General features: G+C 44.7%; 2 protein-coding genes across 9 annotated transcripts; one reads left to right on the forward strand and one right to left on the reverse strand.

The window, feature by feature from the left end:
- The first annotated feature begins 11007 nt into the window (after window positions 1-11007).
- Window positions 11008-29215, forward strand: MEX3C (mex-3 RNA binding family member C). The gene is made up of 2 exons (XM_072859112.1): window positions 11008-11856; window positions 26089-29215. The coding sequence occupies exons 1-2, from the start codon at window positions 11187-11189 to the stop codon at window positions 27312-27314; spliced, it is 1896 nt and encodes a 631-aa protein (XP_072715213.1). The 5' UTR covers window positions 11008-11186; the 3' UTR covers window positions 27315-29215.
- Window positions 29216-36563: 7348 nt separating this feature from the next.
- On the reverse strand, window positions 36564-57326 carry SMAD4 (SMAD family member 4). 8 transcript variants are annotated; one of them, XR_012041993.1, is made up of 12 exons: window positions 55250-55675; window positions 54178-54352; window positions 53724-53753; window positions 51910-52125; window positions 49993-50112; window positions 49751-49861; window positions 47869-47919; window positions 45557-45740; window positions 44413-44581; window positions 42993-43131; window positions 38909-41787; window positions 36564-38804 (listed from the first exon to the last, which is right to left on the reverse strand). XR_012041993.1 is itself a non-coding variant. In XM_072858649.1 (12 exons), the coding sequence occupies exons 2-12, from the start codon at window positions 55496-55498 to the stop codon at window positions 41576-41578; spliced, it is 1656 nt and encodes a 551-aa protein (XP_072714750.1). In that variant the 5' UTR covers window positions 55499-55615; window positions 57303-57326; the 3' UTR covers window positions 36564-41575. The 8 variants fall into 8 exon arrangements, 6 of the variants coding, with proteins under 6 accessions (XP_072714750.1, XP_072714751.1, XP_072714753.1 ...); XM_072858649.1 differs by adding an exon at window positions 57303-57326 and having other exon boundaries at window positions 36564-41787; window positions 55250-55615; XM_072858650.1 differs by having other exon boundaries at window positions 36564-39634; window positions 41541-41787; window positions 55250-55677.
- Window positions 57327-60948: the final 3622 nt, after the last annotated feature.

Genomic DNA, 60948 nt, shown 5'->3' on the forward strand with positions numbered 1-60948 from the left:
GACAATCCGTCGTCCCTTTGTCCATCTCCTCCTGCCACCACCGCAGCTTCCATGGGCACAGCCTGGGTTTTTCTAACCAACACTAGAGGTGGTCCTAGACTGATGGGAAATATCCCAAAATAAATCAATAAAACGTGTTCACCAAAAGAAAGGCTTCGGCAACGCCACATCATGGTGTCCCTCTAAATTAAACCTGCCATGGAAATCCCCATCCTGCAGCAGAGGCTCCACTCCCAGCAGACGTGGACCAGGCTGGCAGGGATGGGTGGCTGCGTTACCTCCTCCTGCTTACTCCAACTGCTTATAAAAATGTCCTTCTTCATTGCAGAAGAAGCTGGATGCCTACCTAGCTGGCAGAGAAAGATTAGATTATTCAGGGTCGCTGCTAAATAACAAGAGATGAAATAGGAAAATCCACCCCAAACTGGAGTGCAGATCCGACCAGTCAGCAGAAAGTTGAAAGGAATGAGGCAAACGGAGAATATCCCTGAAACGGAGAGGAAAAGGGCAGCCAGAGAGCTTAGCGGGTTTCAAAGATCAAGGAGAAATCCCACCTGATCAGCTTAAAAACTCCCAAGGCACTGAATATCATAAATGCAAGCCCTGGGTCTGGAAACTTTGTTTTTGAAGATAAAAGAAAACAGCTGCAATCCAGCCATCATCGCAGGAGCTGGGACATCACTAAAAACATCAAGTTTCACGAGTTTTGCAAGAAAAATCCTGGGGCTTGGCGAGGTTGAGGGTGCTCAGAGGGGAGGAGGACCAGACAGCCCTGCCAAGGCTGCGCAGGAGAGAGGGACCATATGGCACAGAGGGATGTTGGGGGAAGCAGGGGAGGAGAGGAGACGAGCAGATGGGAGGGGGAGCTGAAACACAAACCGATGGAGACGGCGTGTTTGGGTTTATTCTGCAGGAAGGGAGACGGCGGCACAGGGGAGGTGGTTTGAGAGCCAGTGCTCCCATCCCTGCTCAGGCCGGCGGGCAGCGGGGTGGTCCCCCCCCAGGGTGGACTAAAACCACACCGGATGGAATCGGGCAGGGAAAATACCAGACGTGCCTGGATTGTATCCATACAAGTTACCATTAAAACCACTCCCAAATTTCCTTTTGTTATATAGATACTCAACCTCTCCTCTGCCCTAGCTTTATCCATGCCAGGTCCACGAAGCTTCGTGGCAGCTTCTGAACTACATATGGGAAGAAAAACGAACATGAAGTGTACGTTCAACCACGGGGCACTTCTCTCCTGCCGCACACCCTTATCACCGGCACAGCTCACCCTGCTTTTATTTGCTCGGAAAGCATTGCTTTCAAAGCTATCAGAGCTGCTTTGGCTTCTGCTCCATGCGCTCTTCCCAGCAGGAGCATCGCGGCGGGGCGGCATCCGGCAGAACTGGTCCCTTGACAGCACGGTGCGATGGCATCCGCTGCCCGCGGAGGATGCTCTGGCAGCATAAGGACCGAGCAGATTCTAACCCGGCGCGGGGCATCTCCAATGCGCAGCGTTTTGCATCCTGGCTGGCCAGAGGCCGTGCCTGCAATCCACAGCAAAAACCGAATTACATAAACTTAAATTCCTGGCATGACTAGGCTGCTTTGCAAACCCCGCTGCCCTGAAAGCTGAAACAATTAGTATACTGTTTATTCATAAGATTAAACCCAGTGAGGTGTAAAAGAGCAGCTGTAGTGTCAAGCACAAGGCATTATTTTTCTGCCACAAAACAGACACGAGCCCGGGCTCTTGGCCGCGTCTCCAGCAATGCTTTTTCACTCACCTGGAATGAAGGAGCCCACTGTCTTTTTTTTTTTTCAGACACACAGGGATAAATCCTTGGCTTTCGGAAGGGAGCAGGGCAGCCCATCCTCCACAAAACCTTCCACTGGCAATGGATTTGAAGAAATATTTCCCTTTTATAACGCCATTAAAACTCCCTCCTTATGCAACAAGATCATTATGGGACCGGTGTAAGAGAAAGGATTATAATAAGAATTACATATGTAGAGTCTGTAGCTGGCAAAGCCTAGGTACACAGCTGACAAAACTGTTGATTCTGGGTTGATCTGGTTATTTATATTCGCAGTACACACGGCAAACTCCCAGTTCCCGGCAAGCCAGGTGGTACAGAGCTTTCCTTGCCTTCCCACATTGCTGCTGGCAGGCCACCCCGCTGCTCTGTTTTACTCTAATGATGAGAATTATGTTTCCATAATGCCCAAGAATAAATCAAAAGGTTAAATAATACAGCCAGTATCAGTCATTTCTCAGCCTTCAGGTTAATGAAGCCAATTAGATCAACCAACCTCCTCTGCCACTCCCGGTAATCCACCCAGTTCCTCCTTGATTACGTTGCAGTGACTGATTCTTGCCAGGCTGAGTTGGTTTTATTCTCCAGAAACTGAACTTTTGGGTGCTATGGGGAAAGCAGATGGGCTGAAGCACCAGCAGTGCCCGAGTGCTGCAGCAGCAAGGACGTTGCTGCACGAGCTATGCCTGGGGGACCGGATCCAGTCCCCTGCGCCACATCTTGCAGAAGGCAGCAAAAAGTCCCTTCCGATCTGATTTGGGAAAAAACTTCGTTCTGATTCTACACCTGATACGGGATTGACCCAGATCATGGGTCAATATAGCAGCTGGGGGGGCAGAAACGATACCCCAAAGCTTCTCTGCTTTGCCAGCACATTAGCATCTCCAGGAGAAGATATCACCACCCCGGGGGGAACCGGCTTCTGTACATGTCCACGGGGCCCTGCCGGGCCCCATCTCAAGCCACAGCCAGCCTCAGATGCCTCCAGAAAAAACAAAACAGGAAAACAAACTCATAAACCAAACCCAGCAAATACCCTCTGATTGTGCACTGGGGAGAAAAAGTCCTCGCTGACCCTCGCAGGCTGCTGGCTGGAGCCCAAAATATCACAATTGATCGTAGTAACTGTCAAGCCAGATGATCGTAACGGTCTCTTCTGACCTCAGAAATCTATTCGATATATTAGATAACAGCTGTTTCCATGCCAGGTGATGTCAAGACAACATCACTGCCCCAGGTCATTTGGATGGTGAAGAAAATCCACCTAAGGTCACCGTCTCTACAGGAAGCCGCGCTCGGATGCTCGGCTGCCTGAAGGCAGAAAAAAACATTTTCTCTTCCTCAGTTGGCACCGATGTTGTCTCAGAGCCCCAAGAAGTCTCAAAAAATAGGTGTTTTTGTCAGTGGTGTGTGCTTAAATATATAGTCATCCGTACATTTCATATCAGGGTATCTTCTACATCATTTACATGGTAGACTAAAACGAAGCTCGGGATAAATTAGACTACCTGAAAAATATTCTGACTGGTGGGATATATTAGTCTGTTCAGGCTACACAGAAGGTGGGGGCAGCGTTGTTAATCAAGCGCTTAAAATAGGCTCAGCACTGTACAAACATGCAGGGCTGAGCTAAAACTCCATCTGAGCCTTTCTTACCAAAACAGGGGTTGGCTCAGCACAGCCTGCAAGGAAGAGTCTCAGAAAAGTGGCTTCAACAAAACCTGGTGGATTTTGGCTGAAAAATCAAAAGCTGGTCTTTTTAAACACCCACACCCCCGCCTCTTTTTAAGCCAGAATTGTTCTGGAGATTGGCTGAAACGTCATGGAAAAAGATATCTGTCTGTCCTCGTGACCCCCCTGAGCCCAGGCAGGCTACGTTAAGTGACGTGACTGTGGTCCTTTCACTTAAAAACCAAGCAAATGCCCAGCCTGTGCATCTCCAGGACACCAGTGGCCCAGTGACAAAAAACCTGCTTCTCTTCCTATCACGCCGAGGGTGAGAAAAGGAGAGAGAGGCATCGGAGCCCGCTGTCCCTGCAGAGAGCTGCTGCTGCCCGCACAGGCTGCCAGCCAGCGTGGCAGGGCTGCAGGCAGTCATCACCCTGCGCTGGAGCCGACTCCCATGGTCACCATAGTGCTGCTGCTTTCCTTTCTGGGCAACAGTTCACTTCAAATCATCTCTTTTATTCACCTTTTTATGAGCGCTTTCAGGGATGCATGTGTGTTTGCACACCTATCTGGAAAAGAGCATTTTTTTTTCCATGGAAATACCTGCATTTGCAAGCATTCAAACATGCTTATCGCTTGCTACACCTTAATAAACCCTATAAAACCTTTAGCTGTCCAATACAGGAAAGGAAGCAATCCCAGGTGACAGAAATCATACCTACGATGAATAATCAACCTTAATAATCCACACACTTCATCAACGGATATTATCCGTATATAAATAGATCTTCAGGCAAAAAAATTAAGGATCTGCTGTTTATAAAAAATTCAACCTGCCGCAGAGACACACACACTCACAAAAACCAGGCACAATTTTTCAACAGGTCCAAATGAGATGATGAGATGAAATGGTGCCAGCTGACTTCCACATTATAAACGTTTTACCTGTGTTTTCCCACTGAAATCAATTGCAGGCTCCCATGTTACACAATTTCTTTGCTTTTTATTTCTTTTCTTGCTTGGCTCTTTTAATACAGTTTTGGTGCTACAGCCTTGCAGAAGAAAATCTGCAAGCTGAAGAATATGAAGCTATTTCAGCTCTTTCTTTGCTACAAGAAACCATCTGCCTCCCCAGGCATAATCCCAGTCTACACTTGGTAGGAAACCAGTTTGGTTGCTGGCCTTGTAACTGGATCCACACGGAGAGGTGTTTGGCCAAATGGTTTTCATGTTTACACCAACAGCCAGCCAGAATTACACTTCCCTTTCCAGCGGAGCAGGTCTGGCTTTCAATCAGGGTATTTTTAATCAGGTCACTCATTAGCAGTTCCTCAGGTACCTGCTACCTGCAGCTTTGGTCTCAAAAATGCAGAAGCCACACTGAGTTCAAAGTCTTTTGCAAATGCTCCAAGAGCTCACCCCTCCTCATATCCACACAAGATCTCTGAGAAGGCAAAACCTCCCTGAAATTCTGCCTCTTTTCTGAAAGAAGTGAGTAGGAACAGTTTTCTCACCCTACGGGCTTCACAGCTCCTTTAAATTCACGCAGTCCCTGAACCTTCGCTGCCGAACAGATGTTGGAAAAGTCTGTAACCCGCATCCCTCCTCTGCTTTGCCTGTAGGTACCAGGTAGCATCATTCAACCCCCAAATTTTCAGACGTGCTCCTCTGTGTTTTCTCCAACACTGACTCCAAACGACTCCCTGGCTCCTCTGTACCCCTCTTCTGGGACGCCCTGAAGGGAGGTGATGCTCAGAGCACGGCGTGCTGGGGCCATCGCCTCTTGTCCCAGCGGGCTCCCATTGCCCCCCAGAGCTCCACCGCCGTCCTGCGTATCCACGTGGACGGAAACACTCACACAAACACAAAACAGCACCAAGGGCCTCATCCTGTTCCCCTCTCTGGCTGAGCAGGATAAAGGCTCATTAGTGGGAAATATAGACATATATTTACAATACAGGTATATCTTCACCAGCTAGGCTGCCTTGGTGTTTGCTAGCGATCCCACACCGGCTGGCATACGCACGTTCATGCCCCCGACCCGTGGTCCCACTGCAGTCCTTGCACTCAGACCCCCGTACACACAGAAGACAGTCCCTCACCCAGGAAATAATTAGAAATGGATTTTAATGAGCGCACAGGACAGACCGTACTGCTCACACGCAGGGTACAGCCAAGGGTGCCGACCAGCAACCTGCTTACACACAACCAGCCCTTTTCATCCTATTTTCCCACCCTCATTCCCCCCTAAAACACCTTGATCCCTGCCTTTGTTTCCTCCTCTAAACGTCCCATAATAAGTCTTGTGCAATCCTAAAATGCTCTTCCCCCGTGTGTCCCGTACCCCTAGGCAGTGACACCCCCCCCCAGTCCAAAAGACGCTCTGGAGAGCAGCTCCATGGAGGCATCATTCGGGCTTCCCTGCCTGCCACCGCTCCTCTGCGCTTGCAGGGAAGGCTCCTATGGCATAACCCACCAGCAACCCCCCGCGGGGCTACGGCTGCTGGGTGCGACAGTCACACAAAGAAGGAATTGCATGTTCATCCTGGATCTCCACGCAATGATGGCAGGAAGAGAACGAGGTGACACGAGCTTTGTAGTCCTTCCAAGCCTTTGATGAGGATGCGATCAGTGTTGGGCTGCTTGAAGCACACCTGGCAGCCCCGAGCTGTTAGCTTCCCCTTCCTTTCCTACGCCGCAGAAATGTTTGTAGCCTCCGGCCATCTCCTCCTCCTGCTAGTGAGATCTTGCCCTTGGCAGCTAGTGGGACCGGGGCTTTCTAACCCGAGCATCTCCTGCTGCCGCCTGCCCTATGTGCATGCTGCGGCACTACTGAGAAAACAACCACTGGGCTAGAGGAATGAAGGGGAAAAAATGGAGAAATCTGAAAAAAGCATCAAGAATTTGGGAGAAGGGAGCAGGGAACAGTTTGTGAAGAGCAGCCAGAGATGGCACGTCAGGGCAGGAGGTAAGAAAGTTAATACATCCAGTGGAAAAGCAAAGTTCAGCTACACAGACACGGGATGGATTTTGATGCTCCACAGAAATTGGAGAATAAACCTCCTTTCCTCCAGGAGTCACTTCTCATGGCTAGGGGCCATCGGGCACCCTGAGCACTGGTTTCAGGGAGGCAGGTACAAGGTTAATGCTGAAAAAAGCACAATTGTTAGCAGGGCAAATAACATACCTCAGGAAGGAGATAAACAACATCTGGGCAGATGTCACCGAAGTTAACCTTTGTCTTTGGGAAAGCAATATCCTGACTTAGGGGCTGGCACCAATGGATTTAGATCCAAGAGATTTGTTTTCAGTAAAAACTTCTGGATGGGAACTAGTTTGATGCTTAAAAAATTGGCAGGTCTTAATAGCGGAGGTGAAGGAAGTGTTGCAGTGAGAGATCAAAGGGTACTTTGATTCCACTTCTACCTGGTGACTTAGGATGAACAGAAAGAAAATGACTATTTAGTAAACAGAAAGCAAACTATTGTGAAACGGCCTGACAGCCCAGCTCTAACATCTGGTATGCAATCTGGAAACATCACAAGAAAAATACTGTCTGCAAGTCACCGTGATATCCAGAGACGTTTCCAGAGAACTGGAAATATGGCCATCCCAAAGCCTTCAGCCAGTCCAAAAAGCTCTAGGCAACAGTAGTGCAAAGATTTGGCCAAAATACATGACGGGCAGAGTGCAGAGGAGGGAAGGAGAGCAAGGAAATGGTCTGGAGAACATCCACTGCTGCACAACCAACGCTCTGCCTAACAACAGTCTTCGCTTATTCTTCGTGTGCTCCTCACTTGTTTCCCAACCAACAGCAATGGGCAGAACTGGATGAAATCATGGAAACTTTGACAGAGTTCATCGGACAAAAGGAGCTTTCAGGCCATCAAATCTAATCGCAGAACTTCACCCAGTTACCACGGCGGTAACGTAGTAATTCGTGTCTAAATATCTTATAGAGATCCATTATTCTTCATTCCAGGTCATCGAAAGCTGAAGACTCTACTGCTCCCCTTTAGTCTCATATTTAATCCTCTTCCCAATGCTTTTGCAAATGCTGCCAAAATAAATTTTCATTTATTTATCAGCTTTAGAGGGCTTCAAAAGCTATGACCAAATAGCAGAGCTTGTCTGCAGAAGACAACGTGACTGCCATTTACTCCACTTAAGGACAAGTCTTTGAAGTCAGAAAGAAATACGGTCCAGTTTCACTTTTTCCAACACAAAACAAAGAGTTTCCTGCCATGGAGGGGACACGCCGATGGATCAGAAGGACGATGGGGAGAGAAGGGAGCAGGGGGAGCGGCTGAACAGCTTCCTCTGGCTACCACCAAACCAGGGCACCCAGAAACACTCTCCAGTTCCTCGTCTTGGGTGAACGCCCCAGCTGCCTTGTGATGTTATTTCAGAGCAAGACCTACAAATGCATCAACTGCCTCTTTTTCCCTGCCCACTCCCCGCGGCGTTCCCCTTCCCACGGGAAGAAGACCTGGGGGAACAGGCCAAAGGGAGCTGCTGTGCACTGCAACGTGTCTGGACAACACAGAAATCAGCACTGGCAGGCATATCATGGAAAAAACCCACCACGTAGAGGGAGCCTCTGGTTTCTTTTCCTTCCATCCTTGTAAGGAAATTGTCCTGTCTTGCCCTGCTTGTCCCCCCGCACTGTTGGACACCTCCCAAACACCTGCAGGGAGTGTTTGAAAATATAACGTGGAAACCCCAGAATCCTCCAGAAAAGGTCCCTGCAGGTGGCCTTACTATCAGCATGTTAATGCATGGGGCTGGAAGAAGAGGCATCCCTTTGATGCTCCGAGATCTGCAGCTCAAGGCAAGCCGAACTGCCGAGTTCTTCTGCTCACATGTCCCTGAAACCCCTGCCCTTCCCACCCAGAGAAACATCAGAAAAATGCATTTATTTCACCATTCCCTTCCTTTCACGTTACCTCTCTGCTTCACAAATATTTTTTTTTTTTTTAAATCTGAAGTCACCTAGAGCAGACAATGCCAGGAATGGAGGATTTTACGTGGCACGGAAGAGGAGTTCCAGGCTCCAGCCATGAGGTCACCCTGGGACAGCAGGTCACCCAAGGCTGGGTGCACCCCCAAACCCCACAACCCTACGCCTGTAAATACTTGTGCCTAAGTACAAGTGGGAGAGTTCCAACAGAGCCTGACTTTAGATTTAAAAATGAATGCTACAGAACACCAAATTTAACCTATAATGAAATAGAAGAGGGAAGCATTTGAATTTGAGTGGGATTTATTAAGAAAAGCGTACATGGTGGCATTGCACAACATGTTCCACACAGTATAAAGGTCCAACTGAGCCTTTCTCTACATCTGATTTTATCAAGAAAGGAAAAAAAAACCCAGCAAGAACATAAAAGCCTGTGTGAGCCTTATCAACAGCCTGGGGAGGATTCATCCCTGCAGCAATCTCTCTCTGCGCTCTCTTCCTCAACCCTGCTTTCACCTCCCTCATAGCACAAGAACCCCTTCTTATCATCATTAACAATTTTAATGTATGGATTCTTTCAAGTCCATTATAGGCAGTTTCACGAAGTTGCATTTATAATTGCAGTCATTTACACTTGGAAACAAAGATATACAAAGGGGAAAGGTTACTGGAGGTTTTCAAAATAATTAAGAGCGTCGGTTATTAGTGTCGCTTTTGAAATACAACCTCAAGTCTAACAGTGGTGTCGGGAAAGTGTTTACGGAGTATTTGTGTAGGCTAATGGAGCAAATGGGAGAGGGGGAGTAAAAGCCTCTCTCACTGCACCCAGGGTTTTTGGCTGTTACCTCTGACCCGAGGTAGAAATGATGTTTTCAGCCCCCATTACTCAAAAAATATTTCTGAGAACGCTTTTTGTCTTGACTACGGGCTCCAGCAGGCAATTATCTAAGCCTTGTTTTTACGAGCCTTTTCCACAAGTAGATATAGGGACTATCGCGTTCATTTACCTATTTACTAGTTGAAAAGGGGAAATTAAGGCCCCCGCTCATCTGGAGCCCGGTGCGGGTGCTGTGCCCCCAGCACGGTGACCTAGAGAGCATCCCCATGAAGGTCCCGGAGCTCTGCTCAGCTCTGACCTGGAAGGAGGACTTCTGAGGACAAGGGCCGGCTCCCACCGATGGAGCAGTTGCAGCAAGGCGATGTAGACTTCAGTTTCGCTGTGAGCAGCATCCACCCGGGTGCCAATTAACACCCCCGGTGATTGCAATGACGCAGACACCTGGCTGCTGAGAACAACATGCGCCAAGTCCAACTGCTGCTGTCTGGAGAGCTTTTCCTCTGGAGAGCTTTTCCTCCGGTTCAGACCTCATTTCTTTTCAAAAGTCTTCTACCCCAGCACCCTACGGGCTTTGCCATGCTTGCCAGACCCACCCTCCTTCTCCTGGGCCCATGAGCCACCTGTGGCACAGTAAATCATGCTCCCTTCTTGGAAATCTCCCCTTCCCTTGCCGACGGTGCACAGACTGATCCTTCTACTGCAGACCTCTGCCTTTCTACCCCACCTAAAGATCTGCTGTCCCTCTCCCATCTCATGGTTGTTCGCCAGCTCACAGCTACATGGTGTATACAGAACTTTTCATCTCTGCCAGACCATGCTCCTACGCCGACATCTCCCTTTGCCAGCACTGGGAACGACACTGGCATCTCTAACCTAGACTTGGGCTTTTCCCCAGACCCTTTTCTCAGCATAACATCTTCAGGGAGCAGGTATGCAACCCCAAGTCTTGCTCTGACCTTCGTATTTCAACTATTTGCACATGGCTTTCCTTGACCGTATCAAGAATAACCTTGCTCCACTCACGCCGACCCTGAAAGCCGCTGCTGAAGACCATTTTCTAGTCTGTTTTGGTGGACAACCATGTCACCCTCTGGCTTGTGTTCCTCCCCGGCACATGGAAGGGGAGCTAGTGGTCTTCACTCCCTGCTCATGATTTCACTTCAGCATCAAGAAGTTCTTTCTCATTTCTGGCTCTTCATGACAGCCTCATCGCTTTTGCAAACATGTTTCTTCATGTTTTGCCTGAAAATTTTCACCCGTGACTTGAACATACCTGCAGTAGGGGACTGATAGGAAGAATTCTAACTCTAACTTGCATGAGCTCCTGCACCAAAAAGCCTTCACCTCAGCGGGGAAGCACGCGACTGAATACGAGGGCAAGGAGGACATCCATCAAAGGCTTCTGGTTTTTGTTTTTTGGTTTTTTTTCTTTTTTTGAGCTCGCACCGTTTCACCAGGGTGGGTGAATTTAAACCCAGGACGACCAGACCGGCTCTCCTCACACATGCCCGGCGAGCCCCAAGCGACCCCGAGGCCCAGGGGCCTGAGGGGGCTGAGGGGCGGCTCCCGCCCGCCGCCCGCCGCGCCCGGCCCCACAGCCCCGCAGGCCCCGCCCTCCCCCGGCCCCGCCCAGGAACCGGCTCCACCGCCCAATGGCGCGGCGGCGAGCGCGGGGCGGGGCCGCACCGCCTCCTCCCCCTCCTCCTCGCCCCCCCCCCCCCGCCGCCGCCGCCGCCGCCGCCGCCGCCCGCGGCCGCCGCCGAGGGGAGCGCCCGCCATGGGACAAAAGGCGCGCTGAGGAGCGCGGCCCTAGCGCCCAGGCCGCGCCCGCCACGCTCGGTGCCCGTCGCGGCATGGCGGCCCCGCGCCGCTAGGCCCGGCCCGGTCCGGCCCGGCCCGCAGCGCCTCCCCCGCCATGCCGAGCGGCAGCGCCGCCGCGGCCTCCCCCGCCGCCGAGCCCGCCGAGCCGCCGCGCCTCCCTCCCCACCCGCCGCCGCCGCTGCTGCTGCTCCAGCAGCGCCTCGCCGGCCTCGGCCTCCGCGACCGCGGCCTGCCCTCCGCCGGCGGCGGAGGGGCGGGGCCGGCCCGGCGGCAAGCCCGGCGGCGGCGGGCGGGTTTGGCGCCGCCGCCCGACCCCTCCGGCGAGCCGGGGCCTGGCGGGGCGGAGGAGGAGGAGGAGGCGGCGGCGGCGGCGGCGGGGGACGAGGGAGACCTGGAGCTGGAGGAGGAGGAGCTGCTGGCGGGGGAGGACGAGGAGGAGGAGGAGGACGACCCGGCCGCGCTGCTGCTGCTCTCCTCGTCCTCCTCGCCCTCCCAGCCGCTCCCGCTGCTGCCGGCGCTGGGCTCCGTCCTGCTCTCGCCCTCCTTCGATGCGCAGGAGGCGGCGGCGGCGGGGGCGCTCTGCGGGGCGGACGATCCTCAGGGCATGATGGCGGCGATGCTGTCCCACGCCTACGGCGGCGGCGGGGGGGCGGCGGGCCTCAACGGCGAGCAGGCGGCGCTGCTCCGCCGAAAGAGCGTCAACACCACCGAGTGCGTGCCCGTGCCCAGCTCCGAGCATGTGGCCGAGATCGTGGGCCGGCAGGGTGAGTGGGGGACCGGGGCGGGGGTACGCTCCCGGGCGGGGGGCGGGCGGGCGGAGGTGCGCCGCGGCCTGGCCTGGGCCTGCTGCCCTTCCTCTGGGCTTCGTGGCAGGCCTCTCCCCGCGCACCCCCGGGGTGTGCCCCTTCGGTGCCGGCCGGAGGAGCCCCTCGCATCGGTGGTAGCTTCGTGCCCGTGTCCCCGTCGTCCGTCCCCCCCCCCCGGGGCCTACCTCTCCTCTCCCAAAGCCCGGCTTCCCCACGGGGGACAGGGTGCCGGCTCTGGCCGTGACACCAGGCTGGCCCTGCTTGAGAAGCCAAGAGGTGAGAGCGAGCGCTGGGCTAGCTCACGCCTTCCGTAATTGTTAATTTGAGCTGTAAAACACAGTGTAGAGTCCGGCCATGTACCGGTAGGTGTTGGCACAGCCTGGGGTCTTCAGTGACACTCAGCCTGTGGTCTTCAGTATGAAGCTGCATTTCACCATAGGAACTTTGGCCCGTGTTTTACAAAGACTTTTGGGTGAAGAGCTTTAATTTGCTTGCCTTGAGGAGCAGGGTATGAGCTGACGCTGTTCCGACAGCTTTCCACCGCGCTCGCCGAGTCGAAGTGGGACCTCAGGAGCCAGCGAGATGGAGAAAGGAGCCACGTGCAGCCCTCTTCTGTGTGAAAGCCCTTGTCTTTCTGCTCGGGTTGTGGCTTCCTGTTGATCGCTATTGCTACACTCCATGGGTCTCTCTTACACCGTTAGGATAAGGTCATATCAGTGATGTCACGTTCGTTGCTGGCCTTTCATGTGGTCTCGTGGGAGCGGTGCTTGGAGGGGTTAGAAAGATGACGTTCCACGCCAGCTTTCTGGCAGTGAACCTGATTTTAAAAGCACTTTGTATGTTATCAAGAGAAGTGCTGAGCAGTGTCAAGTGTAGGTGTGGAAATGCAGACAATGAAGTTGCTCCTCTCTTCCTCTTCCCTTTCTGTGTTATTCTTTATTGGTTTGGGGGTGGTGTGTCTCGTTTGCTGATCAGCTCTGCTAACGAGTGGTTATGCTGTCTGGTCTCTCTACATCAATGTGGCTTTTGTTTCTTTTTTTTTCCCCCTTGAGTATGGAAGAAATGGTAAAATCAATCTAAACCTATGTGGTACTAAAGAAATGCCCGCTGAGCACTGATGCTTAGGCCAACTTTTGTTTTCTCTCCCTACATTTATTTTAGGCTTTTAGCAGTCAAGGGTAGGATTTTTGTTGGGTGTGTCAGAGGAGAACCAAAGGCTGTGCTGCAGAAATTAGCAGGTAGCTTCCTCTGATGCAGACAAGTCCATTCTGTTCAAGCAGAAAATATCTTTTCCAAGAAATAGTGTTTGAACATCTTAAGACATTGCTCATGTGTCATTGGGGATGGCGGGGGGAGGATGGAAAACAGAACTGAAAATGGTTATTGCTACAGTCCTCTAAAAGAGAAATACAAACTGTTGGGCTTCAAGGACCGATTAGGCGGTCGTGTTTATTCTCCACCGGATCAGGATTGTTCTCTGTAGTATATTTTCCAGTACTTTGAGTCACTTAGAAACAAGATAATGGAGTTTGCATAAAAATAGGATCATTGTTCCTGAAGAGTTCATTTGCTGTTTCTGCTTTTATTTCTCATCTGATGTCACACTGTTTGGCTTGTGATAAAATATTTAGCCTCGGTGGGGAGGGATTGTATCATAAAAAGAATTAGGGCTACAAAAGAGGAAGGAGCAGGAGTAGAGGGAGAGCTAAAAAGTTATTACCAAATATACTTGCATGAAAGCTTTGCGTAAGGAGCTCCTTCAACATTCTCATTGAAGACAGACTTACGCTTAGAGACTGACTTACGTAAGTGGTATTAATTCCACTAAATACTTGTCAAATTTCTTAGAAATACTAGTCCTTGCATCTCCTTTTATGGCCCAGAGCTGTGCCGGCTCATTGCATGGGCTAGAAGCTCTTGCTCTCTCATCCACCTGCCTTGCATGTGTCTGTGCTCTAGCCCAGCAAAGTGTTGGCAGCTGTAGTGCAGATTGGTCTGCCTCGAGCAAGGCTGGCCGGAGCTGCATCCTTTGCCGATCGGTCTGCTCTCTCTAAAAATGAAGATGCTGCATACTCTCTTCCTAGCACACATTGTAACCAGCTGGTTGCGTTATCTTGAACAAATTCAGCTTAAGTTTTATGCCAGACCCCTCTGTGCTGTAATACTTCAATTATGTAAGGGCGATGCAGTTGGAATGTTACTTCTGATGGATTTTCACAAAGATTAAGTTTATATTCTTTCTATTGCTGCTTTTGTGAGGTACAGAAAGAACTTGAAATGTCTGCAGCCCAAAAACATCACCTCTGAAATACCAGGAGTGCTGGTTTGAAATACCCTAGCTTGATCTAGGCTTTTGCTGGAGGCCTCACTGCTCTGTCTGAAAGCATGTTTATTGTAAGTCCTAACCCCCTAACTGAAAGAGTAATGATAACCGGAATTCCACGGTATTCTTTATCCAAATTTAATTTTTTTGCACAGAGGAAGAGAATTTCCAGACACTGTTTATCAGACCGAAGGAGCCCCTAATTCCTAAGAGAGCTGTAAACAAGCAAAAACCTTACGGTGCTTGCATTTAACATTTTTTTCAATTATGTGCAAGTTTACGAAATAAATATAGCACTTCAGGCAGTGAAGTGGCGCTCCCACAGCCCTGCTCTCGGTTGCTGTATTGCAGGTTCCCACGAGGGTAGCTGCGCTTACCGAATCTGTGCTGGTGGCTGTGCACAGATGTGGGATGTCACAGCTGTAGAAGGTGTGGAGTGCCTGACATGTACCTTGTGGCTGATGGTTTTCTTGTGAAGCTACAGTGGAGGCTGCTGGGTTACTGTGACAGTAGTTTAATGTCTGGCTGCTGGAAGCATTTACATCACTGGAAAAAAGGCTTAAGTCAGATTTGCTTTTAATGAATAGTAGGTATTCCTTCTTTTAAAAAAAAAAAAGTCCTGTAGTATTGCTGAAACCTGGTGGGGTTTTATGCTTTTTTTTGGTTGGTTTTTTAAATCTTAAATGTTCTTAACCTTTTCTTATTCCCGTTGCCCCCCAAAAATGAAGCTGACAGACACTGGTTGGGTATAATTCTTTGTAGTCTTTGAAGTGGAAGAATCTCAAAGGTGAACAACAAAGGAAAAGATATTTCTATCCTTTTATTCTTGTTAAGGCATGTGACTGGGAGCCAGGAAAACTAGATTCCATTCATGGCATTGTGCAGGCTTCCTGTATGAATTTGAACTAGCTGTTGAATCCAACCTTCGGTAAGTTGGCCAGTCATCATGCTGATCAGAAAAGTGACTTCCTTTGCTGTCAGCAGCTAAAAATCCTGCATGCACAAAGTTGCATTGGTTTAAAAAAATAAAATAAAGTTGGAGAAAGTGCTCTTGAAGTGGTAGCAAGAAAGCTGCACTGCTGAGGAAGTGACCTTGTTTGCCTGAGAAAAGCCGGCATAGGGTGTGTACCCAAAATTATATAAGCATGTATCCAGACTTAAAAAAAACTTCTGGAGATCTAACGTGGAAGGTTTTGTTTTAATCTCTAAATCATGTGCAGGACTTGAGAAAGTCTGCTGTGGATCACCTGAAAACTGTTTCCCGTACATAAAGTTGGTGATGGTGCTTTTCTGTGGCAATCCTGCCATGGCGTGGTGGGCCTCTTGAAGGATTTGACAAGCTCAACTGGAGTCTTCAGTGCCCCCTGCCACTTTTTTTATGCTAAAAAATAGACATGTTTAAACAGTAAAAGCTCTTTTGAATCATGCAAAAAGAGGGGTGTTGTCTGAAGACATGAACAGAATAGCTGAAAGATGGTGGAAGAGACAAAAGTCTGTCCTGTAGAGAGATGCTGTGTCCCTGAGTGTATTAACTGTCTTCAGATAATGATTGCTGGAATATATTTGCTAATGCATTCCAGTGTTGTGACTATCCAAGTAACGTGATTTTCCAAGTGTTTATATCCTCAATAAAGCTGGCAATAGTGTTTTTTGCTCCCGAAGACATGACTCGAGTGGGAGCTGCTTAACTCTAAAGCCTGATGCTTCTCTTTCCTCAGTAAGAGTAGTTCAGATGATGGCTGCAGAACTTGAAACGGGCAGGGCAGTCTCCAAACCCCAGATGAGTAAGAGGAGGAGAGATGATATCATCCCATTTCACTGATTAAATCGATAATGACAAATCTGCTTTGCATGAGACGGCCTTGCAACTGAAATAACATTTTTATGCATATTTAATGATCTTGGACTCCTTTTTGCTCTTTGCTTTTGAATGTGGGCTCTTGAGCAAAATATTACTTTGCTTAAAATAGTCCTGTAACTTGAAACAAAAAAAAATAATTCTGATAAGTTGGTAGCTGATAACTATCTAGCATAGCTGAGCAGCCAAATAAAAACAATAGCTATCACTTTTGGAGAGTGGAAACAGTGCTAAAACAATCCTGGAGCAAATACTTATGTTAGCTGAGGACAGTACATAGATGTCCTACGGTAGGATAATGATAGTCCTCTCAAAGAACTGTATGTCTGGTTTTAGGTCTTGATGTGTTGTGAGAATAACATTACTGAATTACTGATGGTACTTATGTAGCCTTGACTGGTTATTCATTGCTGACCTCTAAGAAGTAGTCAGCGTAAGCGTAGCTAACTAGTCTGAATTGCATATTGTTTTTTTAAAAAAAACTGGATGCTTAAGATTTCCACGCTCAAGAATAAGTTTAATTTGCATGACTGAAGTCATGACACATCTCTGTGTCCGTTGATTGCCACAGACAGCAAAGACCACAGGTTCTGCTAACTTAGTGAAAGCTGACAAGGCAGTTAAACTTCAGATTTTTTTTTTTGCATCTTCTATAATAAGCAGGTTATTAAATGCTTGTTCTAAAGCAGGGAAGAAAACTCAAGCTATTTGTTGAAATCCAATATAAAGGCTATTTTTCAGAGAAGCTGAAGTCTTGTCATTTTTTTAGAGCCTGAAACTCCAGGAACTGAAACATTTGAGCATACTGTGGCCTGGCACGGTCTGAAATCGCTGCTGAAGTTTGTGGCCTATTGCTCTGGTACTGTGTAACAAACATCATTTCAGTTCTGCTATTTGTCATTTGTGCTATGCAAAGATCTGACTCAAGTTGCAAAGTGTGTCAGAAGGGTGCAGGTTCTCCAGCTGGGTTCATAAATCCTCAGTCATAAATGCTGCTCTTGTCTGGCTTGTTGGGTGGGAAGCGCACCAAACACAGTGCACACTCGAGAGATTTTTCTCTTTGTGTAGTCTGCCAGAAATTCTGTAGATTTTAACATATGAATACCAGAAGTGAATACCTGCGTAAGTAAGATTTTTTTTGGATGAAGCTGAAATTAAAATAATAAAAATCTTGTGACATAAAATGCTGATTTCTAATCCTCTGGTCCTTTTGTTTTTCTTGTAAAATTGCTGTGTTCTAAAAGAGTATGTTTTTTTAAGTTTATAACACACATACAAAAGAAATCCTGATTAATGTGCTTTTGAACTGCACCGGATTAACCTGTCTGTGGCATGAGAAAATGTTGGTGAATTTTTTTAAGCTGTTAGTAAAGTCAGCAGATGTTGTGCATTTCCCTGTCTTAGCCCCCGTTACCCTCTCTTCTAGTACACTGTGGTCTGAATTTCTGGAAGAAACTTTGTTATAAACAAAGTGTTGGCTATCTCAAAGATCTTAAATTTGTTTTTGATGCAATACCTCCACCGCACAGGGTCAATTCCCCATTGCAGGCAAAAAATTTAACAGGGATAGGGTTGCAAACTTGCTATAACAAAAAAAAAGGCTGCTGAGCACTGGAACATTTTTATTTAATCAAAAGAAAAGGCCCAAAAGCTCTAAATCAAGCATTTCTTTCCAATTGCAGTTACTCTTAAAGAATGTCTTCCTTTTCTCTCTCTTTCAGGTATTCCTTTAAGTTCATGAGATCTTGCCAGCGTCTGAGATCTCAGTTTCCTTCACTGGCGTGAGTCAGTAATTCTGTGGTCTCCACCAAGTTCTGGGCTGCTCCTTTGAACAAAGACGCAGTATCTCTTACTTTTTACCTTCTAGTTCATTTTACATTTGACAATATACTGTGGAATTTTGTGTATGAAAACACAAAATTTGGTGTTTGGTCTAGGTGAAGATTTGCATGGTTTTTTGCAATCTTCCTTTTATTGGCCATCTTGGCGTGCTGCATGGCATGTTGAATGGTGGTCCCTTTTGATATCCTCCTTGTGCAGGTCAGGTTTCCCAATACTGTTGCTCGCACTGATCTGTTTCATTCGCTAGATCAATGTTCTTAATGAAAACAACTTTTTTCCCGTAGCTATTTTATGTGTTGGACATACTCCCTCTCTTAACTCTTGCTTTTCTACTACGGTAGCTTTCTAATTTTGCTCAGTAGCTGCTACCTTAGTCCTGGTGCTGCAGTAGTGCAAGTAATTAATAATACAAGTTGCTGCCCTCTGGCTCTTCTGCTGCACGTAACTTGTTTACTGAGTTGCCATCTGTCTTGGGAACTGGAGTATTCCTCTGCCTGTGAGATAGCTGATTTATCCCAGCCTGACATATAGAAGGAAACAGTGTGCAGGCTGACTACTTCATTCTGTACTGGATTGATATATAAATCGATGGATAAATTGATACATGCCTAAAATCTTTAATAAAGAGTTTGTACGTGGTTCTTGAACCAGGGCTTTTGTTTTCCAGAAGAGGGAAATGTCCCCGAGCGCTTGTGAACAGCCTTCTCTTGGGAAGCTTTCTCAGCATCATCAGAGATTCTTAAAGCTCCCCTCTTTTCCCATCCCTTAGCTTGGCAGCAGTAGGGCCAAACAAAGTCCTGCTCCCTGTGGTCTGGCACAGCCAGGTGGTTGACCGTGATTCCTTGGCTTTTGGTTAAGGTACTTGAGATCTCCTGGTTGTCCTCCTTCCTGGTACCTCGACAAGCCCGCGTGGCTCCAGCATCTGGTGCACTCGAGCTTGAAGTGTTTGTCTGAAAGTATCTGGTCTAAAAACCCTTCTGCAGTTCTAGCTGAATGATGACAAGTAGGACAGTCATGTATCATCTTCACATTCGTACATGTAAAAAATACAAAGCGAAAGAAGCGGTCAGTTGCTCCTCAGAAATGGGTAAGCGTGACGGAATTATAATGGGAGCAGTCTCAGTCGCTATATATAGCGCGAGTCATATTGAAATGTTCCACAGGCAAGCACAGGGGTTTGGTAACTGCAGCGTAACTAAAAGCCTTTGATTGCAGTGGTGAGTTAATGATGGGGTCAGGAGGCGGGGAAAAATGTCTATGGTATAAAATGCTCTAATTTCTATTTCTCTTGAAAGACCTGTATGTCATCTTTCCTTCTCTTGGAATAACTTTATCAGAATGGCTGTCAGTTGAGTTTTTCTTTCTCCTCTACGCTAGTCACTAATGTACCTACTTGTAGCATTGCTTATTGTAGTGTCGTTATAGTTAGAAGGGAAAGATGGTTATTACCAGGGTACAGCACTTCTGAGGTACAGTCGTTGTCTGAAACCATTAATACAGCCACACTCCAGAGCAGCCAGCCAGAACCGTTCCCAAGTTTTGGGTTGTACTGGTGTCAGTATCGCATTTTGGATTGTAAATTTGAGAAGCTCTGCTTGGTGGGTTCTCATTATGAAGCATACCTACTGTGATAAATAGAAAATTTCATCTAAAAAAATAGAACCTGATGAAGGTCAGGAGCACATACTAACGCTTGGGTAGCCTGCAGGAAAAGCCTTTGCCCAGGGACATTAATCCCATGACTCTACTTGTGCGTTTCATGCGGCCATCTCCAAGGAACCGCAGCTTGGGTACCACCAGGGAGGAGATCGCTTTGGCTTGTTAGGTGATGAACAAAACAGCCGTTCCTTAAAATCTACCTGTATCTGTGTCCCCATTTAAGCAGTTAGCCTGTTCTCTTCTTCTTCAGGGACTGTCATCTTCTGTTTCCAAACCTGCCAGCGGCCTGCCCCGTGAGCTTGAGCAAATCCCAGCTGCAAGCTGTGCCTGTCTCTTGGTGTATTCATATTTCTTAGCTCCCTGGCATGTATCATGTCTAGTTGTCACACGGGAGTCCTAATCTTAACGGCTAATTAAGCCAAATAGTGATCAGACTATTATCTGTACTGTAGAATGCTAATGGGGAGCTGTTAAAGCTGTTGGTTGGTCTAGTCCTGTCTTCAGGACGGATGCTGTGCTCTGTGATGAGGTGTCTCTTGGCTTACCTCTGGCTGTAGAGAAGGCTGAATAACAATAAAGGAGAACTTGCTTTCAAAAAATGCTGTTTGATAATTATTATCCAAGTTTAGGCTGTCTCTTAAAAATTGTTTAAACATAAAACTTAAAAGCAATATTTTTACGGCTTTCATTCCTAAAATCAAAATGCCAGAGGGTTGATAAATAGCTGCCTGAGTATGTAGATGTAGGGTTTTGTGCAGATCAGCATCTTTTGCAAGTGCAGAGAAATTACTTTCTTCATCTTCCTTGAATCAACTAACTAGATTCAACAGCCAGTTGAAAAAAAAAATTGTCAGGAGTTGAAATTTTCCAGTCCATGAATTAAAACAAGGTGTGAGATGAATTAATTGATCTTAGGTGAAAGGTGGTAGTAACCAGAGTCAGTCTATCAACTGACCAGACAACAGGTAGTATTTCATATGACTTTAATAACCCAGTGAAGTGCCAAAAATGTTCTGGTCTTAATTTTCTTGTGTAGCCAGCCTGCTTAAGGAGGTTTAACCATTAAACAATTTAGAATAGGATTTCATTTTCTGTCCTAATGCAGCTTCATCTCTGCTTAATAAATGGGGCATATATCAGTTTTCTACTGTGTAATCACAAACTGGATAGATATTTTTAGCCATGTCATAACTGAGAGGAAGCACTGTGTATGTTTAAGCAAAAGAATGCAGCTTGTACCACCAGTGGGAATGAACAGCTCTTCTGAAAAATATGTAGAGCAGTCATTCTTAATGAAGTAGATTAATTTTTCCTTGTTAATCAGGTGGGCGGTGTTATGCTCTACAGACCCAGCAGCCGTTGGCCTTATGGTACATCCAGTGTTTCAGTCTCTGCAAATCCTTCGTTACCTTAGCTGCAGGAGTTCTCACTTTGCAATTAAAAGCTTGTGGCAACCTAGCAATGAAATAAGGGCTGTGCCAGCTTAACAGACTCTACCTTTAAAGCTGTGTCCGGACACAACAGTTGCCGGTTCGTAGAAGACAAATCCCTGTGCGGTCCCCTCTCTCCTTGGCGTGCCAGACGATGCTGTGCCATCCCCTGTGGGTCTGCAGGGCCTTCCCAGACCCTGCCCTTACTTTCTAGGCAAGGAATTAGCCATGGCTCTACTAGCAGCTCATGGTTCCAGGTTGATGTCACTAATTATTCTGTCGCCGCCTCCTTACTTGGCGTCAGCATATTACGAAATCAGTGGTCAGAGTGCTAAAGATGGTATTCAGAGTGGAGGCTGTAATACAGTATTGCCTTTCATCAGATAACGGCAAGATAACTGAAAAATATATTCCTGTGAACTACAGCTTTCTCTTTTAGAGTGGCCTTCACAGCTTGTTGGCACTCTTAACAAGCTGGGGAGACCAGTCTGAGATCTCCCCGCTTTGCCCGCGGTTGCTCTGGGGCCGAGTTGGAGGATGCCAGGCTTGGTCAAGGCTGCCCATCAGCCCTGCCTCCTGCGTAAGAGATGAGTTGGTGCTAAATGCAACTTCACCCCGCTTGCTGCTCTTACAGCCCAGGCAGTACTGGTGTCTTCCCACAGGATTTGGGTGTCTAAAGAGCTGCAGGAGGTTCTCAGTTTTGATCCCCTTAGCTAGGTACTTGTCACGAGCAGGGAAGGAGAGCAAGCTGGTATTGTCGTTTGATTGTGGTTCACAGGGGCTGCTCACTGCATTTTTACACGCCATGACTTCCAGGCTTCTATTTAGATAAACTTTTTTTTTCCAAGGTTTTTTTCCCAAAGCCCTATGTAATTGGAGAGGCAAGGTTAAACAGACGTGATGGTAAGAAGGTTTGGGTTTCTGTGTCTGCCTGAACCCGGTTTCACAGTGCTTGGCAAGAGCTGCAGGAGGAGCGTGGGTATGAGGTGTGTGTACGTGCTTTGACAGGCTGCATTTTGCTAACACTGGTACTCAGAAGCGTGAAGGACTCCCTTCCCCTGGTGTAGCAGTTTGGAAGAGGCCACACAACAAAGGGATCCTCATCTGTAAATCAGTCCTTGTCCCATTCCCAGTGTGTGGCATTGAGGTGAATTCAGCAGAAGAAAGAAACGGAGGGAAGGTTCCATTTTTCCTGAGCTACAGCCATGGCTGTGCAGAGGAGCAGCCCATGGGATGCTTTTTTCGGGTGGTTCTTGGCTCACGGCAGCAGGTCGGCTGGCGTGGTGCAAGGCAGGCGTGCTCAGGGTTCCCGCTGCGGTCGCTTGGCTCTGCCGGCTCCGTTGGGGAGTTTCCCTCGTGGAGTAAATGGCCTGAGACTGGGTTTGATGTATCTCATCCTGTTAGTGATGATGAAAGGTGAAAGTCGGAGTGAAGGCTGAGCTGGCTGCCGCTGTGTGATGGGTGAGGACTGCATGTGCTGTGGCAGCTATGCTTAACTCTTTCTTTAAGGGGGGGAATCTGTCTTCTGTCACCTTTTTTTTAATAAAGAAGTATTTGATCATTTAAAATGGGTAGTGTATGAGGTAAACAATTCCTTTCAGAGCTACCCTTAAGGTTCTTGGGGAGTATAACGTTCATAGTGTGCTTAAAATGTTCGGTCAAATAATCCTCTTAAGGGGAAAAAAAGGGAGGAGGCTTGAGAAGAATGATGCAAATCAGCCGGAGCAGGATGAACGCTGCCTGCAGGGCTTGGTACAGGTTCAGCTCCTCATCAGGTGCCTGGGCAGGCAAGTACTAAATCTTGCCTAAACGAAAGCAAAACTAAAGGGTTTTCCTTTAACTATATCAGTATGTGCTTATGGCTGAGTGTGCTGCTTAGAAATGCTTACACGGCTGAACCAAGTACAGTAACTCGTATTGAATAGACTTTCATTATCATACCAAAATTAAAATTACTCTGAAAGGTTTGATAAAATTGAATTTCCAGTCTAGAAGTCCCCTCTTCAGGCTTTTTTCTCTCTGTACTTCAAAATCTTGGATACAATGATCTGATGATTTATTGCAAAAGTGTGGGGCGGTGTATTTTTTTTTGTTTTCCTTTGTCTTTCTGTGGCTAAGCTCAGGAGATTGGGAAACTTACTTCTTGATTCATCCCTTGGCCACATGACTTCATAGCTGGCCGACCTCATGTCATCGTGGCCGCAGCGCCTCTGGATTCTGTAAATTGTCGGAGAGGGGATGGGATCGGCCGTGCTTCATATCATCGCCTCGGTAGTGACTAATGGAGGAGGGTGGGAAACCAGAGCAGCTGAGTAAAAGCAAATAGAAAGTTCATCCCGCTGGAGTGGTATAATGGGCTACTGACCTTGTGTTTTGACATAACTGTCGTGGGGTTTTCCAGCACTCCTTGCCAGACAAAACCCAGCGGGTATTGACTGAATCATTCAGAAACCTCTGCTTTCGTATGTGGCAACTTTCTTCAGTTCTTTCTAACTTTTCAGATAAAGTTTGAGAGTTGACCTTGACGGTCTGTGGAGTCAGCTTTCCATTGAAGCCAGCTTTCCGATGTTTTTTAAAAGTGTTGTTCTGTCGCTGCAGGGAGTTGAGGCAGCGTTCGGCCTCTGCTTTCTAGGTATGTGTCTCATACCTTAAAAGAAAAGCTCTGCCCACCTTGGTCTGCACCGTTCTGCAACCTGAGGAAGAAGGGTGAGAAGGCTTTTCTTCACACTGGAGTGGTTTGGAAATGTGGCTCTGGCAAAGCAAGCTCTGGGAGTTCACAGCTGAAATGGGGAAGGAGGCTGAAGCTGCAGACTTCTAACTTGATTTGAGTTTCTAAAACATCAGGAAAATCTTGTCTGAAATGTAAACTGTAAGAATTGGTAAGGCACTTTGGAAACTAGAATTAAGTAGGCTCTGAATTGTGTATACAATAATGAATTATATATATTTATATATATATAAATCTTATGCTAGATGCTCCTAGTATTCTCTTTTAAATGCTGCCTCTGTAATTTGTAGGAAATAAGAATATATACTTGGGTGGAACGGACTAAATGAAAGTAATTTGTGTAAATTGGAGAATAATTGGTATGCATCGGGAAGCTGACTTGGGTTTTGGGTATTCCAGTAAAGAGGGCTTGATTGGTCTGAGAACTTCAGCAGCATCATTTTGGGGATCCTCGTGGGTTTAAGGTTTAGGCCCACCATCTTTTCTGAGTAACTGAAGGCATGGGAAGCAGAGCGGGCGAGCTGATTTACTTACAGGGAGAAATGCAAAGAAAGAGATGGAGGGAGTAAAGGCAAATTGCCCAAGTGAGCTGCTGCTGTCTGTTACCAGCAGGGAAATGGCATGGCTCCAAGGATGGGTGCTTTGCAACTTCCGTAAGGCATCTCATGCCTGTGTTTTTTTCCTTTTTTTTTTAATCTAGTAGAGCACTAGTGCCCTTCTTGGTGGGCTGTAGCAGGAGGTTGAGGCTTATGGGTTTGTTCTCTCCTGCAGATACTTGCTCTTTGTGCTGAACTTCTTGTTCGGCTCTCGGGTCTGCGTCCCGCCCTTTGCGCAGATCTGCCTGGACCTCACTCCTTCCCTTTTGGGAGCCCTCCCGTGCTCCTCTGTGCGTGTTCCAGTGGAGGTAGGGCCTCCGAGAGCCCTCCTGACGAGCTGTTGAAGATAATGAACTTCCTCTCCAGCTGTGTCCTGGAAACAAAGAGCTGTTGTGTTCAGCCTTTGTCCTTGCTGTGTGCAGGGGCCCTGCAAGAAGCAGTTCTTCCTTCCCTCTATTCCAACCAGCATCTGCATATTTGCTATTTTTTTTTTAATTAGTAGATAATCCTGAATAAAGTGCATCTTTGAGTGGCTTTCTAACTGTAAAATTGTTATTGCTAGTGGTACCTCGGGTGCAAGGGACTGACAAAACATTATTTCAAGAGACTATTTCGTGTACCCAGACAGTTATGAGATACTTAAAGTAAATGAGGAAAACGGGAACAAGTTTCATTCTGCAAGTGAAATGATGCTTAAAACACTTGATCTGCAAATGTTGCTTGTAGTTGTTTCAAGATGAGGTTCACTATAAAATGACATTTAGTGTGACGTGCTTTTGAATTTGTTTTAATATAGGCTAAATTCAGTTAAGAGTGAATCCAGTAGACTGTCTTGCATGTCATGGACCTGCTTGTGTCTCTTAATTTTGCATTGCCTGCTTTTCTGGTTCTCTGATGGGTAAAAGGTGCTTCTGTATGCACCGTGCCAAAATGCCTTAAGCATCTTAGGAAAGAGCCTGTCACCACTGTGTCCTAACAAACTTTATAATGCAGTCCCCAAAAATCAAAGACAAATGTTCCATTAACTTTTTGCTTCTCTTTCAGACTGTATGTAGCCAGTTTACAAGAGAAATTCCACATAGGCGCGTAATACTACATAGTAAGCCTTATTTGCGTGCAACAAACTGCTTGAACTCCTACTTGACAGTTCAAGGAGAGGCTCCTTCATCCCACAAGGAAGAGTAAAGTTTAAATAACACTTACTGATAACGGGAAGCAAATGGAGAGTTCTTATAAATCAATAATTTTATCTATATCCTACGCAGGTTGTGATACAGACCCTTCTCTCGCTTGTAAATGTTTAATTTGCTTGTCAGTGAAAGGCTAATGTATCAGCAGACTTAAGTTGCCTGTACACGTGAGCCTTTACTCCTTTTGCAGGATCTTAGAAATAACTGAAGGATATCCAATCGATGGGAAAAATATAAACCCACCAGTATTTATGGGATAATCATAGAGCAAAAGCCATTCACGTTTATTCACTGTCTAATAGCAATTGAGGAGATGATGGGCTAAAACGGCCTGAGAAATGTTGCTAAAATAGTTTGCGGCTCAAAGTGTCAGAGGTCTGTTTGGAAATAATAGGTAGAAGTTGTTACTGCTTTCTCTAGTGTGGCTTGCAGAGATAAAAACAGCTGCTTCTGGTTTTACCCTACGGATTCTTGAAACTCTCAAACAGCTTAAAATAGATGGCTTTCTTGTGGCTTTCTAAACTTAGACATCTTGCTAAACTTGCATGTGTTTCCTTTAAACAGGTTGCAAAATAAAAGCACTAAGGGCCAAGACAAATACTTACATTAAGACCCCTGTTCGTGGAGAAGAGCCCATCTTTGTTGTCACTGGACGAAAAGAGGACGTAGCCATGGCCAAAAGGGAAATTCTCTCAGCTGCTGAACACTTCTCCATGATCAGAGCGTCCCGCAACAAGAATGGTCCTGCCCTGGGAGGCTTGCCATGTACCCCCAACCTGCCGGGTCAGACGACAGTCCAAGTCAGGGTGCCTTACCGTGTAGTTGGGCTAGTGGTTGGACCGAAAGGAGCTACAATCAAAAGAATTCAGCAGCAGACCCATACCTACATAGTCACTCCCAGCAGAGACAAGGAGCCTGTCTTCGAAGTTACGGGAATGCCCGAAAACGTCGACCGTGCGCGCGAGGAGATCGAGATGCATATAGCCATGCGTACCGGGAACTACATTGAGCTGAACGAAGAGAACGATTTCCATTACAACGGTACGGATGTGAGCTTTGAAGGAGGCACTCTCGGATCTGCGTGGCTTGCTTCTAATCCTGTCCCTCCTAGCCGCACCAGAATGATTTCTAATTATAGAAATGACAGCTCCAGCTCCTTGGGAAGTGGCTCCACAGATTCCTATTTTGGAAGCAATAGATTGGCTGACTTCAGCCCAACGAGTCCGTTCAGCACAGGCAACTTCTGGTTTGGAGAAACGCTGCCTTCGGTGGGCACGGAAGACCTTGCGGTCGACTCTCCCGCGTATGACTCCTTACCAACGCCTTCCCAAACCATTTGGACCCCTTTTGAACCTGTAAACCCGCTCTCTGGCTTTGGTAGCGACCCTGCTAGTAATGCCAAGCCTCAGCGCCGAGGGAGCCAGCCATCTACTCCTCGCCTGTCGCCCACATTTCCAGAAGGTCTGGATCACCCGCTGGCTAGGAGAGTGAGGAGCGACCCACCTAGCACCGGCCACCAAGCCGGCCTTCCCATATACATCCCCGCTTTCTCCAATGGTACCAACAGCTATTCCTCTTCCAACGGCGGCTCCACGTCCAGCTCGCCCCCCGAGTCGAGACGGAAGCACGACTGCGTGATCTGCTTCGAGAGCGAAGTCATTGCGGCCCTGGTCCCCTGCGGCCACAATCTCTTCTGCATGGAGTGTGCCAACAAAATCTGTGAAAAGGAAACGCCATCATGTCCCGTTTGCCAGACAGCTGTTACTCAGGCAATCCAAATTCACTCTTAAATATATATAGATATTATTATGTATGGACTTTTTAAAACTCTTAAAGGCATGGGTGTAATGGTACCCTCTAGTAAACTTCCTAATGAATTCTGACTGTTGGGCTTTCTTGGGATTAGGCTGAAGTTGTTAAATAAGTTTCTACTTTCTCAAAAGGCTGCTACGGTAACACTAAACCTAGGTGGTCTCTGTCCGGTTCAGTGTAAGCAGATGGCATGTTTAGCAGAGATACATCTGGTGTGATGTTATGGCACAGCGAGGGGAAGTTTTCATCAATTACACAACTGAAAAAAAAAACCAACAAATTTTACAGGCTTTCTAAAGGATCTCTGGTAAGCGTTTGACTCCTGTGTGCTGGCAGCAATGAACCTCGTCGCCTAAACGCAGAAGTACTCGTCTGCTGTGGAGGGTTTGTGGCATTATCAATATATCAAACAACACTTCCAATGCTGCCTTCTTTACACTGCCAGTTTTGAAAAACAGGTTTGGGGAAATTATTTTTGCTTTGTGCGACAACTTATGCCTAATTCTTCAGCATTGCGAATACCTTTTTTTAAAGCATAGTTTGATTTCTTGAAATGGGTGATGTTATTGGCAGGTTCGGATAATAAATTGGGGGGGGGGAGAGGGGGAGAAGCTGCCCGACGCGCCTCCATTTCGCCTGACGTGTTAAGGGCAGTATGTTCAGAGGATCAGGAAAGTCTTGATTTTGTGAATTCCTACCCACTGCTTTTCTTAATGTAATGTGGAAAAGTCTGGCTGGCTTCATCCCATTTCAGTAAGGGCTTTGGGATGCACATACTTCGACTATAGTGAGGATGCTGACATTCCGTTCATTAGTCCGATCAAGCTGTTCTTAAATTACCTTTTTAGAGAATATATAGTTCAAAATGTGAAGCATTTTTATGTTCAATCCATATTTGTCTTGCACATATATAAATATATATTTTATTTTTAGTAAGGAAAAGGAAAAAGGGGGAGTTGCGTACGTGCCCTTGTATTATTCATGACAGCAGCTGTGCCAGTGGCCCTGCAATCAGTTTACTTAATTTCAAAACTGTCTTTCCAATCATAAGGAAAAAAAAAAAATGTCTCTTGAATGCGCTTCTTACATTTCAACCTGTGGATGTTTCTAGCTTTTTCATCCTCAGTATGTTCCCAAATCTGTGCTGGCATATATTAAAACAAGAAAAACAAAAAAAAGACACAAAGTGGAGTTCTGGTGGATTTTTCTATTTTTTTTGAAGCATTATTTTCCCAAGACAAGACAAAGCTTTTTTCTCAGTATAACAAAAAGAAATTCTATGTGTATCGAACTAGTAAATATACAGAAAACTTTATTTTTTATTTCCACTTGAAGAGTTACATTTCGTATAAAAGTTTACAAATAATGGTTTTTATTTTATGATTTTCAGTATAAGAGTTGCCTTGACGGCATATTATGTACTGCATAACTTTAATGCTATAATTGCTTGTAGAATAGTTACATGTCAGTATTGAAACCTAATCTCTAGCTGCGGGCTTGTAGATACGAACAAACGTTCACCGAGCATGTATTTTGTATTTTATTGCATCGTACACCGCAACTAATAAGCCAAGGAATCGACAGATATTAGGTGCGTGTACTGTTTCTATAAACCACAAACTAAGAATGATAAACTATCAGTATAGTTTAGTATTTGCTAATTTTACTACACTTTTTGTTATGTATATGTAGGGAGGTCATAGGGATTATAAATTCAATTTGAGTAAAGTTTAAAAACCATATATTTTATGATAAAGGGCCTTTAACTTATGATGGCCAAAGCACTGATATTATATATTTGCTGTAAAGAGAATTATAAGAGTTTTATTTTTCTGATATTAAAAGTTACTTAATAAAGACTTGTTTCCATTAACTTGAATGTTTTGCTGTCTTCATGGTTGTCACTTAGAGCAGCCTGTGGAGGCTGGGGCTGGCCGACATCCCTCCTTCCCTCCCTCCCACCCACCCACCGAGGTGGCTTCCCAGTGCTTCCTACACCGTGGCCCTGACTTTGGTGTGGCTGGGTGACTTCACTTGCGAAGAACCTTGTTGCCCATTAATTGCTGGCTTTACCTGCTGCCTTTAAAAAGCAACTTGTGGTCTTGCAGGGGGCAAAGCTGCAGCTTGCTGCGATGCTCAGCTCACCTTGCAGAGTTCTTGCAATGCAGCTGCAAGATGAACTCCATGCACTCGTATTTGTGAGCGTCAACCAGCAGCAGGAATCACAGAATTGGGTGGGAAGGGACCTTTGAAGGTCATCCAGTCCAGCCCCCCTGCCATGAGCAGGGACATCTTCAACTGCATCAGGTTGCTCAGAGCCCCGTCCAACCTGACCTTGAATGTTTCCAGGGATGGGGCAGCTACCACCTCTCTGGGCAACCTGGGCCAGTGTTTCACCACCCTCAGCGTAAAGAACTTTCTCCTTCTATCCAGTCTGAATCTCCCCTCTTTTAGTTTAAAACCATTGCCCCTTGTCCTATCACTATGGGCCTTACTAAAAAGTCTATCCCCATCTTTCCTATAGGCCCCCTTTAAGTACTTATAGCATAAGGTCTCCCCGCAGCCTTCTCTTCTCCAGGCTGAACAACCCCAACTCTCTCAGCCTGTCCTCACAGCAGAGATGTTCCAGCCCTTGGATCATCTTCATGGCCTCCTCTGGACCCACTCCAGTGGAGTGTTGCAAAAGGACCTCCTGATGTCAGGTTGCAGGGGTCTCTTGTTGCATTTCCTCCCAGTCTCATGGAGGTTTGCACCCTGTGCCAGGTGCGGAGTGCTTTAATGTTTCCTTCTAAAGTTGTCGTGTCCCCTCTTTGCCATGGGCCGCGTTCTCTCTTCTCTTTTGACTTGGGTGTTGCTGTTGGAAGGAGTCTCCTTCGCCTGGGTGCGGCACTGGCTGGTGTTGCAGTGTGCTTGGATACTTTAGCGGTGTTCATACAGATTTATTCTTGCTCCCTGTTGAAGCATCTGTCCCCATTTCTCACCAACCTATGAGAGGGAGCAGTTCCCCTCCGGGAAGGAGATTTGCAGCAAAGCAGAGCACCTGGACTGCTGATGGACTCTTCCCTGGGATGAAGGCGAGTGAGAGCAGTTAATAGGAAAAGGCATTTTAAGGCCATCTGGCTTCAAAGGTGCATATAAATACTGCTCGTAACGCTGCCGGAGGCTGTTTCCTGTGGCCTGGCGGTGGGTCAGGCTCTGCTCCCCGTGCAGCTATGGGAGAGGACCCTTGTTGGACCCTCTGTGGTGGGGTAGATACGATGGGGTTGCAGCTCAGCTTTTTTTGCCAGAATCTATTTCTGTTTAATCGGGGGGGGGGGGGGGCAAAAAAAACCAAACAAACCAGCTGCTCCTTCCTGGCAATCCGCACAAATGCGCTGACTTGAATTTCTCCTGCTTGGCCAAGGATTTTAGATGCCTGAGGGCCACGTTGTGTGGGGGATGTTCTACCTCTCCATCATCCACTGTTCAAACATCCCTGGGGTATATGGAGGTGGTGGAGCCTGTGCATCTGCCCGTGGTCCTCAAAGCCACCACCGTGGAGCTCGTGTCCTCAAATTGAAACTTTCTGTTCACTTTCTGTTCACTTTCTTCAGGAAGACGGAGAGGAGAATATTTCTTTTTAACTGCCTTTTTAATAGTAAGTCTTGGGAAGAGATCAAAGAATATTTAAATTTACTTCACTTGGGTCTTGGGGCGCTTTTAGCGTTGCAGCAAGAGGCTTCAGACATAAAACCTCAGGCAGCGAGGAGATGTAACCTCGTTATTTCTAGATGTAGATCAACCATCTGAAATCCCAACCCCTCCAACACATTTTATTTAGCAGAGCAAGTAGCACTGCGGTTACTTCGGAGTTGCATAAGACAGGCACGGGCTTAAAACACTCCAGTTCTCAATTTGTTGTAGTGAATTTATTTTTCCATGCTCAGGAGCACTTGTGATGGGTGAGTAACCCGCCTGGAATTTTAACTCTTGGTCATGGAAAGGGAAGCACTCGCCACTGGGCATCGGCATGAGCCAGTCTGCCCTGCTGCCAGCCCGGCTGGTTAGGAGAGCTAAATAATTTTAATTTTATTTCAAGGTGACATTTTAAGGAAGCATTAAGCTTGAATTTTTCCTTTCAGGCCCTGAAGCTTTCCCGGCTGGGCTCTGCGCTGGCCCAGGAGCTCCTGCAGTGGCTCTCCCCAGGCAGGGAGAGGCTGGTTTGGCATCGGAGAGGCTGGTTTGGCATCAGCCAAAAGCCCCGCACGACCTTCATCCGGCAGGGCGTCTCCCCGCCCTGCTCTCCTGCAACAGCATCTGGCTGGTCCGAAAGCCCAGTCCCTGCCCTGGGAAACCTCCTCCGGCTCCTTGTTGGGAGCAAGGGGGAAATCGGGATGGGAAACGTCTCCCAGCTGCCGGGGAGGGAACTCGGCGTCGTTTTCTGCTTCGTGTTGCAGATACTGCTTCCTAGCAGTTACACGAACCTCGGGGTGGGAAGCAGCGCAGGCTGTGCCTGGAACGGCACGTCCCCGACCTCAGCATCTCCCGTTGGGTCCTGAAAATCAGCCAGGGTATGGGCTGTTCCTGCTCAGCTGTCCACAGGGTTCAAACTTGCTCCCAGGACGGTAGGTACAGCACAGGAGCTGGCAACAAAACACTTTTTAAGTTAAAAAAAAAAAAATAAAATAAATCTCTTTTGTGCTTCGTGCTGTTCTTTCATTTCTGCGAGAGGTGGGCTGGTGCACCGGGGCAGGGAGCTGCGCTCAGAAATCCTCTCCCTCCTTGGAACCAAAACTCCCTTGTCCACATCTAGTGAGGATGCTTACGTCGTCTGTCGCTCTGGCAGAGGTAGAAGGGCACTGCTTCCCTTGGGATGAGACCACCAACGCATCAAGACTCAGGAGCCGAGCTGGCTTTTGGGGTTGGAACAGTTGGAATGGAGAGTTTGGGGGAAAACTCGCCTGTGGGTGAGTGAGCTCCTGCCTCGGGCTCCGTGTCCCGTGTCCTAAACCCCATCCTGCAGCATTTCCTGCAGCTGCCAGGACAACCACCGGCGCTGGTAAGGTGGGGAGCACTTTTGGTGGCAGAGGCTGCGGGAAAGGCTGGCTCCTTCCTCTGCGGCTGGGACCTGCGGGCAGGGTGGCAGGTTGGATCGTGCTGGCAAGGTGCAGGCAGCTGGTGGCAGGGCCGGCGGGAGGCAAGGGGCCGAGCACCCAGCTCCCAGCACCGGCTGAGCCCGGCTCTGGTACGACATGCAGGGCTCAGGCTGGTGGGATCCCATACCAGTGCCGCAGAGCTCCACTCCTGCAAGAAGCATAATGGTCTAAACAAAAAAATGAGTTGTTGTTGGGTTTTTTTGGTGGGTTTGTTTTTTGTTTTTTTTTTTTTTCCCCACAAAATATCCTTGGCCCAATTTTTTTCCAAAGTTGCCCTGCATTTCCAGGAGCTGCTTGGGTAAAGTTTAAAATAAATAAATGCAAAAGGAGCTGAAGGAGCCAGGGGTGCAGGTTGTTGCGAAGAAAACAAATGTTTTTTGGGCAAATGAGCTGTGCCAAGGGGCTGTAGGAAATCCCACACACTGAGGCTGGCAGACAACTGCTTCATGGCATGAAATACAGCATGGGAGTGTAGGGATGGGGTGGGGAGGAGGAATGCCAAGCTGCAAAAGGAAAGTCTAAGCTTTGTTCTCTGAACGCAATGCTTTGAGGAGGAGCGATGTGCAGGTGGAGGCTGAGGCCGTGGTTCAGCGCAGCCGGGCAGGCCAGGCTGCCTGAAGTCAGGGAAAGAGTGAAATTGAGTCATCAACCAACCATGTGTCCATAATTCAAGGGAAAAAAAATATACATATGTATCAAGTTGATCGTGGCAGCTGCCCAGGAGCACCCAGGGAGGATCATAGAATCATTTAGGTTGGAAAATACCCTTAAAATCATCGAGTCCAACCGTTAACCCAGCACTGCCAAGCCCACCAGTACACCATGGCCCTGAGCACCTCAGCCAAACGGCTTTTAAATACCTCCAGGGATGGGGACTCCACCACTGCCCTGGGCAGCCTCTTCCAGTGCTGGACAACCCTTTCCGTGAAGTCAAATTTCCTAATATCCAGTCTAAACCTCCCCTGGTGCAACTGGAGGCCATTTCCTCTCGTCCTATGGCTTGTGACCTGGGATGCTCCATGCCCACTCCCTCCTCGGGGTCTGCAACCTGTGCTAATCTGAGTGTGGTGTTTCAGTGGCCTGTTCCCCTCCGCCTGCCGCTACCACCAGCTGCCCAGGTGTCCCCACCCACAGCCGCCGTTCCCACCTCTGCCACCGCCATGCTGGGTGTCCTTGGTCATGTCCCTGCACCTGGGGGGGGGGAGCCTCACCCAGAGCGCTGCAGTGCCGGCCCCAGCACCCAAACCCGTCACACTTGGGCCTGCGGTGCAGCTTGCCTGCCCTGAGCGTGGCCGTGCTGCTTAATGCCGCTTTGTCTGCGTTTACTGCGAGCGCCACCCTGACTCCTCAAATCCACAAAACCACCCCAAATTGTCAGGCGCTGACCCTGGGGTGTCCCCATCCCCTGCTAAGATCCTGTGGCCCTGGAGAACATGACCAAAAGGGGACGTGGCCCTCAGCAGCTGTGGGATGCCCTCGCTCCCAAAGCCACGGGTCCCCTCGCCGCCAACCCCTGCGAGCCCCCTTGGCCGGGCCTGAGGGGCTGCTGTGGCCCCGGGTGGGCTTGGGCCCCTTTCCCCGCACACCGCAGATGTTTCCCGTGGTGGCCGATGGAGCACTAAGGACATCTAGTGGCACCCACCCCAGAGGCCCCGAGGCGTCCGGCACCGCACAGCAGCCCCAGACCCCCCCAGGGCATGGCCATGGCCCCGCAGCAGCACCCGGCCAGGCTCCCCGGGATGGCGGCCTTGTGCCCCTTGGGTCACCCCCGGTGCTCCCACGGGAATGCAAACGGCACCGGCGGGTGGGCAGGGGTCTGGCACGGGGATGTCCCCAGCCCCTCGGGCCGCGCAGAGACCCCTCTTGACCCAGACATGAGGCACAAATGTGAGGTGGGACGGTGCCGTGGCCACCGGAACATCCACTCAGGATGGCTTCAGTGGCTCCTGTCCCCAGCCCTCCCATGCCAGGGGAGCCCCAGCAGCCACGGGGACCCACCAGCCCCATGTCCCTTAAAGGCTTCCGAGGGCACGCACGTGTGCCACCATCTCCGCACGTCTTTCTGCAGGAGCAGCTATGGAGCAGCACGCCCGCAGCTCCGGTTCTGGCACGGTGCAGCTGCAGGTTGAGAAAAAAAAACCACCAAAATCCCCCAAAGTCGTCAGTTTTTGCAGGATTTCGAACTGCCGCAGCTCGCCGTGCCAGGCGGGCACCATCCTGCCCAAACCTGGGGCAGGTTGGGGTTCCCACCTCCGGCAGCTGGGTAAGCACAAAGCCGGGCGCGCTCGTGGCCCCGAGCTGCCGCTCAAGAGCTGTTGAACACCCGGGACGGCACAGGGGCCTCGCGGCCACCCCGGCCATCTGCTCCCGTAGCCGAGCACGAACATCGTTAAGCATACGAGCCCACTTAGGAAGGGTCACAGTTCAAGCACCGGTGACATCTGACAGTACAAACCCCCCCAGCTTTGCGTGGCTCCGGGCTGCAGCTGGGGAGCGGGACCGGCAGGGCATTAGCGGGGCCTGGGAACCGTGTTGACCAGCAGCAAGGCTACGGACGAGGCTGGAAGAGGGATTTTTTTTGCCGTGGGCACACACTGTACCAGCAGCTGGCAACGGGGCCAGGGCTCAGCTGGGAAAACCAAGCAGTTTTGGCATGCAGAAAACCATGCATGCCATCAGCGGGGGGGGAAAAAATACGTGTTTCTACCCTCTTTGTATGTGCAGGCCAAGGAAAGATGAACAAATACAATCCAGAGTCGTGATCTTTTTGCCAAGAATGGGAAGCCCACACTTCACCCTGCAAGATGACGGGTCAGGAGGAGCCGGTGCTCAGCCTAAGGCTTTTTGGTCCTGGTTCAGCTTTGTGACATGGATTTATCCCGAGCCTGCAGCCGCGTGGTCGTGCCAGGGGAGTTAAACGTGCCGGCACATAGTTGCTCGGTGTTATACAGAACCCCAGCGTGAGATCCAATGGTTTTACGTTGGCCACGACCAGCCAGCGGCTCCAAAAGGGTTGCTAACAGCGCCGGGAGAGAGCGTCTGGAAAGCTTTCTGGAGAGGTAAAGGAGCTCACACTGGTTTAAGGCGGCGATTGATGAGCTTACGGAGGGACTGGGCAACTGAACCGGAGAGTCTTGGCGACAGGAAATTAATCTGTAGGGAGAACTTGAGTTTCTGATGTTTCCGTACGTCCAGGAAGACGTTTCGGGGGGAAGCATCACCATTTGCATTACGGTAATCCCTCTCACACCTCGGGACACGCGGTGACTTGTGCGTCGGTGCCCTCCACAGCTACCTGTGAAGCCCCCGGTGCTGACCGAGCGGGTGTGCACTGAAGCCGCTCCGACGTACCCGTTCCTGCCGAGTTAAACAGGCCACCAGACCTGCCATTAAGAAGGACTTTTCTCCCTGCCTCATGCTCATAAATCATTGGGGTTCCCAAGGTTTTGCTCCCCCCCCCGCCTTTCTCTAAGCATGAGATGCGGTGGCTTACTGAGATCAGCAGAGACCCAGAGCATTACAAATGCATCACCTCTCTCCTGCTTTATTCCTGGATCCTATGACTTGGGGTGGTTGGTATTTTATTCATTTATCGGGAAGAGTTTTGCAGCCTGGCGACTGCGGGAGTGGATGGAGTAGAGCTCCCGTGCACCTTTTAGCGCAGGATGGCACTCACCAGCACGTGCGGCTGCAGAGACCTGCTTCTTGCTCTGAAACCACTTCATATTCTCCCTCACAAGGCTTGGCTGGAAGTTTTCAAGAAATATTTTCCATTAATATGGAAAACGTTATACCATGAACACCCACAAAAGTGCTGTGCCACTCCAGCTTAAGACAGACTGGTACCCATGTGACTTCAGGGGCACAGAGAGCCTACCACGCTGGACACCGCACTTGGGTTTGGGTTCAGTGCTGGCTGCACTGAAATATCTGACACGTGAGACTCCGAGAAGAGGACCCTCTGAAACCGCAGTCCTGCCCCGGAGAGCTGTCCTAGCCACGACACAGTTCAAGACTGCAGCTAGCAGTTCTGACAGCCAGCCAGAAACAGGGTAAAAGCTCTCCACTGAATGAAATAAAGAAGCCAAAGACTTGAATCTTTACCTTTTTTAATCAAAAACATACTCTGTTACAGAATTTCAGGAAAGTTAACTACAGTATATTATCCACAAACTAGGTCTAATGAAAAACATACAGTAAGCTACAAAGGAACTACTGGGAATTCTGTTGACCGCTTATCAAAAGGCAATGGCTAAAAGAAGAAACGCTTAACTAGGCTTTCATGCTCAAAAAACCCTCTCACGGTGAGTTTTGGGTTACGGGTACTTTGCAGCTCTCAATCCAGCTGAATCACAACTTAGTAGTGCTACCAAACTTCACCAAAAAGACACAGAAAAAGGTACTGGAGCAAGAAAGCGCTAGGTGATTTTGGTGAGCTCAAAAGAATTAAGTCCTGTAAATTTAGGAGCAATGTATCACTCAAGGCACAACAGCAGCCAGCAGCGCCAAAAACCTCTGGAGATTTTGTCGACAGAAGTTCTGCTTTCCACCAGGTCTCACCAAGAGAAAACTTTCACAGCGCTGAAAAGTCAAGTCAGTTCTTGGGGACCGCAGCAGCATCATATGCAGCAGCTTTGACTCGGCCTGGTCGCACCTCCCAGATCATCTTCAGCAACACACAATCAAGAAGAGTGTTTTGGAGGTGGATGACACAACGATTCAGCATCCAGCTCCTACATGACTGGGGGAGAAGTGCTTTCCATGGGTTTCGTTTCCCTGTCCAGGACCAAAGTGCCGACTACCCGCCTCGGGTAGAAGCAACCAGCTTAGTGCTCATGAATAACGCACATGCCCTACGACAGGCAAGTTGCAAATCTCAGTCCCAAGAACAGTGCCATGGTCTTCAAAAAACCTGTTACCAGTCACGGAAACACTCTTGTTGTCAGCAGGACCAGGCAAGACCATCACTTGTAAAGTTTAAGTCTTAACTTTAAAAAAAAAAAAACAAAAACAAACAAACAAACAAACAAAAAGAAAGTAACCTCTCAAAAACTGCATCCTTAACAATACCTGACAACTAAGCATCTTATAATTTTATAGAGCAGATGTTAAGTAGCACGGGGCCTGAGAGGTGAAGGGGAGAAGAAAGAGGATTTCTTAAATGAAGTCTGAATCCCACTTAGAGGAAGACCCATCTGGCTGTCTTGAACTGGTTGCATTAAAGTAGTGACCAGCGATCCCAGTCACTCTGCGTAGCAGAGTAAAAATGCAAATCAAGGAGACAGTCCTTTCTAAAGCGCTTACTCTTCAAAGAAGAGATTAAAGATGTCTCAAAGACCACCATCAAGACGTAAACAACGTTTGAAGGGTTTAGAGGCAGAAGCCCCCCCTATATACACTGGCATAGGAATTTTTTTCATGGTTCCTAGTAAAAGAATTGAGGCAGTCGTTCCTGAGCTACGCAGAGAGGACACTGTCGTCTTTAGAAGTGTCACAAGAAATTAAGATGGTCTTAAAGGTAAGGCACAGGAGTCGGACACGGGTTCGATGACTACCGCTGCTACAGACGTGTTTCGTGACTGGGGGAGACGGTTGTCTCCTTTGTACTTTAGGTCCCTCTCTATAAAGCAGCCAGAGTACTTCGAGCTTTTCGGAATGCTAAAGCCGTTAATAATTTATATCGCAGCCAGGGGGTCCAGGTCCCTAAGCACGTTATTCTTATTAAGCCCAGAAAAGCGATGGAAGGAACAACCGTTTCTAACCAGCACCGCTTAGTGGTTATGGCTCCTTCCAAGAGATTCCTGTCAGAATTAAGTATTTTTAAACCATTCCAGCAAAACGGTTTCCTCTCCTCCATCCCTACCGCGTTAACTTTAAATGCCCTCGCTTTCGAAACTCACAACAACACGGCTAAAGCCACCTAAACCTTCCGGTGCTAATCCCAGCTCTCCAGTACATGAAGTGAAATTACAAAGTACTCCAGCACAATGCTTTCGTTGAGGAGTGCATAACTGAGGGTGAGAAACACAGGGGTAATTACTTCAGCAAAAGAACTAAGAAGAGCAGACAGGGGAACAGGATCGCAAGCGAGAGATTGCTAGCTGAAAAAATACTTGTTGAATTCACTGACTTTGAGACACTCAGAGCCGAAGAGGAGACACGATTCTGGCGTTCTTGACATCCCTGCCTACGGTGCATATGGGGATCGTCACGGCTGTCGAGTAGCTGTAGCTCTTTTTTGAATCTCAGAAAAAGACATAAATGCAAGACTGTCAAAGATTCAATGTGCCGCTGCTGAAGGGTTTCCAATCCATTATGCGCTGCCTTTTATGCCTTGTCATAAGAGAGAGAAGTACAAAAATTAAGTTAAAGGCATATTAAAAACTAAGAGTGAGATTCCCTCATTTTGCCCTTTAACAGCTACAATTGCATCTTACCGGTAACTTAAGATGAATGCCATTTCAGTACTTTCACTGCCTCACACAATGTTCAGATTTCTCCTGATGTGGAGCTTGTGATTTCTTGGTTCTGATAAACTCGCCTGACATCGTTTTGTTGCTCTATTCTGAAGGGTTTTGGCCATCTAAACGCTACACTGTAGGTACCATTCCCTGTCGGTAGAGACTTAAGGAGACTTACAAAACATCTGCAAAAAACCCTAGTCTTAACAGCCGAATTCTTTCAGACTGTAATACAGGCAAGAACAACAGGCAGAAGCAATCTTTCATTATTTTATCAAAGTTTGGCACAATCAAAACGTAAGGAACTGGTACAGAGGGTTTTCTGTGAAGTAGCCATATACAGATCAGTCATCCTCCAAGACAAGCACCTTGCAAAACCACAAAGGTAAACTGGGAGTAAGCTCGTGGATTCCTAATCAAATGAACAGTCTGTTACAAGCAATTAATCAGTCAGAAGGCTAGACGCTTCCCAAAAGCCGAGACACCTCAAACCCAGCAGTCAGAGCAGGGCAGACAACTCAAAAGGGAGGTTGGCAAGAAGAACGTGTAGTCAGGCTTTTCATTTCTGCCCCCAAATCAAGTTTTCTGTTGTGGACGAAGTGTAACCGAGCTGCTGGTTAATAAGCTTCTCTGAGGATGTAGTCAGAATCCTCTGCTGAAAGCGTTCCTCAAGAATCTGTCCAAAAAGCAAGCTTCTTCAAACTAGATCATTAGGAGAGAAAGGAAAGTGAAAAAGGTTTTAAACTAAAGGCCTTGAGAAAAGCAAACACTGTTTTTCCAAACATTAAGAAGTTGCCACATAAGAGGGAAAAAAGTGATCTCATTAGAAGTTAGTCTGAAGAAGGCAACGCTGTTAATGAAAATACGGAGAACACTCATCCATTTCTGGCCATCGCTCTGAAGTCATCTGTCTTCTGCGCTTCCACGCCTAGGACAGAAACAATGACTGCTGACTTCTTTCATCAAGAATTTCAGTGCATGGGGGAAGCAACACCTAAACACTGTGTGTCAGAGCCCTCTGCAGATTCCTGAAACTATGCAAGAAACTTGGCAAAAAGCTTCTGAATAATCTCTTCCAAGACTTCTACTTATGTTAACCACTACAACCGTGCTGCCAGGTCGGCTCAGCACAGCACGGCAGGCAGACCGAACCGGCAGCGCTTGAACGACTTAAGTTGGAGTCTGCGTACTTCTAAGCCTGTTTAACTAAGCTCCAACTCCCTACGCACATGCTGAAAAAATAAGGAATTCCTGCTCCCTCTTCATACCCCATCAAATAGCCAAAAAGAGATATCCTCAGGACATGCTTTTATTGAGAAGCAGGGAAAGTAAAAAAAATTGGACTTGCTTCTTGGCAAGTTGAAACCAACAAAAATTCCTACCACTATTGGCTGCTGCTGCTGCTGGTCTTGCAAAGGAAAATAATCCATCGCTCAAGATCAATGGTTTCAAGGTGCAGAATTACATAATAGAAGCAAACTAAATTTATAAAAATCAGGGTTTTCATAATTTTATTTATACTATTAACTAGAGAGAAAGCATACATATTGTATCTGTCATACAGTCAATACATTTGCATTTTTTCTACTATAAATTCTCTATACAAAGTCATTGCCAATTGATACGGTCATTGATGGCATAGGGCTTAAAATAACCAAGAGGTATAAAAACAAGTTTGCCATCTTGCCCTGAGTGGAAATGGTGAACAGATACAAAAACTGGATCCTAAATATTGATGTAATATTATACATGATTTAATGGTATACGCAAGTAAAAAGAGTCATGCAACTTTTTAAAATACCTGCCAAGTTTTACTTGAATAAAATCATAGAAGTCAGTAGTAGTTATGAAAATATGTTCCTGCCATTAGGTACTCATTATGCAATTTCAGTGGCAACTTTGCAGACTGGGTATTTCATGTTATATTTAAATTGAGTGCCAGCACTGAAAGTATTCATTTCCTTTAGTGTTTTAAAACTCACGTGTCTATATAAATAAAAATCTAAGATATCTTTTTTAAAAACTAGTGAAGGAAAAGCCACATTTCTTTTCCTCGCTATTTTTAATCAATGCCAACAATGTATGTCTCATCCCTCACTTTTTGGCAGCTTCTATGTTTTAATCTGGAAAAATCATAACAAGGTAAGTCAACAAAATAAAGAAGTCTTCTGTTAACTATTGTTCCCTAAAAAGAACATCACAAATCAGTTGGATTTTTAAAGTTGCTATAAGGTAAATGTTTGTAACTATTAGAAGGAATTTTCAGATATAAATATATATATAATATATATTCTGCTTACAAAAGGCTCCTGTGAGGCTTATCACCAAGATGCCATAATAGAGAAGGAAAGTTTCAAAGGGAACAAACCCAATACTGTAAAGTCTCTATAAGGCGTTTACCTTCCACTTTAAGCCCTGAGCCATGTATTATGACAATTAAGTTCTGAAAATAACTGAAATCCAAATTCTGCATGTTCAGTTTCTTTCTGCTAAGAGCAAGGCGGCAAACACATTTTTAAAACCTGGTTTTAGAAGATTAAGCAGAACAAAAGTAAAATATATCTTCAGGTTATAAACAGAATTGTATTTTACAATCCACCATCCTCACAATATAATGGCCCACAGCAGTGCAGCAGAGGGATCTCAGTCTAAAGGTTGTGGGTCTGCAATAGGCATGGTATGAAGTACTTCATCTAGAAGCTGGAGGGCACGGTGTAAGTGAATTTCAATCCAGCACGGTGTCTCTTTGATGCTCTGTCTTGGGTAATCAGGTCCCCAACCTTTTACAAAACTCATCCTGAGTATGCATAAGCGGCGAAGGTCATCTACGCCAATTCCAGCAGCAGCTGACAAACCTAAACGGGAGAGGTTTCAAGTAAGTGTTCACAGACATGCTCTTTTATCATCTGTTTCTTTAGCCATTCCAGTTTGCTTGGCTCTTTCGTCATGCACAATTCCCTCTCACCACAGCCAAGGCCAATCCATATTTCTAGATCTCTGCTATAATGAACGCAGCAGTTATTTTGCATTTCTTCCAATTAAATTTTTTTTCCCCATCATTCTGCAATCCTGAAAGGGTGTTGAAATATAAAACTCCTTATAAGAAAGCAGACACGATGAAACCTAATGTCTTATGTGATACAACGCATGTAAACCTTATTTAGGAAATATGGTTAAAAAAATACTTATTCTTGAGGTTTGCCAAATGCTGCATTTTCAGCCGAAGAACTCAAGACTGATCACCTGCAGGAATCTGGGTTAACAAATTACACGACTTACATCTAATAAAATAAAAAGATGAATACAGCTGACAAACTTCAAATCACAAGCATGGCTAAGACAAAAGTTAAATACATGCCCCAAAACGCCTTCAGCAATTTACAGGATAGCTGGAAAGAACCATGTGGCAATACAAGGAATCCAGAAAACACTATGGCACATAAAGCAGTCCGAGACATGCAAGTACTTACACTTTTAAAAGTACTTAGGTATAATTTCAAGGATCTAGAATTTAGCAACTAAGAAAACTCTAGCTCAGAATAACTTTAAAAAAAAAAAAAGAAAAAGAAAGGAGAACACCACCCTCACACTCTTTTCTTCCTCTTCTCAAGAATCTTAATATTAAGTTTCCCTAAGCCTAGTCAAGGACTTTGTCGGTCAGTATTTCCCTTGTTTTGAGTAACGTTTTTATGAGCTTCAATTTCAAAGATCGTTTTTCAAGCTTGGGTCTAAGCAGCCAAAAGTATTTCTGTTTAAAGTAACAGGGTTATGCTATTTGACCTTGTATATAAATGTTTTCTGTTGTACTGCATATCCAACATCCCCCTGAAGACTACAGAGTGAAAATCGGCGTGTGGAGCAGGTACAAAGTGAATGAATACGGACTTACCACGATGCCACCTCAGCTCCACCTCGCCCCAATCCTGCTACCTCATTCCGAGTTCATTTGTACTGTTGCAGGGGCAGTGGGTGGAAGGGTGGGGGAGTGCTGTTATGAGGGAGAGCGTGTTATCTGTTTTCAGGTAAGGAAAAAAGGAGACCAAGCAGTTAATGTACTTACTAATGGCTGGGGCTATTCCACCTACTGATCCTGGTCCAGGGATGTTTCCAGCTACTGCTGCAGCTTGAGCAGCAGCAGCAGCTTGGGCAGTGGCAGCCTGCTGTTGCATCTGACGATGACATTGGCGCAAATCAAACACCTTTAAAAAAAAAAAATCAAACTATGTAGACTTACTGAAATCAATGAAGGAAAGAATTCCTCAACTCCCATCCCTAATAATCTGGACCTCTCTGCTCCCCCAAAGCAACTTCTACAGTCTCACCATACACTTGGGTAAAAGCAAACCTTCCCCAACTAGTTTAATTTCCAACAGAAATAATCCATTAAAGCCGATTCTTAGAGACTCTTCTCATATGACATTACCACCACTGGCAATACCAGAACCTGGCTGAGCTGAGCAGACTAAAGCAGTACCCTGTGCAGAACCGACTGCAAGATCAAAGTCTGAAGGATGCTACAGGCTGATAAAATCCCGACTTTTTAGTTAAATCCCAGGATTTCCACAAAATAGGCATATAAATAAAAATGGAAGCCAACAAGTCCTGCTTAACTTTGTCAGACTTTATTCTTCTTCACTGCTTTACTGAAATGTGTTAGTCTATTTAAAAGAAATACCAATAGTTGATAGGCCTGAAGTTTCAGCAGCTAGGTTTCAGGTTGGTGGCATTTTACATCTTTGTGACCAGGCTTGGCCCTAATACACACAGGAACTCTGTTCTCATGCTAGAAAGTTCGTATGCAGAGGCCGGTGGGGTTTCGTTCACCTTCATTACACAACCTGCCTGCAAAACTGAGGATTAAAAAAACAAACCAAAACCAAAAAAACCCAAACAAACCACATCATTGCAAACTTCAAGCAGTTTATCTCTAATTCAAGAATGATTTTTTTTTTTTACAAGTGTGACTTGTCCTAAATAAAGTTTCAAGTCTGGCAGAGGCATGTTCAAGTAAGAATCTCCTGAAAATAACTTCTTTCCATGCAACTTTCTGTGACCTCTGGATCACTTCATGTTCATAGCATTTTAACACACACTTTACACTTCTACTGCATTTATACATACTTTCCCAACTTTTCTTGTTTTGGAGAGAGAAAGAGAGTAAAGAAACAGATAACCTATGCTAAAAATTTTAGTGGCAGTTAATTTAAAACTACTGTAAGGCTAAAAATACAAAAAACTGCTCTCAAGATTGTTTGTGACAAAATACAAACTCACTTTCGCAGTATCTAGATGATACTTTTAGTTCAGTCATTTAGGAAAGTCATCTTAAGTGACTTGTCAAATGTTTTAGGAGTTTTTTTTAAAGGATAATCAGAAGCAAAGTTACATTTATTTCAGTGTCTCATAGCTTCCCTAACATTTGCAAGAACCAAATGTATGCTATTTCCCCCACAATTTTCACCCAGGAACAGCAAACCAACCTTTATATATGCACTTGGGTAAATCTTGTGAACAGCATCCCCTGGTGCACGCCCTGCTTCTCTATCCAGGTAGTAACTCTGAACGAAGACCGCGTGGTCACTGAGGCATCTAACCCACACGTCACCTTCTCCTTTGCACTCCAACTGCACCCCTTTACCTATGTGCAACCTTAAAAAGAAAAACAGTTCCAATGCACCTGTGTATACATACTACAAATCAGACCTCTACTAAAACCATAAACAATTCTCCAGCTCTCAGTCATTTGTGATACCTTAATTTACACTCCACTCATACAAGGACTTGAAATTGTAGTTATTATCTTAGGTGTAAGTTAGTATACAGTTACACAAAATCTGTAAAGTAAAAAAACATCTGTAATACCATGCAAAGATCTATGGGAAACACAGAACATAGAAATTGTGATATTCGAGTAGCAACTAACACGCTCACTGACAATACAGAGCTGGGATACCGAACGCATTCAGTTCCGTTCAGAAGTGTAAAATCCCACAAGTATTCTAGTATAGAAAGTCACTCAAGTACATATACAAAGCCACATTTTAATGCAGAACTGTATGTTCATTTGGATCACATTACAGCAATCTGTAACAGTTTGACTGTCATAATGCAACATTTCTGAAGACATGGAATCATTTTATTCCTTTTCGTTTCAAAGAAGAAAAAAAACTGCAAGATTGCTTCGGTTCTCTATGCTTCCACATCACATCATTCTCTATGCATGGTGAGAATGAATGAAAAGCCAACTAGCTCTCTATCAACCTTCCTTTGCTCCTTTGACAAATCTATATATTGCAGTTATTCTCACACCACTCTGTGGTGTGGAGAGCTAATATTCAGCTTGCATACATAATGGCACGAGTTGCTAATTTTATCCTTGAAGGCACAGCCTTTGAAAGCGATGAAAAGCAGCGTGCTATTGCAAAGCACTGAAGGTCTTTGTCACACAGTTCACATTTTGAATGTATTATAGTAGTGGCCTAGAGAGATATACTCTACTATAGTTAATGCAGTTAAAAGAAACATACCATACTTGTAATTTCAAGAGGGAGGCACACACTGCAGGCACAACAAAATATTATCATATACCACAGACAGCTGGAGCTTTTGGGATCTGCAGAATACCTTGCTCTCTCAATGGCTTCTGTTCTATGCACGTTGGAAAGCTGGCCCAGGCAAAAACGGTCTCCTCCAGAAGGATCCACATATCCATCAACAGTGACAATTGGACAGCTTGAAGGGACCTTAAATGTTTCCCCAACTTGCACGTCCATTTCAAAATATGCGATTGAACACCAATATTCTGGAGCTAAAGAATATACACAAATTAACTGACTGAAAGGCACAAGAAACCCTATAAGCCCATTCCAGACAACCAGTTAAGCCTTCTGCAACTGCATTTGTCATTCAGAGTAAGAGCGCACATTCACATAAGCAAGTTCCGATAGACAAAGACATGTCTGCTAGCACAGAAAAATACTACATACTACAATGAACATGTCGTCGTCCTTGTCGTTTTTATTTGAGCACACATCAATGCTAGGTTTTTTGTCATTAAGATCTTACAAGTCTTTGTACAGTTTATAATTCCAGTTACATTTTGTAAACCATCTGCATTCCTGCACCTTATGACTATAGCTTGATTTTTGTCCTCCTTTAGCATAAAGAAATAATACATATATGACTATTCATGGCTAGGCTGACAGAAACTAACTCTCAAACAGATCTGACTTCAGATATAAGAGTAACTACCTCCTAGGTGAAGTCAGTTTTCTCTATCCTCCCTGCAAAGCAAACTGGATTTGTAAAGCAGGGCAATGGGGGAAAAACATCAAAGATCACATACTGATCTTGGCTGCACGCAAGAAAGTCAGGTATGGGATAAAACAAGGAAGTATTAAACAAGAGAGCAGAACAAAATGGCATCTTTTAATAGCAAAGAGGTGCCTTTTAACTCATGCTATTTTAAAAAGAAAAACTGGCTACAAAGGAATGATGGTACATGGAAGAATCTACCATGTGAGGAAAAAAAAATATGATTCCCTAGAGGATGCTACTGAAACAAAAACATTCAAGTAAGTGAGGAAACCTGACAAAGCACACAGTCATTTTGTATATGTGTATCCGCTGCTTGTGTGCTACCTGGGAGCAAATGGCTGGTCAAGCCTTCTGCACAGTTTGTTGTGCGTGCTTTCAGTGTTAGTTTTTCTCTCTTCAGACACATTCAAACCTAAAGTTGCCATAAGCTTAAGTCACTGGGGATTTTGGGGACCTTTGCTGACTGTAAGGGCCCATTTCCACAACAGGGTAACACAGCTGGCACTTAAGCAGCTTGTTGGGTAGGGCAAAGAAAATCAGCACTACAGTGTACTCAAAACGGGGGAAGCAGAAGAGCTAACGTGATGGGACCTAAACACAGCAGCCTGATAAGCCAACAGGAAAGAGAGCTCTCCCAGTGCCGTAAGTGGTACTCGTTCATTACAAACTGCAGCACCCAAGAGCACACCTACTTATCTTAAAGTGTTGTTCTGTTTTTATTAGAAAAGAATAAACCAAGGTGCCTGAATTCCTTTAAGCTTTTTTATCTTCAAATAAATACTCATGTCTCTGAGGTCTGAAGAGAGGGAAATCAACAGATTAATCAATAGGGTGAAAAAGACATACTAAATAATATGAAATACAATTTAGCTATAGTTACATTCAGCCAGCAATTATCAACAGTTTTATTTCTGGTACTGATTTAGTCACTGGCCAATGAATAAACGAGTTAAACTTTTAGGCTTTTCAGTGCAGCTCTCCCTGTGCAGGCAACAGCTTTGCTGTTGTTAAAAACAGAATACCACCTGGCACCTGCAGCAGGGCTAGCTCGTACCGCAAGACAAGACCTCTTTGGTTTCATGAACTGCTGCCATTAATTAAGACTCTTGGAAAGAGCAAGCTTCTATGCAAAGGTCCAAAGAGGAACTTCAGCACCAAAACGCTAAGAAGGGCAATACCTATCTTTCAAGGTATTTGGCTGTGATGACGGACTTCTAGATCATGGATCCAAGAGGGCTTTGGCATGACCTAAACTCCATGACGTTTCTAAGCAGGCAAGAAATACAACTTCAGGCACCCTGCAAAGTTGAGGATCGAGGACATTCAGAGTTCAGACACCTCCAGGGTAGGAACCAGCTCAGTGTGGGTTTGAGGACTGCAATTTTTGACTTGAGCATCTAAATTAAATTCAGTTCACAGAGTATGTCACTGTTTCAAACAGAGGTCCGAATTCAAAAGAAGACTTATCACAAAATGGTTCCTCTCCTTCTTTCCTCCCTTTTGAATACGTATCTCACAAATTTCAGAGTACTTGATTTAAAAAAAAAAAAAAAACAGACTCAAAACATAAAGTTATTAGCTTCCACAATACTTATCATTATATGTTAGATTTTACTCACCAGGATGATTTGATATAGGAGGCTGGAATGCAAGTTCATTGTGAACTGGCCCTTTAAAAGAAAACATGTAATTTGTTTTACACAAGGAAAAATAAGCTTTTCTTTCTTAACTTGTTTTCCTATGAAAAAAGGCTTGTGAGGATGCCAGGTGTTATAAATCCCAGTAATTTCTGAATCAAATGGCCAAATCTGACAGGGGAGAAAAATGCCCACAGAAGAATTACACTCTTAGAGGTTTCCTAAAAATTCAGAAGTTGAGTAGAGCAAAGAGCTCCATTAGCATCCCAGGAGGAAAGGCTGCATGCTGCTCAAGCCAGACCCAGCTCCAGGAGAGAGCAGAAACCAGATGTAGCATGGAGATGTAACAGAAATAGGACTTAGGCTTTGCATCTGCCCCCAAGTTAGGCAAGAAGAGAATCATTGTACAGAGGCATGTGATACAGATCTGTCAGAAACCACACTTCTTTAGTTTCATCAATCACAGAACAAGTTGCCCAGCATGCTGTGGACTTGACCATAAGAAACACTCCCTGAAGACAGGAAAAAAAGCCCTAGAAACTCATTTTCTAAAGAAAAAAAAAAAAAAGAATACAGTCTTGGTATCGGTCAGTTTATTCTCTCCACTTTTATAAACTAACAAGGTCTCTTACAGGCAGCAGAGAACAAGAAGGAAAGACTTAAACGTAGTATTGTAACTAACAGCAGCTTTTGCAACAAGATGTCAAAACAGGCACAATGTTGGTAGGTGTCAAAACATGCGACTTTCTGAAGTGAGAAATGGCAGCAGCCAAGAAAAGCTCTATGTGGTCTCACCAGCCAGTTACAAATATTAAATACGGAAAGATACATGCACTGAGAAACATTTATAGACTATCTACAGCACCACTGAAGTTTTGACATCCTGGTATTTCTGACAAATAAGATTATATTTGGGATCCTAACAGAACAAAATAATGAACCTTAATAACCGTATCTAAACCACAATTTTCTTGACAGAGACAAGCTGAAAAGTCATTCTAACATTAACTCACAGTATATTCTCCCCTCCACTAATAACGACTGCTGCAAACAGGTGATCTGGTTAAGTCCTATATTAGGAAATAAAGAACTGTTCTGATTTTCTGACACAAAATTTAGAAAAACTTTAACTTGGGTGGGGGTTTTTTGCACTATACTCTTATAATGCATATACTGTGCTAGACATGCTAGAAGTTTGATCGCTTTTTTTTTCCTTCCCGTCTCCTGAACCTTGAAACAAGAGGTTGTGGTCCTATTTCGTAGATGAAAAAGACTTTCAAGTTTGTGTGCCAAATGTAGTCATGAATCAGGCTGTGGAAAGCCCACTTTGTTAACAAGTACTTTACTGCACGAGCTTTCATAAAGTCCTTTTAAACTGGCTAGTGTACATGGACACATGTCTTCTAAAGCTTAATGTAGATTGTTCCATCATTAAGACATGACTTCAAAATTTCTAGAAAATAAAAACAGCTAGGAACTTCCAAGTTTTGAAAGAAAAATATCCAAACAACACATTCTGAATCAACTTCCTTTTCCACAAAGGAAATATTTACTACAAGATTGCAAAGCTTTAAAAACAGAGGTCTAGAAAGGAAACGCTAGTTGTGTTAGGTATAGTAAGACATCTATAATATAGATGGTATCACCAACAGCTATCTGAATTTCTAATCTCTGCTGCTTTAACGGAGGAAAGTCTATCAAGCTCTTCTATTTAACTGTCAGAATATACTAAACATAGTAATTGCAGTTGTACAATGAAAAAAAACCAAACCAAAAGGATTTGAGGGTAAAGAATAACCACAAATGAGCCCCCACCATTCCATAAAATTGAAAACAAAGTGATCTGAAAATCTGCACTACTTACAGTAATGTCCAGGATGCATAGGTGGATGATGCTGAAGATGGCCATTCTGGTGGTGAGGTATGGTAGGTGTGTAGGCTGCCGTCCGACTTCCAGTCCAAGTTGTAGTACTATCTAGAAAAAGAAAGGAGTGGTTGGTTTTTAAGGGAGTTTTCCCGCATCTCACTTCTAATCCTCTATTTCTCCTGAACATTTGGAAACTGGTTTTAGAAAACTAAGAAGAGTGCACATATGTATATACTCACTGTGATGGTAAGTAGCTGGCTGAGCTGTAAACCCATTCTGCTGAGTTCCTGGCTGAGGCCCTGAAGCAATCTGTAAGAGTCCATCACTATGGCTACCTGTCAATATACTGGTAGGTTGACCTGGTAAAAGAACACACTACCTATTCATGAACGTTCCAAAATTTTAATTAAGAAGAGCTCAGCACTACTGGGTAGGAAAATACACCCAACTAAGGGCACTGCAATACACAGTTCCTACAAGTTTAGTTTCAGTATTTTTTTCCACCCACCAGAGTGTCTTAGGAAACTTGAAGCAAGATGCTTTGCATCAGCAAATTTTGACTCCTGACACCCTTAATATTTTAGGAGTAGAAAGTATGCAGAGAACTCTGTTTATCAACCGCATCTTTGTTTTGTTCACATCTCATTTTTCAGTTGGAAAGGAAAGAAGAAGAGATGTCACAGGTTTTATTGAATAACATAGCTGGAGTAGATTTGGTATGAATCCAAACAGGCCAGCAGTAGGTCCAATAAGTTGCTTATTTTCAGCATGTTATAACTACTGTTCCTAAGGAGGAGACTTGCTTAAGTTTACGTTCCTCCAAAACACACTGAACAGTATTTTATTTTTCAAAATAGTGCTTGAATAGAGCTGCATACATCACTGGACTCCTTCCTGAGAAAGTTGCTGGGGTTTTTTTGTCACAAATAAATATTTCAAGAATTGTCTAAACTTTAAAGTAAAACTACAGATATTTCAGAACAGGTTAACAGAATTTGATTTTAAAAGGCTTCAGCTCAGCCATTAACACTAAACTATCAGCAGTTTCACAAGTACACTTGCACTCTCAAACTGGCGTGGCTAGCAGAATTTAACACGTTGAAAACTTGAACTAAAACCCAAAACCGAGCTTTTTTTCCTGTCCACTTGGCTCCAACAATTATAGCACTGATGAGAAAAAGTTATTGACTATACACTGTTGTGCGAAGGCAATACAATTAAACTGCCTATCCTTTTCTCTCTGCTGGAGACAAAGACAGACATCGTATCTCAGCTTGGCAAAACCATCGTTAGTTTTAGCAAAAAAGTTGCCAGATAAAATTAAAGAACATTATCAAAACACCATGCCACCATAATTTGAATTTGAGAACATGAAATCCATTATATTCACACATCTTTGATATTAAAGTGACAAAGAGTATGTGAAACCCCTCCAAACTTCATGGTTTCCCTACGTTCAGGCTGCAGGACACTGCATACATAACGGCTTTACTGTCCTGCTGGAGTGAAGTGTGAGGTTTGATGTTGGTAAACCAGACTCTTCCACTTGTACCAAATACACACAGAAAAGAAAGAAAAACTTCAACGCAGCACTCCAACGGACTCATTAAAATATTAATTAGGGCTGTCACTTTGGTAGTACAGTGGGCCATTATAAAAATAATCAAGTTAAAACTGGAAGATTAATTTTGTCAGCTGTAGAACACTAAAGAATTGTCTGAAAACCTCTCGATACTGCCACCTTACAGTATATCCGTTTGTCGTCCTGCTTGCTGTTGTAATAAAAGAATAAAATTCTTCCATTCCTACAGCAATTATTCCAGTAATAGCCATAATGTTTTGTCAGTGGTCAATTGTTTTAACATTATATCACGGAACCTTTGGCATATCCAAGAGAGTCTTCTAACACTCATGTAGCATCAGTCTCATTGAAAAAAGTCTGGGTCACCAGGAAAAGTTACTCAAATTATGCTCCAAGTTAAAACCTTACGTTAACACTTACAAGACTGCCTAGATCATATTGCCACACGCTTTATCAGTGTAGTGTGGCAGCAGCACAGTTCCAGTGCAAGATCTACTTTGGCAAAAATCAGCGGTTATCTTTGAGCTTTCACATTTTCACAGTTTAGTATTTCATATAATCTCAATAATCTTACTTGTTGAAGCCACAGGAATGTTGGGAAAATTAGTGGTGCTGGTAGTGCTAGCCTCAGTAGGAGCTAACATGGCTGGGGTGCTATAAGGCTCTGTAGATGCCCTGTTACTTGGCGGATGCTGGATGGTTTGGACTGAATGGCCTTCAGCAGAAGACAATGACGGCTGCCCCTCGTAGTCATGAACGTATTCGTCTTTCACCAACATGCTTGATGGTGCTGTGAAGAAGCAAACAGTTAAACATGCAAAGCAAATCTATTTTCAGGATTTAACTACAAATTGCACTACTACTTTCAAGCAATAACAATGCTATTAAAACTACCAGGGGGAGGATTTAACCTATATAAACATTGCTAAAGCACTCCTCTAAATTACAAATAAACACTTCAAGTCAGCAGCAGGAAATTTTGAAGCATAACTAGATGGAAAAGCAAACTGTTTATTTTGCTTGCTGCTATCAAACAAGCAGTTTAGTCCCACAGTAGTAGATTCCAACAGCATTTTGTTTTCTAGTCCATCATTGTGTGATTGGACATGGTTAATAAAAGGGAAAAGCATGCTTTTTGTCAAGCAGCTAAATATATGTTAAGGCAGTAGCTAACAAACCAATTCCTAGTATACAAGCACGAACATACATAAAGCTGCTATGAAAAAATGTAATTCATGAACACAGCACATAAAAAACTTCAAGCATCCCTTAAGTAAATTTTAAGCAACTCATATCCAAACTGACTAGAAACATCAAGTTCACATTCAAAGACAATATAACACTACTCTATATTTAACAATGTAGCCACTAATTCAGAATATTCCACACACAGCGTAAGGAAATTACTACCACTGCCGCTACAAGAATTTATTTCTATATATCCTACTGAGCATGTTCAAGTAAAACTCTTACACTACATTAGCTCCCATGCTCATTTTTAAAGCAGCCTTAAATATATTAAAATCTGACAGTAATTTTCTGTTTCCTGCTGCAAAAACAGCAGCACGACAAGGAAACACTTATTATGTATTTAACGGCTGGCTAGTAAGCTTTGATTCTGTACAAAAGGATCACTTTTCAGAAGACACAGGTAACAATGCAAATTAGCAGAGATGAGCACGCAAGTTAAAGCTTGTGAAGTTAACAGTTTGTTGGGTTGTTTGGTTTTAAGTCATTTTTGCTTGACTGCTTCTAATAATGTGCTAAAAACATTGGATTACCCGAATTTCCTTTTCTATGAATTTCTTCTGGAAGTAAAAAAAAATCAGTTTTGAAATAAAGCTGCACAATCTCAGATTGCTGAATAATGTTCATTGGACATTTAATGTCCAATTTCTCTCAAGTTTCAGGGAGAGCAAGAATATTAGACTGCTTCATTCAGTTGCATATTAATTACAGAATTTCTATTATTTTCTTGTTAAACTACCTATTAAATCACAAGCGTCTATTATTCCCAATTAATTTAATTAGTATATCATACAGGTGCACATGTTTTTGGGTGTTTGGTTTGTTTTGTTTTTGTTTTTTCAATTAGCAGCATTCAACAGAGAGGTTTTTGTTTTTCTTTTTTGTTGGGGTTTATAAGGTACAGGCAACAAAACCAGAACATACCTACAAGCTGCGCTGAAGCCTCAATTTAAATAATTTATCAATACTTGCCTCTCATATGCTACTTAGCTGGTTTTCCAAAACCAGAGAGACAAACGCATTTCCATCTGCTCTCTCTACTCCCTCCCAAGGAGATACATAGGAACAGACTGTGTACGTACTGAAGAGTTTAACACAGTTTGTGCCCATAGAAATGCAATAGTAAACAGAACTACTTACCAGAACTCTGTAGTGTCAGTCCTGAGAGATCTTTAAAAAGAAGAAAAAGAAAAGGGGATGTGAAGGATTGTATACGCAGAGATCTTCAACAATGTTTGAACATTAAGTTTATAAGCCTTTACAAATCAGTACTACAGACTCTACATATTATACCCCCTCCATCACAACCCAAGTCTCAATGCTAAGTTATTCCTGGGACACACACTAACTGTAAGAACCGTGTGCAAAGCCAACAGAAAGGCTTAAATAAAAGCCACAAATTGTTCTTTCAAATTTGGAATAAAGGTAAAAGAATAATTCCATTAAGAAGATGGACAAGAGCATATGAGAGTAATTTATAATTAGATCATTAAAAGTTAATGTTTCTAATTTAGGCCTGTATTTTCTACACTCAAAAGGAAAACATTTTACATTTTATTCCCACTGTGCCATTTTAAATCAAGAGTCTACTTACCGATGCCAGGCGATACTACACGCTCATAATGGTAAGGATTTACACAGACACTGTCACATTTTAAGTCAAAAGCATACTGACAATATTTAACATGCTTGAGTTCATTTTTATGAAGATCAGGCCACCTCCAAAGACGAGCGTAAATCACATGAGGGAATCCCTTGCGACCAGCCACCTAAAAAGTTAGACACAAAAGTTGATTGGGAAAGTAGCAAGACATTTTGCTATACATAGTGAGGAGCAAAGCTGGAAGAGGACAAACAACAACACAACCTCTCTCCATCATCAAAATATGAAAAAAAAGGTGGTGTACAGTTCACCCAAGTTCTGTACTCAAAAGAAATAAATTTCTATTAGGGTTTTGCTACGGTTAAGTCAACACTGTGATTCTTAAGAAAAAATACTGGATACAAAATGGCAGAAGCAGAATTTGTGCTTAATGTAGTATGTATGGTCACCTTCCCCACCATGGATGATGAAGGAGCTTTGCCCCAGAAGAAGAGGAACGAGGCACTAAGCTACACTATAAGGAATTTACGAGTAGAAGAATGCCAATCCATTATACTGGGAAAAAAAAAAATACTTCTAGGGTAGACAGAAAGCTAGCCAGCAAACATGACATCTGTCCTGGAACAAGGAAATCACAACCCAAGCTATACAGGTACTGAGTACTGACGATATAAGGCTAACATAAGTCCTCAGTGCAGACTCCTTGGAGTACCTTAGCAAGGGATCATAGGTCTTTCTTCACACTGCTGACCAACACAGAGCTAACAGAAGCTTGTAGTGAAAATACCAGGATAAACAGCCGAATTTGTTACGTGACCCTGCTGTTTACTGCCACACACACACTCGTTTAGAACGGCTGATCCAACGCCTTCTGCTCCTTTTGAAAAAAAATAATCAACTACTGCAGCAGTCCAGAGCTCCAGCCACAAAACGTGCCTACAAATGGGGGCAAGGGGGGATGCAAGAGAAGAGCTACTCTTCCTCAACACTCTAGGATCCTGCATCACTCACTTTTGCTCCAGCTTCACTAGGAGGAAAACATCTGATTTTCACTTGTACTAACCTGAAGCCTCCCATCCAGCGTTCTCTGTATTGTAACACACTTGCTAGGATGAGCTCCATTTGTGGTTATAGCTGTAATCAAAGAATCCAATTCATCTTTTTTCTCCTTTAGCTTTTTAACTAAACTTTCAATTGCGCGTTTTGCAAAAGTTTCACTCTCTCCACCTTGTCGATGGCACATCAAGCTGTGAACAATGCTCAGACAAGCATCATTACTTGTTGGCGTGTTAGTAATAGACATATTGTCCATTTGTCACAGCTTTTTCTTTCAGATCAAATGTCAGTTTTGGGGGCTGTTATGATTTTCAAGCTGATGAACAAGAGATGATCCAAGTTAAGTGTTAGATGTACTGTCTCTTGGTAAAACCTAGGAGGAAAAAATATCTACATTAGAATTGTTTTTAACAAATTGCAGATCATGTTTCTAAGGAAGTCTGTGGCTTTTTGCTTCTTTTATTTTCAAGCTAAGTGCAGGATATTAAAAGCACATGAAAAAACTGCATTGCTTGTCCCATGATAGCTAAAACATGCTTAAGACACTGCTTGCACAGTTTTAGATATAAGATTTTTTTTTCCCCTAGTAACAATATTATTTAAATAAAGATTATAGTTTATATACATGTACACATAGTATGTACATATAGAAAGGCAGGGATTATCAGATGAACAGGCTCTGAATCAGGAAAAGGAGAACAGTGACAATGATTTCCTATGTTTTATACTGGTAGGATGAAACCAAGTGGAAATACTGACTGGGAATCAAGGGGCATTGATTTAAACAAAATTTGAATAGTGAAGAAGCATGAATGCACACCAGAATCATCTGTCACCTTGATTTAATAATCCTGTTCAAATAGTTCAGCTATGTTCTGACCTCAGACTAACTCTCTTTCTCTCTGCTAATCAGAAAGGCAAAAATTGTACCTGGCCATTAAGCTTAATATGCATCTATGTAAATTAGCACTGTGTGTATCTTTATATATGAAAATCCCAACTGGCACACTTGTCTTTACTTGTTTGGATCCAGCTTCTTCTGGATCAAGACAAATCAACGGAAGTCACTAAAGAAGCACTTCTAAACTGTCTCAAACAGAACTGCCTTAATTACACTAAATATAAGATAAGGAATAAGTCCGTCCTAACACATTTGGCCTTTAAACTCCATTTGTTAAGAACCTGCAGTGGTTTCTGGTCATGAAGTCTCAAAGCCAGCAGACCTCATCCTTTCAAAGTTTCCTTTAATTCACAAATTAGAAGAAGAGCTGGCCTGATTTTCTTAATTCAGAATGAGCTAATTACTATGCTTTATCTTGCTTTTTCCAGAAACATAGGACAGCAGGTTTTGTGCACTCACAGAAAAGGGGTTTAAGGTTGTCAAAAAGCTGCTCTGGTTCTTCAAGCACCTCTGGCTTCAGGTAGTCATCCACTAACACCATTCTACCAACTCTGCGGTCTGACTTTCTTAAGATACTGGCAGCAAATACACACAAGTGATTTTACTACACTGACATTTTCTGAGTAAGCTTAAAATAGAAGCCCTTCTGAAACTAATATGTTGTTCTCAGCAATGTAAATAAAATATATTTGATTTCAATAGTGAAGGAAAAAAGTTTGTTCACATTATCTGAGGAACACATCTAATCCAAGACCTGTTACTGCACTAGAATTTTCCATGTTATTAGAGGTACAGTAGCAGCAGCTATTTATTGGAAATAAATGCATTGCACAAAAGTAAGAGTGGGATGTTCATTTAGAAAGTTAACGCATCACACAAACTACAGTGTGAATGCATGGCTTCCCTTCTTGTAAAAGGAATATTGTAACACAAACCCAGCACAATTATAAAAGGAAACAAAAGTCTTCCCTATTTAATATTTTCTCCAGTTTCAACTTGAATACAGCATGTTTTGGTATACTTGGAAGAAAAACCACATCACAAATCCTCCCCCTCCCCCTCCATTTTCAACAGTTTTCTTCTTTTGTAAGGATGCTTCTGGACCTAATTTCTCCCAAAGGAAAACAATTACCTAAAAGTTCAAGTAAGATCATTTTACCTAGCTATTAAAGTTTCTCCTTCAATGCTAGGGTTTTTTGCGCTTCAACTCAATAAGCCTCTTTTAAAAGTCAAGCTTAACCTGCCAGTCATTCTCCATGGCAACCCGCACTCGCATAAATCCGTCAAAGCTTGCCAGCTAAAACAGAATAGAACATCATTTTCCTTAAATGTAAAACAGCATCGCAGATAGATATGCATAAGTAATCATAAATAAGTGACTAGATAAAGCTATTAGCCAAAAGAGCTTTAAATAAAGAGATGCTTAAAATTAGACACGCAGCTCTATCTTCTACACCCCTAAAACTATGAATGAGAATTTTGCTTGCTGACTTTCAGAAGACTAAGATCAAGCAAATAAATCCTTATTTAAGCGGAATGATCTTCAGAAATGTTGAGTCACCCCTCAGCTGCCGCTGCGCTCAATAGGAGCTTCTGACTGTTCAGCACTTTTGAAAGCCGGGCCACTTGTTTAGGATTTTGAATACTGTTACACACTGCTGGCGCGTAAATGCACGGTAATTCAGGAGCCTTCCTTTACAAGTCCCCTCTACAGAAATCCTGTATTTAATCTTGCAATTTCGATCCCCAGAAAAAGGGGCTGAGGTCAGCGGCTATCAACCTGGCACATATCGATAAATGCTGTGACGTATTTCTTCTGAACCACCAGAAGGATTAGTGTATTTGGCAGACAAGCCAAGTTTTTGCGTTCCACAAATTTAGTTTCTCATGAAATAGCTCTACAAGTCTATCTTTGACTGAGTCACACATTCAAGAGGTGCCTTAACACCTTCTTACTATATTACTTTCATGTGTGCAAATAAAAGCAAAATGCGATCTTAATGGGTTATATTTTTAGCACATAGCCTTTGAAGATAAGGTTCCAGCATGCCCTCAGACATGGAGCGCTAGATGTTCTGCAAAACAACAGTATGCTTGTGTGATTTAACGTTTACTTGATGTGAGCATGAAACTTCAAATTCATTCCTTAGCACGGCCCCCGCCCAAGTAGGTGATCCCACACTACAGCTCAAGCTTAGATTTACAACGGAATAGGTAGGGCCAAATACATTGAGCAAAGATCTTACTTCTCTCTACCCAGGAATTTCATGGAAACAGCAATGGGCGAGAGTGTGCTTTGGGGGAGAGGGGAAGAGAGAAGAGACAGGGAACACGAGAAAAGCAGCAGCAGGAGACAGCGCATGTAGTGAAGCTCTCAGCTTCGCCTACCAAGGCCCACCAAGGAACAAAAAGGTATTTCTCCCCCTTTTGCTATAGTGTGATGCGACCAGAACACAGAAGGAAAAAAAAAGGGACAAGCTAATGTAAATGCTGGCAAATTACAAAGTTATAGAGAAGTACCTCATTATGTTATAGAAAGTAATTTATTCCAACAACTAAGTATTAACAGGTATGTTACAAAACAAGTGAACAACTAGTGTTCTGCAACAGTCTAAGTATTGTAACAAGAATAAGACCCTCTGAAGAGGAGATAAATCTGAAAGACAAAAGAAGTCAAGATTGCTGGGTAATTAAAAACAACTTTGATGATCTGCAGCAAGCACGCTATTATCTCAGAGAACCGGTAAGTAACCATTAACTGAAACTCTTCCTCCAAGACTGATGCAGACTCGAACAAATACCATAATTCTTCCGTACATCCTACTTCCCCACGGCTGCCTTGCTGAAGGGTGATGTATCTTTTTAGCCCGTGCAATGAAATTCAAAACATGAAGCAGCTGTCTAAAATTAAAAATGCAACACTGGTGCCACATGCCTCATTTTCATGTCTGTGGATAATTCTGCCAGAAATGGCTACCTGAACAATATAAAAAGATTCTAAAAACATAGGCACCTATAATAGTATGCTACCTCATAGACCTAAAATCAAATATATTATTGACTTATCTACGTGGAAGTAACATTACTGAGCTCTCATGCTAGTGCCCTCATTGCACTTACATTTATCTTATGGGCAGGAAAGCAAAATAAGCACCGTACTGACTCAAACTATTCCATTGTTCTCAGATCAACTGCTACATTCTCTCTCTCAAAACAGCAATCATTTGACTAGCGTGACTAGAAAACAGAGACCAGGTTTAATGTTCAGCACCTTTTGCAAAAAGCTGTGAAAACCCAGTGCTAGCTCAGAGCTCCAGGAGAGCATTCCCCTTTGTGGAAGCAAGGTGCTCCTGATCAACTAGACAAAATTGAGCAAAGTACAAAAAGCAGATGAGATCTCACCCAAAGGGATAATCAATGCATTTATGGAACACAAAATTAATATTCCACCTTGTTTGCCAGTATCTCTTCAGCTGCACCAGCAAGATAATATTATAAGCCAAGACTGCTTAAGAACAAGTGCTTTTACATGCCAAAAACCAAGGGTAACAAAAACAGCTTGAGCCCTGACTTCCAAATATTTGCAACAACTCTTCAGGCAGCATACTAGGTGTTTAAGAGACAGGATCACATGGAAGGCCTCACACGAGGCCCAAGAGTTGCTGAGGTATACTGCAGTTTGAAATTCTTCATCAAAAAAGCATGCAGACGCATACAGTCGTAGGCAGACACACATGCACGGTCTGAAGAAGGTACAAGGGGTTTAGAAAGAGAAAAAAGTTCTTCTGCTTTTCAGGGTTAGAAAAAGCACATGGACTTGATTTTCTTGTTTTTACAGAGGTATTACTACAGTCGTACAGAAGCCCAACTGAGACATAAGGGCAGAGGCTGGTAAAAAAATACAAAGACTTCACCTAAACCCCTGTCGATGTGCCCCAGCCATTCAGCCAAGCAAATTTTGAAACTTCTCTGAAAAAAATCCCTTCCTCCAAACAATTGCCATTTCCAATTCTCTAATGCAGTTGAAATTTGCTGAGAAGTTACAAATTCTTAAAAAGAACTCACATTCTTTTCTACATATTAAGAACAACCTTAAATGAATACTTTTTACACTCACAGGTCACTTATCTTCCCCCTTTCCTCCCACAAAAGCCACACTTTGCAATTTGGGGAGAAAGATCAACCCCAAACAAGAAAAGGAAATAATACGCTTACACAGACAAACCAGGCGGTTATGGATGGAGCTGGAAGTCAGGGACATAACCCAAAGGAATATGATCCAGGCAATCAGCAATCCAACAGCTTGGGCAAGACGGTTAATCCAGGCCCGACGCTGATATGATACACTACCCTATTCATTTACAGTAGGGTTTAAGCCAATCACAGCTGCGGAGGGATCAAATTCACCAAGAAACTCAGTCTAAAAATGTGACAGTCCAAATGCCGCTGGATAATTACTTTTTAAGATATGGGCAAAAGGCCAAAACCTCATCCATGTCACTCTCTTCGCATATATTTTATTCGTTACGTTTCTACAGCAAGCTAGGTATTTTCCAAACAAGAGACAACTTGAGGCTCTTGGAGACTTCATTGTTCACAGGACAAATTACATGAGAAGTAGTGTGATCAGGAGTGATCAAGTAACACTTTGCAATTCTTAGGATCTTAGCTTTTAAAACGAAGTGCTGTATTTAAAGAAAAAAGGTTAAAAAATATAGTACAGCCTTGGCACAACTGGAAAAACAGTTCCTGCAGGTGTCAAGGCAGCAATGGCACTTGGAAAAGCTTCTGATGGAGAAAGGGAA

This window comes from Ciconia boyciana, chromosome 4 (assembly GCF_034638445.1).
Source record: "Ciconia boyciana chromosome 4, ASM3463844v1, whole genome shotgun sequence".
Taxonomy (NCBI): domain Eukaryota; kingdom Metazoa; phylum Chordata; class Aves; order Ciconiiformes; family Ciconiidae; genus Ciconia; species Ciconia boyciana.

Excerpts from the sequence above, each read along its gene's own strand:
- MEX3C (XM_072859112.1), top strand. The coding sequence starts at position 11,187 with ATGCCGAGCGGCAGCGCCGCCGCGGCCTCCCCCGCCGCCGAGCCCGCC. Across the intron at positions 11,857-26,088 it reads CGAGATCGTGGGCCGGCAGG|GTTGCAAAATAAAAGCACTA; the intron begins GTGAGTGGGGGA and ends TCCTTTAAACAG.
- SMAD4 (XM_072858649.1), bottom strand. The coding sequence starts at position 55,498 with ATGGACAATATGTCTATTACTAACACGCCAACAAGTAATGATGCTTGT. Across the intron at positions 45,741-47,868 it reads TCCTATATCAAATCATCCTG|CTCCAGAATATTGGTGTTCA; the intron begins GTGAGTAAAATC and ends TATATTCTTTAG. Across the intron at positions 43,132-44,412 it reads ACCCAAGTGCATATATAAAG|GTGTTTGATTTGCGCCAATG; the intron begins GTTGGTTTGCTG and ends TTTTTTTTAAAG.